This window comes from Erigeron canadensis, chromosome 7 (genome assembly GCF_010389155.1).
Source record: "Erigeron canadensis isolate Cc75 chromosome 7, C_canadensis_v1, whole genome shotgun sequence".
Classification (NCBI taxonomy): Eukaryota; Viridiplantae; Streptophyta; class Magnoliopsida; order Asterales; family Asteraceae; genus Erigeron; species Erigeron canadensis.
Window position 1 is genome coordinate 26415904 of NC_057767.1, and position 55291 is coordinate 26471194.

At 34.9% G+C, this 55291-nt stretch overlaps 4 protein-coding genes and 1 pseudogene across 4 annotated transcripts; 1 reads left to right on the forward strand and 4 right to left on the reverse strand.

Moving 5' to 3' along the window:
* Nucleotides 1-11514: 11514 nt before the first annotated feature.
* LOC122609180 lies at nt 11515-14036 on the reverse strand (annotated as a pseudogene).
* Nucleotides 14037-26854: 12818 nt separating this feature from the next.
* On the forward strand, nt 26855-28648 carry LOC122609181 (protein PSK SIMULATOR 1-like). Its single transcript, XM_043782239.1, has 2 exons — nt 26855-27965; nt 28389-28648. The coding sequence occupies exons 1-2, from the start codon at nt 26855-26857 to the stop codon at nt 28646-28648; spliced, it is 1371 nt and encodes a 456-aa protein (XP_043638174.1).
* A 1904-nt stretch (nt 28649-30552) lies between these two features.
* On the reverse strand, nt 30553-34124 carry LOC122606732 (actin). The gene is made up of 5 exons (XM_043779590.1): nt 34058-34124; nt 33540-33612; nt 32959-33352; nt 31414-32027; nt 30553-30978 (listed from the first exon to the last, which is right to left on the reverse strand). Exons 2-5 carry the CDS (start codon nt 33597-33599, stop codon nt 30913-30915), a joined length of 1134 nt encoding a protein of 377 aa, XP_043635525.1. The 5' UTR covers nt 33600-33612; nt 34058-34124; the 3' UTR covers nt 30553-30912.
* A 2270-nt stretch (nt 34125-36394) lies between these two features.
* LOC122606731 (amino acid transporter AVT1A-like) lies at nt 36395-43953 on the reverse strand. Its single transcript, XM_043779589.1, has 11 exons — nt 43606-43953; nt 41541-41827; nt 40738-40952; nt 40431-40454; nt 40159-40339; nt 39519-39735; nt 38733-38868; nt 38491-38656; nt 38140-38183; nt 37281-37343; nt 36395-36755 (listed from the first exon to the last, which is right to left on the reverse strand). The coding sequence occupies exons 1-11, from the start codon at nt 43800-43802 to the stop codon at nt 36663-36665; spliced, it is 1623 nt and encodes a 540-aa protein (XP_043635524.1). The 5' UTR covers nt 43803-43953; the 3' UTR covers nt 36395-36662.
* Nucleotides 43954-53446: 9493 nt separating this feature from the next.
* Nucleotides 53447-54337, reverse strand: LOC122609182. The gene has a single exon (XM_043782240.1). The coding sequence runs from the start codon at nt 54335-54337 to the stop codon at nt 53447-53449; it is 891 nt and encodes a 296-aa protein (XP_043638175.1).
* Between the last annotated feature and the right edge of the window lie 954 nt (nt 54338-55291).

The window sequence follows — 55291 nt, forward strand, 5'->3', positions numbered from 1 at the left end:
TTTATGTGTTTTTGACACTTGAGCTTCATTGAAAAATCATAATTATCGTCCTTGTTTAGCGCATTCAATTTCAATAGGCTTTGAATGTGTGTGAGAATTCAAGACCCCCTTGTAGAGATATTAATAGTATAATATTTATAGGGTTAAGTGCACGGAAATATAATCAACTAAGGCTAAAAAGTTATTGTGTACATGAACTTACAAAAGGTTTATTGTATACATGAACCCTGCTAATTTTCTATTGTATACCGAAACCGGCCCCAAGGCTTGATGTGGGCCGGTTAAGTGCATGAAAATGTAATAAACTATGACCAAAAAGTTATTGTGTACATGAACTTACAATAAATATTTATTGTATCAAGATTTTTACAATTTCCACTTTTTTCTTTTTTTCATCTCCCACAACATCTCTCGGCGGCGGGGTGTAAAATGAATTACTTGTTTGTCGGTTTCATGATGAAATACAGAAAAAGGAATATCAAAGAGAAGAAGAAAAAGCAAAAGACAGTAACAGTGGACGACCAACATCTCCCACAACATTTCTCGGCGGCGGGGTGTAAAAAAAATTACTTGTTTGTTGGTTTCATGATGAAATACAGAAAAAGGAATATGTGCGGTGGTTTGACATCGTTTTTCATCAGTGATTGTGTTTGTTATTCATTTATTTGACATCATCATCATCAAGATATAAGATCCAATTTTTTTAAAAAAAATTCTCATGGTTTTAAATTATGATGAATGTGTGTAGTTAGAACTAGTTTTTTGACCCCGGGGGGACATTGCCCACGATCGACACTGCGTCATGCAAACATTTATACATACAACGGTACCTAAAAGTTTGGACACTTAAAATTTACTATAATTTAGTTAGAAGCCTTAAAATAAGAGATAAAAAGTAAAGAAAAAAAAAGATTTGATGATTAAAGTTAGAAACTCAAAGTTGATTAATAAAAATTAAAAACTATAAAACTAAAATATAATTAAGTTTGTATACAAAAAGTTACACTAAAGTTAAAAAACTAATAAGTTAAGTAGTAAAAATAAGTTAATAACTTTAAAATAAAAGATAGAAAGTAGAAAAAAAATTAAAAAAATTGATGATTAATGTTAAAATCCAAAGTTAATTGATAAAAATTAAAAACTTTAAAAGTAAATTATACTTATATATAAAAAGTTAGACTAATGTGATAAAACCTAAAAGTTAAGTGGTAAAAATAAGAAACTGTAAAAATATACAATCGTAAAAAATAAAAAATAAAAAAAAAACTGCAGAAAATGACAAAATAAGAATTTAAAAAGGTTACCGGCTAAGGGAATAGCAGGTCACTCGTGTATTCGATAACGTTTCTAATTTTGTTCATGTATACAATAAACCTTTAATAAGTTCATGTACACAATAACTTTTCGGCCTTAGTTGATTACATTTCCGTGCACTTAACCCAATATTTTATTAGTTTTAAAGGAAAAATCTATAAAAAGGTAATCTAGTAACACAAATTTCATATTAAAGGTAACCTATTTTGATTTCGTCTATTTAAAGGACCCTATTACTAAAAATTTCCTAATAAAGGGTATCTCGTTGTATTTTATTAATAGTATAAAATACAAGTTTCACGAATTACAATCAAGCCTAACATTCGATTTCAAGTTCTCCAATCTCGCAATGGTCAAATGTATAACAAAATTCCATTAATAAGTGAATTTCTCAATCAATAGTTCCATTTCCAAAGGAGAATCCACTCACAATGTCATTCTTAGTATACGACTAGCAAAACTTTGACTCTAAAAGTCAAAGTTTCATACATCTCAATTTAATCAATCCATTAACCACTATTTAATCATCACAAAAAGAGTTCAAATCACATGTCCAAGAAAACACAATCCAATCTACTCACTAATCATAATCATTTCATCATATAAAATATCAAAAGTGATGCATAGACATATATTCAATTAATGTTTTACAAATAAAATAGATAATGAAAAGAGTAAGAAAGTCAACCCAAATCTTCTAACAATAATACAGGATGGTGGTGGGGTCCTTTTTCTCTATCTTCCCCATATCTCCAAAGCCCTAAATTCCCAACTCAAAAGTTTAAATGTTCAATATGGATCTAATGTTGAAAGGATTTAGATGTATATTGGCCATTTTAGTGAAGCCTTCTGTGTGTCTTTTCTAAGCCCTCCAAATACACTGTTCTTGTTCTTCTACACTGCCCCTTCCCCTCTACTGCTACCCCCATCCCCTTTGCCTCCATCCCCTCCCCGTTCTCCCTCGATAACCTTTACTATGCTCTTCAAAGAGGACCTTATCAGGCCTCCGACTAATATGTAGAAGACGTATAGCAATCCTAGCAAGATATGGCCAATACAATCGGCCCAAAATAACATTTATACTACCAAGCTCCAACAGATCATGAACATTCTAAGAGATATTGTTGAGATACTTTCGAGTCTCATCGAATGGTTTTCTAGCTATCAATGAAGTCTGAGCCCAACACAACGCCGCATCATACATTTCGTCGCTAATACACACTGTCAGGTTCTCAAGATCTACTAGAAGTGATTATAAAGGCTTAGAGCATATCGAAGAAAGACAGTCTCATACTATGTAACTATGTATGTTTGATTGGCCCCTTTGATGGAATCAGGTTTACCATTATCGGCAGGTTCCTTGTTCCAGTTGTTCCTTCAACGCTACGCTTAACGTCCAAGACGCGTCTTCGAGAGGTCCGAATAATTAATACCGACAGGCGACTGTTGAGCACCAACATCAGCATATATTCATAGTTGGACTCCACTATCGGTTCTTGGCCTCTCTGAGATTTCAACTCCATTGGATCTTGAACCGTTTAAGATATCAACTCCAATATTTTTCTTTAGCCTCGCTGATAATCAATTAGGTAGAAGTCATATAATCAAATAAAGATGGAAAGCACTCTTAGTGCTTTATAAGCAACAACAACCCTTACCAGATCTTCAGGTTCAAGAACAGGTGGGTAATCTTTCTAGAAGTATTTTTGCGAATCGTTCTTTACTACCTTGACAGGTTCCTAAGACGCTTTATCACACCTTGGAACAACATATGAGATATAATTAGGGGTGTTCATTATTTGGTTTCACCCGAAAAACCGCCCAATCTAATTGAATTTGGGTTAATTGGGTATGGGTTGTTTGGATTTGGTTGGTTAATTGGTTATAACCGAATAAAAGTATCGGGTATTGGATTGGTTTTGGGTAAAAAATAAAATAAAATTTGGGGCCCAAACCGAAACCCGATAAGTTAATATTGATGAACTTGGTTATATCCGTAGTCAAAATGCAAGTATTCTAGAATAATTGTAGTATGATATCATGAATACAACACCATCACTATATTGATGTTGTTAATTTACTTAAGATATGTTACAAATTTAGTTCTAATTTACTATCCATGATAAGTCGTTATATATGTTTAGTTTAATTTTTGAATCATTTTACCTTTTCGGATTTATTGGGCCCCAATCCATTAAAACCGAATGTTTTTTGGGTGGTTTGGATCGGGAGTTTACATTTTTGGATTGGGTATTGGTTGGTTAAATTTTTATTTAAGACCCGATTAAACCAAACCGACTAACCTTATTAAACCGAAACCCGACCGTTTGAACACCCCTAGATATAATGTTATAATCATCATCGTTTTTATAAAGGGATATGGAACCCGGTGAGTATTTGCAAATGGATGAAATTGTTGAGATTCCTTACTTTGTTGTGGCTAATATATACCAAATTTCATATCCCCTCAATGAATACGATGATGATTATAACATTATATCTCATATGGTGTTCCGAGGTGTGATAGAGCGTCTTAGGAACAAAGAAGAACTATTCGCAAAAATACTTCGAGAAAAGATTATCCACCTCTTCTCCAACCAGAAGATTTGGTAAGGGTTGTTGTTGCTTATAAAACATGAAGAGTTCTTACCTTCTTTATCCGGCGATATGACTTATACTTGATTAGTTATCAGCGAGGCCAAGGAAAAATAGTGGAATGGATCTTAGACAACCCAAGATTTAACGGAGTTGAAATCTCAAAGAGGCCAAGAACCAATAGTGGAGATGAAGACTGAATCTATGTATCTTTAACATGCAGATGTTAGTGTTGAATACTCACATGTTGGTATTAATTATTCGAACCTCTCGATGATGCGTCTCAGAAGATAAGCGTTGAGAAAACAATTTGAAGTCCTACGGGACAAGGAACCCACCGATAATGACAAAACTGATTCCATAAAAGGGGTCATTTAGACATACATAGTTATGCTTTATGAGGTTGCCCGTTCTTCAATATGCTCTAAGCCTTTATCCATTTCTTGCAGATGTTGAGAACCCCATGACGTATAGTATCGACGAAATGTAAGATGCGGAGTTGTGTTGGGTTCAAAATTCATTGATAGCCACAGAACCATAAGACTCAGAAGGATCTGGACGATATCGCACAAAATGTTCAAAATCTGTTGGAGCGTGGTTGTATAAATGCTATTTTGGACCCACTGTATGGACCATATTTTGCTAGGATTGTTACGCGTTCCACATATTAGCCATAGGCCTGCTGAAGTCATCCTTGACAAGCAGAGTAGAGGTTAATAGAGGAGATCAGGGAGGGCAGGGGGCAGAGGGGAGGCTGCAGCAGCAGGAGAAGGGGGCAACAGAGGGGAGGGGTCAGTAGCAGAGGGGGTGAAGGGCTACATCACTAGTGCAGAAGAACAAGCAGTAATGTATTCAGAGGGTTGGAAAGGGGTACATTGAAAGCTTCACTAAAATGACCATAACTTTTGATAGAAGGACCCATTTTCCGCATGTGAACAGTCAAATTGATCATTGGAACGAGGAACATCAAGCTGCAAACCCATCTAAATACACCATAACCCTAAAAAACCACCCAAACACATATAGTTTGCTAGGATTGCTATTCGCATTTCACATATCAGTCGGAGGCTTAATGAGGTCCTCCTAGAGGAGCAAAGTAGAGGTTATCGGGTTTGATTATACTTGTTTTTGGTTTTGTCGAGGTTTGGTAACGCGATTTGGCTTCTAAGTTGGTCAATTTTACTGTCAAGCCCGTTTTTGTGGAAGTTGTTCTAGTTTCTATTGCCTTATGGAAATTCTATTGTCTTATGGAGTTTCGATTGCCTTATGGATATTCTAATATATACCTTTCGTTAATTTTCTAATGCCTTATGTCAATTCTAATGCCTTCTGTTAGTTTTCTATTGTCGAATGCTGTTTTTCTTGATGGACTTAACGACAATTAGTTGTTAAGTCCTGAATAACCATTAGTTTGCTACTGTCGGATGTTGTTTTTCTTGAAGGACTTAACAGTCGTTAGTCATTAATGTCCCTTTTGTGTTCCTCCTAAGAATATTTCTTTTTGGGTTATGATATGTGCTAGGTGGTCAATTTTTATCGTGTGGTGTACCTTGAATTAGCTTGATTACTTGTATGGTAGGTGGTGAACTTTCTCGAGTTCGGGAACTTATTCCCACCTTTATTGAACGCTGTAAATTTGTGTGATCGCCTGAGGTTAGTTCGTAGCCCCTACTATTTGCGTGCTTTGGGGGTGGAAATATACTCACTAAAAGCTAATGTGTTGTGTCGTGGATAATTATTGGGTTAAGTGCACGGAAATGTAATCAACTAAGACGGAAAAGTTATTGTGTACATGAACTTACAAACGTAGTTATAAATGTACTACGAGTACTTACTATATCCAGTTTAAAATTAAGATCTATAGGGGCAATACCTCCATAGAATTAGAATGCTTCAGGCCAAGTTTAGGTACCTGTCAAAAAATAGGCTGACATTCAACAATGATTCCCATATAGTAGTAAAAGAAAAGCAACGACTAAATTGAGGCTAATAATACATCTTTGCAAAAGGAACAAATAAACCCTTAAAACAACTCTATATTCGATCTAGCCAATTTACAATGAGACAGACAATGTACGTTCAAGAGCACAACTACCATTAATTATAAAAATTTTCTTTCTAGGGAATAAGTTTTTTTCTTTTGAAAGATACCAACGGATAAATGGCTAACACCCCCGTGGATGCGCCCATTCCGGTTTGACTCCTAACAACGACGCCCTAAAGGAAATAAGTTATAAATGAGCAAGGACAACCCGATAGGCCCATTTCGACCAATACTAAAGGTAGGTGAACCATACACCCGTCGAATCCGACATAACTCGTAATTCAACAATCCTGACCAGCCTCGTTTTCTAACGACAGAAACGAAAATAGGACCTAATGCGCAAAGCTGACTATCAACTTGTACCAGTCCACTTTTTCCGAGCCATCCATTTCTAGTTGTTTGCAACACAAAAGAATTTGGTTGGCATGTTAGGCCCATTTGGATACATATTATTATTTTACCTATTTTCTAACCATTTTGTCAACAGTAGTTGCTAAGAGCATGGGGTATGGAGAGAGAATGCCGATCCCGGACATCTACATGGCAATCGGCGCCGAGCTCCCTTCCATCCCTCCCCCATCCGGCACCGAACTAGTCATCAAGATTCTTCAAAATCATGCCGATGTCCGGCATTCTTGGTTCTTTTGTTTTTAGTGGTTTCTTGGTTTCTTCAAAATAGTTTATTTCTTCTTCATCTTTGTTGAAGATTGCCAAAAAAATGTCACTTGAAATAACCCAGCAGGAGGTTCGCGACGGTAAGTGGTAATGTAATATGAAGTGGTTTCTTTCTATCTTCATCATCGTTGAAGATTGCAGGATATCTAGATCTACTATTTATTCGATGGGGGTGGAATGGTAGATTGGTAGGTGATGGTGATAAAGTTAAATAATGGGTGTGAACTGGTAAAAAGAAGGAGATCATTGTGTTATATATTTTTTAAGGAAGTTGGTAGATCACATAATATAGGGCCATAAACAATTTGACTCATTATTTTACTTTATAAATTTTAACTCACGAAATGGTAAAGTAAATATGGTTAAGTATAATTAATTTGGTATAATAGTTATATGTTTATTATGAATAATTTTTTAAATTTTAATATAATAACTTACTTTTACTATTAATATATTTTTATTTTTATTATTTAAATATAAAGTAGTTTTAATATATAATTTATAAAGCTTATTAAAATATGAAGAAAAAATGGTGTTCTGCGTTTTGCGTCGTTCTGCATCCATAACGTTCAAAAACTAATGAAATAATGAAAACTGACGTGGCGTTGAGGTAGTATTCTGGATGGTTCTGCGTACTGCATCCATACCTGATGCTCTAAAAACAAGTTAGGAATAGTTGGAAGAGGAAGGTAAGATGGGTAACAATTATAGTTGATATATAAATGGGTTTTTTACTATCTCTAAAACAAACTCTGACTTGCAACATCGAAGTAGTGAAGTCATTTCTACCAAAACATCCTCCTAACTAATAAACAATTACATATGAAAAACTCAGGATACAGGAACGATACGGGAACGGGGAATGTCCAAATCAAAAAACCAAGATACGGGAACGACAAGGATATGACAATAAAAAATATATATAAAATATATATATTAAAAAAATTGCAAAATATTACAATTTTACCAATATATAAGTATTAATAGTTAATATTTAAAATATATTCTTAATATATTTGTGGAATGAAAGAAATTTGATATTGCTAATCCTCAATTCTATATTATAATATTATTATTATATTATATGCTGATTTATATATATGAAATTAAATTGAATATAAATGTGTAAAGTAAGTAAGTAACCGCTCAGTGCCACCTTCCGCGGGTTTTGAGCCCCAATACCTCGACGGTGTATGGGGGAGGTTAAGATGTAGGCAGACCTTACCTCTACCTAAGTAGAGAGGCTGCTTCCAGTTTCTACCTAAATGGTAGAAAAGACCCTCCAACCTTTGCATGGGATGAGGATCGAACCCATAACCTCTGTCTCCAGAGTCAAGGGTGTTTACCACTAATCCAACCATGCTGCTTTTGAATATAAATGTGTATTACACCCATTGTATGACCTTTTATTACTATAGTGATACATATATTCAAATATTAGTGAATCACCACCGTCCATCGCCCGATAAAATCACCACCATTAAATCAACTACCTGCTTTATGTAAAGCCTTTTTTTTCTTCTTATATTTGTTATCTCCCTCTCTCTCCCTGATGAGCGTCCAAATTGTGATAAAAACCCCTATTGAAAGGCTTCATTTCTATGTCTAAATGAGTTAATATACCGAAACTTTTGGTACTTAATGAATTGCATGTTTATATAGGTTCACGGAAGATGCGAGAGAGGGTAAATGGCATCAAGTAACTCAGGAGGGAAGCCTATGATGATTACAAGACACAAGGAAGCGATTCGGAGCTAAACGAAGACGCGGGAGGTGAAGCAGGAGCCACAAGCGCCGCTGGCCAGTCATCTACTAGCGCCGCTGGAAAAATCCAGCGCCGCTCCCTCAAGCATCCCAGCGCCGCTGGTGCAAACCAGCGCCGCTGGTCCATCAGGCTCACTCACCAGCGCCACTGGTTAGCCCACCAGCGCCGCTGTTGAGCCCAGTTCAGAAGACCGACTCTGCTGCCTATTTAAGTCGAACTAACCCTCAAAACCCTAAAGAGAGAGCCGAAACAGCAGCCCTAGCCGCCCAGCAACACCCCTAGGTCGATTTTGCAGATTCCAAGAAGGTTTTGGAGCTTCTAACTGATGTGTCATATTTTATACCATTTTCCACGTGATTTTAGAACCAATTATTCATCATTTTGATAGTTTTATATCCAACTTTCGATGCTTTGAAGGTTTGTTAAGTGTTTTCAGGTTGGAAATTGATTAGACGGATGAATTGGTCGATTTTGATGAGTTATGGAAGAAATGGGAGAAGGATTCGGGTGAAATCAAGCGAAAGATGAAGAAAACGAAATCTGGAAGTTGTAACTGCCGTTACCCTAGTAACGGCCGTTATAGAGGTGATTTGTGGTTTCTCCTGTAACTGGCAGTTAGTAAAGTAACGACCATTAGAATGTAACTGGCGAGTAACGGCCGTTACTGGGGTAACGCCCCAGTAATGGAGATATTTTACAAAAATAAAGGATTGATAGTGTAATTTAATTTTTAATGTTAAAAGAATAGTGTATGTAAAAATATTTTAAAGGTTTGTAGCCTTGTAAGTATAAATATTACATAGGATGACATTTTAGACATTTCCCCATGTAACTTTCAACATGGGGGGTATTTGCTTTAATATAGAGTATAGATTATTAACCGATTATTAATAGTAATTAGTTATTAATCTATATAGATATATCTATTTTCATATATATCTTACATATGTCGAAAATAAAAGCAAAACTAATGTATGATTTGTATATAATATTCACATTTCATATTATGTTGTAACCACAACGACTAATACTTATCAACTAAACAAAATTTTAATATAGTATATAGTAAAGTTTTGTATATGTACGAAGATGAAATACATACATAAATATATAATATTACTATATATTATCAAATATTTATTAATATTATATATTCTGTATATGTGTAATTTTTTTTAATATGTGTAAATACCTACAACTTATATAAATAATATTACAAAGTACAAACCAAACAACATTAATATAAAGGAATATTTTGATTGCATTTTATGTTTCCATTTCCATTCCATTATTTAAACCAAGCACTCTAGTCCTAAGAAGAATTCAAGTTTCTTTATATTCATAGTTTCGTACTCACTTCGGCAATTTCTAGTCCACATATATTATAATCTTCCTTTAACTATGTAGACTTTAAGTATGTCTCTTCTGCTTTACATTCTAACTAATTCTTAGTATTCGTTTCAATAATATTATATTAATGAATACTGAATTACTTATAGTCTACTATTGTGAATCATAGGATTTATAATATAATGAATACTCAATAAGTTGGTATTTTTTTTTAGTTGCAGAAGCCTTAAACCAACGCATAAGTTAATTTAATTTCAATGTTGAAAAAGTCCATTCCTATCGGGTCGGGTTTTTTAATAGATATCGGGTTTCGGGTCGGTTTTGGGTAATATTTTATCCCCGATGGGTCCCCGATGGATATCGGGTCGGATTCGGGTAGCCTTTTCCTTATCCGGTTCGGGTGTCCTTTTCCTTATCGGGTTTGGTCGGCCTTAAAGCCCTGAAACGGCCTTTTTCTATGAGTTTGGGACATTTTTATATGTTTTTTCGGTTTTTCTGGACTTTGTTTTGCTTATAACTTTCGGCCCACTTGTATTTTAGGGCCCATTCGAAATTCTCCTCTCTATTTATATGTAATAGAACCTAGGGAAATGATCAGTTTATCATAAATCAAAAATTTTCATTTTTTCCCTATTCACAATGTGTGTTTAGTGTGAGAATCCAGATTATCGGTATTCAATTTGAATCAACGATAATTTAAATAATTGTTTTCCGGGTATTATTTGAATCAACGGAATCAATTAGTTATCTTAAATTTCCGTTTGCGTCACTTTTCCTTATCGGGTTCGGGTGTGACAATACCCGCCCCGAACCCGACCCATTGCCATTCCTAAGGCGGGTCAATACGGGTCGGTTAAGGTCTGGATTGGGTTTTCGAGTCATATGCTCATCCTTAAGTACAAATTGGCAAGTGATCTTCCAAAATTAGACTAATAAAACAAGCACAGAAAGCTAGATACTTGACATGACATGTTGACGATAAATGATTGCAAAATATATAATTCTAAAGGATAATGATAAATATGGCTAACAAATTGGGGACTGATATTCTTACAACATAATTTTGCCATTTACAAAAAGATACAAACTTCATTACACAAAGTACAACTGCATAAAGCAGATATTGTTGTAGATTGCCAAATTTGTTTAAAAGTGCGCTTAATCCATGAATGTTTGACACACGAATTCCACATGTTCTCTTTGATAATCTTTACCATTGAATTTGTCATGTGCCTATGTCTCCTGATTAGGCATACCTTTAAGCTTACATTTTAAGCACATTAATCATTATTCAATTCTAAATTGTTACAAGGGAATTGATATATCCTCATAGTAACCTTAAAACATGAAAAATGTAATCTATTTTTTTTTCCATATATCATTTTATATTATTCTAACAAATTTCTTGATCACATAGTTCGAAGGACGTTTAGAAGGATTGGTAAGAAAGTTGCTGTTATTTGAAAAAGAACAGAATATATTCATTTTCTATTTTATTTCTTTAATCAATAGATTTTTAAAAGGAAAGACATTCTTTCTTTTTTATTTAATTAACAAAAGAATTTATTTTTTCTATGAAATGATAAATATAGTTTCATGGGTTATATTTAAATTATTAAGACATGTATAAAGATTTGTATTTTAAATATAAAACAATCAATCATATCATCTTTTTAAAAATATGTCGTTTAGCGGCATATTTAACGACTTACATAACGATGTCAAGTGAGAAATCTCTATGGATAACTTTACAATAAGCAAATTAGTAGTTAGTATTATATTTTTTTCTTCTTCTTTTAAGGATAATCAATAATAGTTCCTATACTTTGAGTATATTATCAAATGGACATCCTAAAGAAATCGATCATGTTGATCGAAATGTGTTTTTGACACAAAAAGAAGCTGCAGCTGTTCTTTCTCCCGTCTCTAGCAGTCCATGTTTGTGATCGAGAAATGAAAGACATTCATCGAGAGCAAGCTCTATTCCGCAGCTGGCTTTAATGTACGAGAGCTTCTCACACGTGCACATCTTTCCTTGATTCGCCGCATTTTGAAGCTCCAAGGTAGATGGATTTTGTATGATTCTTGAGTACTGGTATGGGTTAGAGAAATATTACAAAAAAGTCGTTAACAAGAATTTAAAAATGATAGCAAAAGCTTCAACCAATATAGTGGGTCAGATAATGGGTCATATTCAGGTTGAAATGGGCCGGCTGATCAGCAAATTTGTTTTGTGCCATTTGTATATACTTGTATATATATGATGATTTTTTATAATAATTGTATTCGTATAATTTTTCAGTACTACATTTGCAATCATTAAGTGTCGATCACATTTAATTTTGTTAGTTACATAATTTTATTAGATTGCTACTTTCGATCAGTTAGACCAAAACACCTTCATACTCAAGTTAAGATATTATTATGCATTGGAGTATATATATACCCAATGGTTACCTAAGTTGGAGTTAAATGTCATCAAGTAACCACCTGAGCTAAAGTGGCAGGCATAACAATGGTAACATTGCCTTCCCATTCTTGAGCAAATAGTTTTGCAAGTCCTCCTGCAGGAATACCAAGTTCTAACACTTGGCTGCATCGGTGTTTCACCTCCATCTCGACTATATGAGCAAGCTATATCAGAACGCGCGTCAATATGTCAAAGTATGAATATAAATATGTGCACAAGTTGCTCTTAGAAAGAATATACATCTAATTAACTTATATTTTAGCTAATGTAATCTCAAAATGAAAGTTTAATGGTCTAAAAAAAGGGTAAATGAGTGAGAACCCTCAGGTCCCATGTAAGTTTGTTCTTAGCAATTGTTAAGTTTGTTCTATTTATATATATATTGTAATTAGAATGAGAAACGAGTTTTAAAGAAAGACACCTTTGCAGCAAAGTTTCCTCCGTAAGCTCTTATGACTTCTTTCAACCGAAGTAAAGGGGATATATGAGGATTAGCTTGACTCACAATGAAATGATTTACATTAAAAAGCTCTTTCAATTGTATCTTAGGTAAATCAATTTCCAAACTTCCGTCCCTCCACTTGCGCAAATTTGTGCTTTGAGCCTCTTCGGGTCCCCAAGATGGGTAATATGGAACAATTTCCCCATTCCTATCTTTTGCCATTAGTTCTTGGGCCTCAAAAAGTCCCGGAAAAGCACAAGACGCGGTCACTGCACTCCAAATAACCACGTGAGGTGAAGTCAAGTAACTAAGAAATCTTGGTGGTTCATGTTTCCGTGAGGAGCATACTGTGATCCCAAGAACTCGACCTGTTAAGTCATAAGCTTCTTGAAATGTAAGATTATTTGTCAAGTTTCTTAGCAATGCTTGTAAATGCCTTATGTCATGAACCGCTCCCTTAATCATAAGTCTTTTAATAACGTTAAAAATCCCACCCATTCGATCAAAAAACTTCAAAGAATGCCATGAATCATCAAAAAAGCTTTGAAGCTCGGATAATGACTTAGTAGCTACAATAGAACAAATAATGGACCCGGCACTTGACCCTGATATTATCTTGGGAAGAAGCTTATGTTCAACTAACCATTTCACTACACCAACATGAAAAAATCCAAGAGAACCACCGCCACTTAGTAGCAAAGCGGTTTCTTCCATAAGCATGTTGCGTTTCATGGATAAACGCACGCTTCTCTTCATAAAGTAGCTCGTTGGAATCAGAATCACATACCAATTTCAATTGTGTTGAGACCTCATGAATGTATTCTTGTATAAGTTTAGGTATATGTAGCCTTCCCTTATAAAGCTTTGGATTACACATATTACCAAAATTTCTAACAAGATCAGCCCGCATAGAGAAAACTATATCTCTTAGACTACAGTTTAAACGACGATGCCTGAGTTCTTTAAGCTTACTCCTCACAAGTTCTTCATCATAAAGATCGGTGTCACAATTTTTCAAAGTTTCCTTATCCGACTTGTTATAAGCATACGCCCATCCCTTACATGTTAATGCCATTGCCAGTTTTCGCATCAAATTTCTCCAGGAAGTCATTTCTAAATCCGCATAGTTTTTGAATAAGAGAGCTATAAGTATTATATATACAAATGTCCTCTGAGGCTTTTTTGGATGCCACCATGATCTAGCTCCGTGAACGTAATCAAGGCACAAACGAAAAACCTTATTCCTCAAACGTGACGTAGATTTGCAGGATAAAACTTTGACAGCAACAGCCCGGCCAATGGTACGTTTTAAATTTGCTCTGTTAGTTTCTATATATCCAAAAGTATTTAGTATATTGTAACACGATCCGTGATTCCCCATCGACCTATCTTTTAATTTATAGATACGAATTTTCCCTACATAACATAAAAGTGTTTTGGGGCCTCAAGATAGGTCTCCTCAAGTACGCTCAAGTGATCAGAGTAGTACCAGGATAGGTGGCCCATAGCCCATAGGAAAGTCCTCACAAGATCTTCAAAAACAAAGCCGTGAGCCAGAGAGCAGGCAAAAATGACTTTTTTCTTGTCGTGGTAGCTAGAGTTATTACACATATAATCACACACTACACAATCATATAAATTAATCTAAGGACCGATGATTAGGGGCGTGCATTAGGTACACCGGCACATCTTCATCAAAAATTTTGAATGCTGATCAATGTTCTCCAACATATATATACCTTATATATCCAACCAAAACGTAGGTTCTAGCTTAAAAGTACTAAGCAAAACTTATAAGACCGTGACACATGACCATAATATCAATGCTAGATCACAACCATTATTTCTAACACTAACTTAAATACAACGTGAAACTAATTTGACAAATATCCCGGCCACAAGTTTAATAAATAAGTAACAATCAAGAATAGCTGACCTTGGAAGGGATTCTTCAATCAAACTTCAAAGGGTGTCTCAAAAAGGTTATCATTCAAAGTTGTATTATACATGAGGGTTGATGAAAGTACATATAGAAAGAAGAAGCTTGCTAGCTGAAAAGTAATGCACAACATATATATAAACAACTTTTCGTAGCGTTTAAGATATATATGGTGATGCAAACAATTCGATCACGACACGATATATTTAAGATGGTTGAGTGGTGTGCAAAATTAAGGTAGTGTTGTATCGATCATGCATCCAATGATGGCGTTATTTTGGCGTCAGATTTTGGTAAGCGGTAAACAAAAGCCAGGTTTAATTTGTTACTTTAGTAGAAACGAGAAACAATATAAATGCATTGTCAACTTAAGTAGTCAAATTTAATAGTGAGTATCACATAGATTTGCTATTTTAAAGTATCACATACTAGTAGTGGAAATTTGATAGATCTAAAATCTTTCTCAACTTGAGAGGAACAAAATAACGGGGGGTTTAATCACCACCATACTTTTTTTCTACATGTTTCTTTTATGTTCCCCACAATTTTTAAATGTTTCTGTATGGTTCATTTAAACGAGTATAATCAAACGAGATGGTACCGGCGTAATGCGGTAGATTTGGTGGCGGCAATGGGTGGTGCTAGTGGCGGTGGCGGTAACGAAGTGGTTATTAAAATTAAAGTAATTAACGTAAATGGTAGTGTAGTTATTTTATGGTTAAGAGATGTATCTTTTGGAATATTATAGAGATATTAGGTATATATATATATATATATATATAAATTAATTAATAAAGGGATAAATAGTTTAGATAAATATGTGTGTAAAATATTTTAAGGATATATATTGGGTAGATTTAGTGTGTGAGTTAGGAATATGTTGAAAATTAAAGGTATTTGGGGTATTTTAAAGGTAGAAAGTTGAAAGAGTGGATGATAATTTGTTTATTAATATAGTATAGATTCTGTGTTTTATTGATAATGCATAATGGTTATAAATCATCCCATTTATACAAGAATTTTATTGGATAAATAAGGAAACATATAAATGTCGAGATCCTTGACTTGTTGCCCAGGATGATATCTTTTATTTTGGGAAGTGATGACGATTTCTTCTAATCACAAATTCTTTCTTTCTAACAGTTTATACTATTGAACGATTTACAATTTAAAATTTTTTGTATGAAACATATATTGATAAGAAGCCATAAGGGCTGTATTTAACGTGAATAAAGAAACTTGTACCTTCCATATTAATATTAAAAGTCCGCCCCCTAATTTTCTTAAATGTTCAAACAATTTATGCACCTTAAATACAGCCTTAAGGGTTGTATTTAACAACCCCAAAGTATATATATGGTTCAACGGTATACCAAATATATATATATATATATATATTGATAAAACAGTGATTAAACCCAAATATAGTTCCTAACTTCCTATGTTTAAAATTTTTGATTGCTTCAAATTCAAATGAGTAAGAGGTTTTCTCATTAAACAACGAACAAAATGAGTAAACAAATACATTAATGGGATAACTGCAGAAAATAGAAAGCATCTTTTGGCCAATTCACAAAAATAGCAGTGACCTTTAAAAGTTTTATTTTTTAGAAATGAACTTTCATTTATTCACGAAAATAGTAACATTTGACACGTGTACATGATGAAATAGACAATTTTTTAATTATGTGGCACTTTTTAATGACATGACATTATTTTTTATTTATTTATTATGTAATTTTTATCAGCCGTGTCATTTCCCCCAAAAAATGACATGGCTCCGTTTCAATTTCGGTTCTGATAAGGTATTTTTTTTCTCGTCATTTTCTTCTGGAAGTAATTTCAGCTTAATTTTATTGTTTTTTTATTGAGTCTCTTCCTACTTCAATAATTGAAAAGCTGAAAAACTGTGTATGAAGATCTTAAAGGAAACATAGATCTAGCTCTTCTTCATTCGTCTATCTCGAGAAAAAAAAATAGATGTCAAAACATCGTCGTTTTAGTCGAAGGGAGATTCTGAGGAAGTTCAAGGTGAGACGAGAGTTTCATAGGCCGGATCTGGACCGTTAAAGAATAGTTCATCAACAGATGACATAGATCCAGATAACGGAGGTCCAGAGGTTAGCTCGAACTCGAACAAATCGCCGTCGTTTTCTAAATTAGTTGAAGAAATCGAGAAGAAACCACCCCCACCTCCAACAATAAATGAGAGTTTATTGCTAGAAAGTGAAACTTTTAAAGGTTATCGCTATTTTCGTAAATTGGTCGAAAGGTCTTTATATTTTCTGTAGTTATAAAGTATGTCACGTCATTAAAAAATGACACGTAATCAAAAAATGTTCATGTCATCATGTACGCGTATCAAATGTTATTATTTTCGGGAATAAATGAAAGTTCATTTCTAAAAAGTAAAACTTTTAAAGGTCACTATTTTCGTGAATTGGTCGAAAGGTGCTTTCTATTTTCTGCAGTTATCCCTACATTAATTCATTGGACCGACGAAAATCAGCTGGCAACTGTAGAATGCCAATCCAACATTATTATTATTATTATTATTATTATTATTATTATTATTATTATTATTATTATTATTATTATATATATATATATATATATAAAATATTAGCTCTCATACCATGAAAAATAACATAATAGAGATTGTATGTCGTTAATTCATAAAATAATCATAAGATCCCACATTTTTAATCTAACAGATTAACATTAACCTTCACTATAATGGGCCCTGGCCCATTAGACATTCGGGCTGGGTAATATCAATTAACATAAGCCTGATCATTTTCTAATAGAATTTAGTCAATTTACTACGATATAGTCTTTGTAAAGTTTTATCAACTGAACAAGCTAGTCATTATTTTCTTTTAAAAACAAAAATTATAGTCATTATTTGATACCAACTTCAGTTGTCAATACCGTTTTGATTCGACAACATAAACGCGGTACTGAATTTCAAGTGTGACAGACACTGGTATCTACTTTTGGCGGTTTATAAATCAATACTAGATAAATAAGGAAAATAACGTAGAAAATACCCAGAATCAGTACGTGATTTTTGGGTATAGTACCATATACCGGGATCAATACAGAACGATACTAGTCTCATGCCTATCTCTTCTCTTACCGCAATTTCGTTTTTTGGAATGAATGTAGCAACCACATGTCCATTGGTAAATTGGAAGTATGGATTTGTTATTTTTCGTTGCCAAAGTTGTTAATGTAAGAATTTGGCAAAGACCAATAGGTGATTGCTAGATTTTTATAAGTTTGGCATCATTAATGGTCCTACCATGTTTTTATAGTTTGGTTGAATATCTATTCTATTTGTTGGAGACGTGATCCTCAAGCTAAGAACAAATTATGGAATTTTCTAATCACATTTATCGCAAGATTTTCAGGTGCATTTTTGTTCCAGTTTCACAGGTAAAATATCTAATACAGTAATTATCTAGAATTTGCTTTCAATTATATAACATCTTCTAATCAAAATAATATTTCTTTTGTACTATTTTTTAATGGTCTTAAAAGTTCTTGACTCGGGCCCAAATCTTGGTTCAGACATACCCTGCCCAATCCAATAAGAAATTGGGCTTACGACTAAACAGTAAACAGAACAAATAATTTACTCATATTATTTAATTCCTTTTCATAATATTTTGCAAAATTCTTCTATCATATATTCAAATTGATTCCAGCTTATGAAGATCTTAATAAATAATCCATAGCATATGATGAACGACCCAAAAGCACTACATGTTTCCAACCTACGGGGCCACGCACACGCGCCCACGGAGAAACAATTGTCTCATGATAAATTATGGACGAGTTGAACTACATCAAAAGTTCCGAAGCTAAGCTAGCTAGCTAGCTAGCTAGGCTCAATGGATACGAGTAGCCTTGCAGCTTAATTTGAGAAAGGATTGAACAAAAAAAATCGATGACTCTAGTTGTAATATAGACCTTACCATATGATAGGGACCATCATGGGTTTACAGGACTCGGCTTGCATGAACCATGAGGGGCTAAGCCCGAAAAGAAAAACAAAAAAAATAATAAAAATTAATCAAATTAAAAAGGATAATAAAAAACTACCAAAATCATACATGTCAATATGTCATGATTCATGACCAAAGATATATGCAAAGATTTTCGAATTCGTAAAGTGGAGAATAGACAAATCTTATACACAAACACTATCTTCAAGTATAATACAGTATAAAATAGCTATCTTATCTTCACATCACTATTATTATTGTAAAACTTTCCATATAGATATATTGGTATCAATATTAAATGTATTAATAAAAATGTCTAATTAATTGTTCCAAGAAAAGCATAGACCTTTTGTGATCTTATCCAAATTCACATGTCAACTTGTTACGTTTTATATTTAACTTTGTTTATGACCTTTTGAAAGTAAACCAAAAGTCCAAAACTCAAACTTATGAGTTATATTTTTTTATAACCAATCCAAATTATTTATTCTACCTTTTTTTTTTAAAAACAATTGATTGATATAAACAAACAATTTTTTTGCAACAAGAAGAAAAAAAGCCAGAACTTTCTTCCATATGTTTTCTTGCTAATAAACAAACAAATCACAAGACTTGGTCCAAATATTTGATACCAATCAGTATATAATTAATTGCCACCCATGATGTCAATACAATTATAAAAATCCGTAGCTGGTAAAAAAATAAATATATTAACCAAATAAATAGAAAAAACAATAAAAAAGGACAGAATCGAATGGATAATTATATTACTAAAATAGTGAGATTTGGTAAGATGTGATGAAAAATGCTGTGGGTGTTAGTTTGACAATTGCTTTCAGAAAACCCACAACATCCTTTTCTAATTCTGCGTGTGGGTTTCTCTGGCCAAGTCTTTTTCCCAAAAATGCCATCTGGCATGGCGTAAAACACTACCCCTGACCAACTACATTATGCCACGTCATCATACTCTTACCCTATAAAAACAAAACTTATTTTCCCACCCCACACACAAGTTAATCCAACCCCTATACAAACAAAATATTTCACTTTCTTTCCCTCTCTTTTTCTTTTTCTTTATAAAAAATGGAAGGCTTAATTCCCTTTGTATACAAGGCTATCATGCAACAAAAGGGTGGAGATGGGCAAAGCTTGATCCGGTCCACTTTAAACGATTCGCCATCGGCTTCCTACGTTAGGCTACCAACCGGTGACTCGGGCCGGTTTCAAGCTTCTAACTTTCATATTTTCAGGTCAGAGCATCATGGTTTTACGACGTCTTCATCACCGTCTTCAACTACTCATCGGAGGGCTAGTGTGGCGTCCGAGTTTAACAATCGTGCGGTTATGTAACGATGATTATCAAGATTTAATATTATGTGCATGACTTTGGAAAGCCAAAGGAGTGTACATGGATCAATGGTGTTAATTAGTTATAACCTCATGGAATAAAACAAATTAGTGCAAATGAAGATTTGGACAAAAGGGTGATTGGTTTGATATGATGTTAATGTTTGTGGGTGTTTGTAAATAGTTTAAAATTGGTGTTATGTCTGGTTTGTGGTCTAACCAAAGGGAGATGATCACAAGCTATTGAGTCTTGATAATTAGCTTACAAAAAATTTGTAAAGCATATATGAAAATCTATGAAATTGTGTACTGTTTGTTCGTTTTAAATTTTGGGAAATGTAGATGGGCAAATCAAAATAGATCACTATCAATTCAATATTAATTACTCCGTATCTAATATGGTTTGAATTATTTGCTCAAATTAGAAAACAAATGCACCACATACTTACTTATCATTCTTCTTATTTAAAAGGCTAATTATTATCTCTTGGTATACAAATATCAACCGAATTATTCTTCTAGCCGATCTCTATCAAGTTACCTAATCAAAAAATAAATAATACTTATGATTGTGATAGATCGATTAAGGCCCAAGTGGTTCAAAAACCACAACGGACATATCAACATATGTCGGGACCAAATTAGGCAAAAGAAAATAAACGTACGTTTACTCCGTTCGTATAATACGAGCATGTTACCTGCGCAATGTAGCGGCGGTGGTGGAAAAGACAGTCTAATGGTGTCGGTGATGGTACTATTAGTAGGGGTGGCGGTGTCAAGTGGTGTAGGTTGATGTAATTGTGATAGTATAAATTTTTAAAAGATAAGGGTTTAAAGTGTTAATTATTAAAATAAAAGTTTAGCGTGTAAATTATAATTTATTAAAAACAAAACATAAAAAGTTAAAGGTAATTCCGGTAATTCAAAAGTAAAATTACATAAAATAAAAAAAAACTATTTTTTTTATAAAAGAGTAAAGGTATACTTAATAGTATCATGTATATTCTATTTCTTTTAATTCAAGGTTTGATTGGTTCCAAAAAATTTGCACAACTTGTTTAATTAAGTTAAGTGCACAGCATTAATAAATAAGGATTAAGTATCTAGAATGTATGTAACTTGCACAATTTTTTTGTTGTGTGATGTGGTACCATCCGACATTTGAGATGTGGCATAATGAGTGACCCTCACGTCAGTATTTAGCCTGTTACTTAAACGATTCGTTTCATTTTACAAGTTAATTACATAAAATGAACTGAATGAAAGTCTTTTTGATAAATGTATAAGTTAAATACATCCTTAAACACTTAAACCCAATAAAAAATAACACAAATGATTCATTCTAGCATTTCCCTGTTCTTCATCAGGCTCGAAAACCTTCTTCTGCTACCTACAAACTGTATATCCTTTTCAAACCTCCAACTGCAAAGTCAACATGTTTCCTTTTGACTCCTCGATCGTATCAGCTAGGTTTACCAACAATCGGAACTTAGCATCAACATCTTTAGCCTCTTTACTACCAAGCTTTCTTATGTACTCCAATGAGGCCACTGCCAAAATATCAATCATTTGGTGGCCAGAGGCCGCCTTTCAAGCCTATGTATCATAATTTTTACAATTACACGAAGGCGAATTATGAATTAGATTTAAAGTTATTTCTTCCTTTTACAAAGATAAAAAGTAATTTGAAAATAAGAAACTGAAGCATTGTAACATCAAAGACCAAAGACATATCTTAAAACATTGAGGTCTTCCTCAACCGGGGTGTTTGGTATGATGGAATGGAAATAAGAGAAAGGGAATGAAAAAGATTTTTCTTGTTTGTTTGCAATGGAGAAAGGGAATGAGAAAGAAGAAAGGGGAATCGATTTCATTCTCTCCATTCTCTACAAATTGTAGAGAATGAGTGAGAATGGATTTTTTTTTAAAGATGTTATATGTAATAAATGTATTATTATTTAAAATTTTATTTTTTTTATATATCCATTCTCTGTGGGTACCAAACAACGATTCCTTCCTACCAAACACTTACCTCTTTCTAACTGATACAACGCCAAATCACCTTTTTCTCATCTCATAAAAAATAGGGTTAAGTCACTGGATGAACAATGTACTTTCCTTCATTTACATGGTTGCCTATTGAACTGGATTATTGATGTATATCACCCATATATTTTTCAGTGTTTTACATGGTTGACCAACTGTTGACCTGATGACCAGCTATAACAGGTTAATCTCTATTTGTATGGTTGCTTATTGAACTGGATGACTAATGTATTTTGCCTCATTTACAAGGTTGCCCATTGAACTAGATTATTAATACTGTATATATCACCAACATACTTTTCTATTTTTTACTTGGTTGACCAAATGTGGACATGATGACCTACAATAACAGGTTCAACTCTATATTTACTTTTTTATTTTTCCAGAAATTATCTTCATCGTCTTAATTCCGGCAACCATGTTCTTTCGATAATTCCGATAAAAATTCCGGCATGTTCTTTCGTTTTAAATTGACCCAAACGTCCATAAACTGGGTCATATTGGGTCGTCAGTTCAGAAATTTGGGTGATATTGGATGTTAAAATATTTTCAGGCGGGTTATTATTAAGGAAAAGTGAAATCCTAGAGTACGGGTCATAACGGATTGAGTTGATTGCTGGTTTGTTAAATTTCTGAAAAATAAAAATAGAGATTAACTTGTTATTGTAAGTCACCAGGTCGACATTTGGTCAACCATGTAAAAATTAAATAAGTATGTGGGTGATGTATATAAATAATTCAATTCAATGAGCAACCATGTAAATGAGGGAAAGTACATTAGTCATCAAGTTCAATGGGCAACCATGTAAATAGAGATTAACCTGTTATAGCATGTCATCAGGTCAGTAGTTGGTCAACCATGTAAAAAATTGAAAAGTATATGGGTGATACACATCAATAATCTAGTTCAATATGCAACCATGTAAATCAAGAAAAATACGTTGTTCATCCAGTTCAATCGCCACCAACCAAACCTCTTTAACATTTATTTTTCTCTTCTTTTTCAAATAATTTATCACAACATAAAAAGAAAAAAACTTTTGTCATTTGGTTAAAAACCATTAATGGCTCATCAAAGTTTTCTCTCACAAGAAAACACCCCCTAATTTCTTATGGAAACATCCTTGCCAACCTTTTTTTTATTCAAAAAATGACTAAAAAATGTACCGTTGGTTAAAGGCCTCAGTCACTACTTCATATTTACAGTGCCGGCTCAAGTGTTTTTATAGGCCTTGAACGAAATTAGCTTATGAGGGCCTTGTTCATTAGCATCCTACTTAAAGTTGACGAAACAAATGAATAAGTATAACTTAACTTATATTGTTAAACTACTATAAAAGAAGGTGTAGAGATTGATAAAAAATAACCAATAATAGTGTTAATACGATGCAAATTATATAATGTTATTCAGCCCAAAGTCCAAACACCAAACGTACTATACAAAAAATTGAGGCTTTAAACTTTTGGAGGCCTAAAGTGATTGCTTAGACGGTATCAACTCTAGAGCCGGCTGTGCATATCTATTTGGCGGGCCTTTAGGTAAATTTACAAACTATAGTTAATTGATTAATAATATTAGAGTTTTACTGATAGTTACTTCAGACGTGAAAATGAGACAACCAGATTGTTTATTTAGAATGAACTAGCCAACTTTGATTACGTTGATCTACCTGCTTAAATTAAATATTAATTTTATTTTGTCCTATTTAATAATTATTTTAGTATGTAAAACTAGTAGAAATATTCAGTCATAAGATTTCGAGGAATAATTTAAGATTGAGTATGAAAGTGTCATCAAACTATAATTTATTATTTTCTGTTAATATTTAACTATCAGCTTACACTTTCTATGTATGTATATGTATAAAACTTTTTTTTTTTAACAGATGTATATGTATAAAACTAATACTCCGTATATTGTTTTAATTAGCTTATATAATTACCACATATTGTTAAATATCTTCAAAACATATATAATAAAATTGCCGTATACATATTTATCGAAGATTAATAAGTTGTATTATTATTATTATTGTAAAAAGGGTAAATATACGGAACCCTTAGTCTTGTAAACGGATTGTTCTTTCTAGTCTAACGACTCTGCAACGGCTGAATAACGGTAAGGCCCCAAAAACCTTGATTGGGGAACGAAGATTCGAATGTCTGCCTATTTCAGCACCAAACTGCTTTTTAGGGGGGCAGATGACCACTGGATTGTAACCCAATGACTTTTATTATTATTATTGCACGAGTATTTTTAAGATAAATTATACCATGTTTAAACTTTTATACCAACAACAATATAACAATACAAAACAAGCAATGTGATCGTGTACCACGCTAATTCCTTATACGGCATGCCGTATACTATACGGTTCATCACGCTAGAAAGCAGTACATAGGGAAAAAGGCATAACAAAATAATCGAGCTTCATTAACATGTTAAGCAGCCCACCTTTATTACTAAGAAGGTCCATGGCAGCATCACTTCACATTTGGATTGTGCCCATCTTTATTCTTTAGTAAGCAGCCCGCTAGGGAGTTTCCAATCTTCAATGCAGAATTTTAATATTATATTTTCGATTAATAAAATTATCCGAAATACATTATAATAACTCAAACATGATATGAATTTATGTGTTTTTTTTTTTTCCTTTTTCATTCAACTTTGAAATAATAATTACACAATGAATTTGGAAGTTAAATTCATTCTTATGTTTACACATATAGGTTTAGAATGTGAAAAGTTATTTTAAGAACTTAAAAAATTGCATGAACGTTTAAAAACTTTTTAAATCAAAACTTAATTATTGATTATTCTTTACATGATGATTGTTTTCTAAATTATTCAAATATAATTTTGAATTTTACAATTATTTAGAGACATAGATTTATCATTCGTTATACAATTACGTGGAGACATAGGTTTTATGATCATACATGCATGAATAGTGTTATGAGTATATGTATGCAAGTCGATCACATGTACGCAAGTATTTTGCAAATAAATGTTTTTTTGAGATATATGTGGTTATCAAATGTATATCATTAGTCATATGAAAATTTGTAATCAATTATTTAGTCATATGAACATATATAAGCATTCATATATTAACTAATTTTAATTTAAAGAAGTTTTTTAAAGATTTCTACAATTTTTGAAGTACTTAATATAACCTTTCCCGGTTTAGAATATATAATATGTATGTTTAAACTAGATTTTACATACAGTGGACACTATGCCATCATGAGGACTCATCATCTCCAAAAGTGATGCAAAATCATCTCCAAAGTTTTACATGATGACAAATCTCTTGGTTGGCCCTAAAAGTGCTTGTTTTTGTAATGCAAAATAATGACCTTGAACTAATAAAAAATTAACATATATTTTAAATAGTTTATATACGGATTAAATGTAACTAAGTAAGATGGAGACGCAAGTTACTTAAAATTTAGCCTAAAAATTTTAAATCAAATAATAAGGTGAACAAAAAATAATAGCAGGAACAATACTATTTAGTCGGATGAATATATGGATTAAAATGTATTTGTATAAATTAATTGATTTACCTGTAGATATTTTCTAACTAGATAAGTGTTTGGTGAAGTTGGAATGCAAAAGGGGATAAAAATGAGATATTTTTTTAGTTTGGTTGTATTTAGAGAGAAGTGAGAATAGTTTTTATTCTCTTTTCAAATTTCTATGAATTGAATAGAATGGTGAGAACAAAAATATTTTTCTTGTAAATTTTTTGTGTTGATGGAGATTATGTCTCAAGTATATATTTTTATTAAAGTATAAAGTAATTAGGTTATGTTTTTTTTTTATATTTTTTAATTAATTTTGTTTATTTTTTGTATTCATCTTATGATCATTTTCTATTTCTACCAAACAACTAAATATATTTGCCTTCTAAATACTCATATTGTTCCCCATTATTTTCGTTCCCTATTACGTTTTCATTCTCTATGATTTCATCATACCAAACACCCTTTAAGATAGTCTACGCTTTTGTACCTTGGATTTTCCCACTTAGGTAAAAAATTCAGTTTTTACATAGGACACTTTTTGGTTAACAAATTTTGATGAAATTCGATGGAATTGAAATTTTATTTAATTACTTAGTGTATTTGGTTGTTCAAAAATATATAAATCTCATTCAAACAGTAAACATTAACTCATTTGGTAAAATCTTCATTTTTTGGGGGTGTGAGAAAAATTATATTCCATCCGTCACTTGAATCTTCAAAGAACGAAAACATTCTTTCAAATTTTGTTTTTTTCTCAAATTCCAATTAATTTGACAGATTTTATTTTTTTCAAAAAACATTATATGAATTATGAAGCATTCAAGTCTTTAGAAGTTTTGGGTTCTTTTCTAGTATTAGAGGAGGTTTTTGTACGGATTGGAACAAAATTCAATCCAATGGTACAACTAGGAACTTTACTCAAAACTTTTGCAAAACAAGGAAGTCCGGTGTCTAAGACACCGAACTTGGCCACTTACATTGAAGTCCGGTGTTGTAGACACCGAACTTGCCCAATATATTTATAAATCTGAAATTGAAGTTCAAGGACCACCAACAGATTTACTCCACGTGGAGTTTTTGTCCCATGCGTACAAAATTTTCAGTATTAGAGGTAATTTGGGAGTTTGAATATAAAATAAATAAGTTATGAAAGTATTATTTATTATTATTATTATTATTATTATTATTACACAAAATTACAAAATAAAGTAGTTAAAATTTCCAATATGAATAAACATAACCATAACCCTGACACTGCCCTCAAACCATGATCTACCCAAAAACAAAAACAAAACGTATGTAAACATCTTAACAAACCCATTAAATATGGTGGCTATAGCTTCCATTGGTTGCCTCTATGGCAACAATGGGAGCTTCAAAGGGTCACCACCAAATGATGAACCACAGCCCGCAAACAACCACCACCTCGGTATCCTGGCATTCGAGGCTGCCAGGACCGTATCCCGTCTTCTCAATCTCTACAAATCTCTCTCCGATTTAGAAATCTCAAAGCTTAGGAAAGAAGTCTTTAAATCAACAGGCGTCGTGTATCTAAATTCAGACGATGAAGGGTATCTTTTAAAACTCGCATGCGCAGAAAAGATTGAAGATCTTGACAAGGCTGCATTGGCTGTTGACAGGCTTGGCAAGAAATGTTCAGATTTAATGTTGCATAACTTTGCCATGATTTACGCTGATCTTAAAACTGGAGCGACGGATTTAAGAAAATATGAATATGGATCAAGCAATACAAAGAAGAAAATTCGTAAGCTAAAAAGATTTTTGTCATCTACATTGAGTTTATATGGTTCCATGCAAACTAATTCTTCAGGAACAGAAATATTGGAAAAAAAACAGAACTCCCCTGTTCCTTTAATGAACATGATCAATTTTCCGGCTATTGAATGGAAAATAACACCTCATAAAAAACATACTTGTGATATCAAAAAGACCAATTTATGGACACAACCTTTTGAAAAAGTTGTTAGATTAATGGCAAGGATTGTACGTGTAATATACGCCAGGATTTGTATGGTGTTTGGACCATATGTGCCTGATTTACCAGCAGCATACCGAAGCAAAAATAAACAAGTCGTAAATATCCTATCTGAATACTGGATTCTTGAGCCAAGAATCGATAACAGAGGTTCTGGGCCACGACTCATTAGATCAAAATCAAAAAAAAAATTCGTGAAGTTTTATAGCCGGAAAGTGAAGATACCAACTAGTGAAGCTCCTGTGTTTCATACAGCCGGGCCAAATACTATTGGCTGGTCACGTTTACAAATTCTTTACGCTAACTTGATTATGATGGCTGAGGAAAACATGACTCGAAAGAAAGTAAGAGATGATGTTCGAGATGAGATGTATAGAATGTTACCAGAACATTTAAAAGCCATGGTGAAGTTAAAGATCAGGAAAATGAAAGAGTGCCGCGGTAACAGTCAGTCCAACAGTATATCCACTTGTATGCACTTTCTTAACATATTCACAAACATAAATATATCCAATTGTATGCACTTTCGTAACACATTTACAAACATAAAAAAAACTATGACTAATTTGAGCTAGAAATTTATTTATTTTCTTTAAAACTTTATATGTCAAATGTCTTTCTCAATCAGTCTCTCTACCCTTAGATAGGGGTCTGACTGTCTACATCTTAATTACATCCCCATACACCGCAGACCAATGAGATATGGCATTTTTATTTTCTGATCTTGATAATACCTGTTTGCACTTGTCTATGCTAACAATTTTATAAGTTTGATTATATTAGTGCGAAGGATGTGTTAAAAACATCCTCGGCTATATCTTTAGGGAGAAGCAAATGAACGTGTACTATTTGTTTTTTGATTAGTGATTGACGAAAAGGGGAAAATGAAGGAATCATTAAGGAAGACATTCATGTGGCTTTCACCGATGGCAACTAACACGTTGTTGTGGCAACGAGAGAGGAGGGTGGAGATGACACATAGTTTTGAGATGAGGCCTCCAGTGTTGTTATTGCAGACACTGCATTTTGCAGATAAAGAGAAGACGGAAGCTGCCATTGTTGAGGTATTAGTGGGTTTGAGCTTTTTATACATGCAAGAGAATTGCCAGGTGCCTGAAGATTGAGGGTGGCGGACGATGGTTTGAAGGTGGTGGACATGTTTATGTAATTGGTACTAAATTTGTATAAAGTTTTGAGCATGGAACAAGTTGTATATATATATTCTACATGTATTCAAAAATTTATAATATAAAAACAATTTGGTACTACAGTCAAAGCATATGTTCAGATTTGGTACTAAATTTGAATTTGTATTGGTTATTTTTTGGAAATGGGTATGATTGATGTTTTTGATAACTGATAAGAAACGAAAATGTGATTTTATGTATTAGGCAAGAAGATATAGAGAGCAAAACTTCAAAGTTATGTAAACTTTGAAAAGACTACAAGCCAAGTAAATGATCAGACCATTGGCTAATTAATCTAACTGCAGGAATTTGATCAAGAATCAATTTGTTTGATTATTAAGCAACGAACATAACCCATCAGTTTATAATCAATCTCCATCAAATTTTATCTACGCTTTTGCCTTGAACATATGAAATTGCAGTTTTTTGTATACTAGTTGATATAATGATATCAGAAATAATGTCTACATGTTTTTTCAATTGATGATGTTGGATATGAACTGCAAATGAAATTGTTTATGAAACAAACCTTTTTCTGAACATCATCATATAATAAAGAGTAGGAAGGTCCTATGTAAAAAGAATAGCTATCTGCAAGTTTTACATGTAACAAGATTGAATCTCCATTTTAATCAACTCATTGAAATAACAATCCTAATAAAAATGAAAGAAATTTAAATACATTGAAGTTTCATTCGCCGGCCAATTCAATGATCGAGTTCACTTTATAGTTAACCAACAAAACTACAAAAAGAACCTTTACTCTCCTGAATCGACCAGCGGAAGAAACCATCGATTTAAAGTGATATTTTTGAACCTATAACTATATCGACTATCAAACCCGATATGCTTCCCTGAAAACACCAAACTCGCTTGATCTTCAAAGTTTCAAAAGATTAGATATCCATATTATATACTCTATCAAGAAAGTAAACTTCGAGACATTAGATACTTTACAACACAAGCAATGCAATTGAAAATGCTACAATGTCCTTGTCATAGCGAGCTCGTGGTCCATCTAATGTGATACCCAATTATGCAACTAGTAGATTGAGATCTTGCAGATGATTGTTGAATTCATCTTCCTCCATAAATATCTTCCATAGTCCGAGTGAGAGATTTTTGATTATTATTTAGCATCGGCCGGCGCTATCGTATGAGTATGCTTTTGCTCATTAAACTATCGTATGAGTATGCTTTTGCTCATTAAAGTTTCTCAAGTCCATACCTTAAACATCACTATTAGATTATGTATGTCTATTGCATACATGTTTGGTAATCACATGTTGGATAAAAGTGATGTTTTTTGGGATGAAAGAAACAACAAAATATAAAAAGCTTTTCAAGATTAAGTATCAACATTTGAGTGTTGATGATTTTCACCAATCTTCATGCTGAATTGCAGGATCAAACATCAGGATCTTCCGAATCCAAATTCCATATTTCTTCTTCTGCCAACATTTTTAATGAAAGAATTCATCATGAATACCTGAATGTCGATATAGATTAACTTAAGGTTGAACTGGAGAATTTTATGAGTTACCGATGGTCCATTTTCCTAGTTACATGCGTTGTCTTAAACATTTTTCTCGAAATCAATGAGTCACAGTGAATAGCTATTAGTGAACGCTCTATCACCGAGGTTATTACTTTGAAAATATTAAGTAAGCTGTTTTGGTGAAACAGAACAAGTGTATCGATAGAAATGTTTTTGCAAAGGCTAAAATAAGTACATGATTAAATACAAACTGATAAGTCTGTAGTCAAAAACCAATGAGCACATAAAATATCAAAGACATCTGATAACAAGAATAACACTTGGAACAGTGATCCGCAAAGATTAAACGGGCCAATAGCATTAAATTAGCAATCAAATGAACCATTGTGTATGATGCAATTCAGAGTGTGCATACACAAAAGATTAGGCTACTTAAATATTTTAATTGCATACTACCTAAAAGATCTGCCAATAGTACATTCATTTATAGTTGACAGATGCAATATCCAAACGAGAAAGAACGATTGACATGCAAATTGGATACCTATTTCAACTACTAAACAACTGGAAGAACAAAGGATTCTGGAAAAAACCAGCGTGATGAAGAAAAGTGTTTATCAAGAAATGGGCAGGCGTTTTCCATTCACAGAATGGAGTATGCAGTAGTACCCAGCTTTTATTATATTTTTCTTCGTCATCGTGTTTAGAAACATTTCCTGTGGACAATGGAAGGACCTGATTCATCGTATTCTGCCTTTGCAATCCACATCTGCCACCACGAAATAAAGAATATCAGAGCATGCAAAATGTAGTAATTTAACAAATGCAGGTAGCAATTTTTTTACCCATTGAATTATGAACGACTAAAATTTGAGTTATATCTTATTCCTATCAAGTCAACAACACAAAGTAGAAAGGGATAGTTTAGAAAAACTGTGATGGGTCGAGAGTCGCTCTAGCTCATAATGTATTGTTGAATCCAAGTATTTATATAAGGTAATGGTAATAAGCGTTTCGGGGCCAACCGAACAGGACCCACCTGAACTGGAGCCGTACCAATATGATTAGCCTTTTGGAATCATAACCCAGCCCACCCATATTGCCACCTCTAATTCTTACTAGTAGTTGGTGTATATGTTAACTGTTTGTGAATTTAAATTAAGCTAATGAAACAGAAGCAGGATAATATGAGTGAAGAATTCACCTGCTGGAAGGTGCTAAGAGATGCCAAGATAGACCCTCCAATCCAGACACTGTACTTCCTTTCGGGTGGAGCTACCACTTTAATCTTCATGCTACTTGGGGCTAACGCAGTAATTTCTTTGCTCATTCTATCAGCAATACCGGGGAACATGGTGGTACCACCACTGAGTACAATGTTGCCATACAAATCCTTCCTAATATCCACGTCACATTTCATTATAGAGTTGTATGTCGTTTCATGGATTCCAGCAGCTTCCATTCCGATCATTGACGGCTGGAAAAGGACTTCCGGACACCTGAAACGCTCAGCACCAATAGTGATTACCTGCCCGTCAGGCAGCTCGAAGCTCTTCTCCACTGCAGAGCTAGTCTTGGATGTTTCTAGTTCCTGCTCATAATCAAGTGCAATATATGCCAACTTTTCTTTCATGTCTCTGACAATTTCCCGTTCAGCTGTAGTGGTGAAGGAGTAACCTCGTTCAGTCAGAATTTTCATCAATGCGTCAGTGAGATCACGACCTGCTAGGTCCAGACGTAATATGGCATGCGGGAGTGCATAGCCTTCATAAATGGGAACTGTGTGACTAACACCGTCTCCAGAATCCAGCACGATACCTGTGTAAAAATACATCCAGATGCTAAAATTCTTACATATTTAATTTAAAACGATCAAGCTAGAGGCGGCAAGATGGATGTTATGGGCAACAGGTTGAAACAAGTTGGTTGAATGTGGCCATTTTGGTACAAGTCAAAAGAGTTCTGGTGAACAATCAGCATACACTTTAATTCTGTTCTTTTGAAACATCTTTTGGATAAAAATTGCAATATTAATGACTACAAAACAGTATGGTTACAGTAACAATCAAAATGTTTGAACAAATGCAACTCATGAGGTTGTGTGCACTAAAAATAGACTTCAGGTGACTTACAACCCACCTGAGACATTTGACTTGAACCATGTTAATTAGTACAAGCTGTTTTGGACATATTTGAGATATAACACATTTACTTAAAGGTTCATTCATATGTGATATGATGTAAGTTGCCAATACTAGTTGTAAGTTTCAGTTATGGATCATATATGTGTCATGTTAAGACATCATCATCTAGTTTTTAACTTAATTGTCGACTATAGTACTTTTCGTATGAAAAAGTATGCTTCATAACTTGGGTAGCAGAGGTGGCATAATAGGCAACACAAGTTGTTGGGTAACAGGTCACGATGCTTTTGGACCAAAGCGAAAATTTCTATGGAACGGGTCAAGGAGGCCAGGTGAGGTTGTCCTGAAAATTTTGGTCCAAAATTTTTATATCCTTTTATAGATAATTTATTTGTTAGATCTGATTACAAGAAGTTATTATAAAGCATTAGTAGGTTTTAGGCATTGAAAACCCACTTTGAGTGACGGTCAACCCATTCATCCCTTTGACCTGTTCTATTTTTACTTATAACTCTATTTTACCCATTTGACCCGTTAGAGATAGAACACAATCATACTCGACCCACATATATTAATTCTACAGATAACAGTGACACGGAACTTACCAGTAGTACGACCACTGGCATATAGTGAAAGAACAGCTTGTATCGCAACATACATAGCAGGAGCATTAAATGTCTCAAACATAATCTGTGTCATTTTTTCACGATTTGCTTTCGGGTTAAGGGGTGCCTCAGTAAGGAGAACTGGATGTTCCTCAGGAGCCACACGGAGTTCATTATAAAAAGTATGATGCCAAATCTTTTCCATATCGTCCCAGTTATTCACAATACCATGCTCTATTGGGTATTTCAAAGTAAGAATACCACGCTTAGACTGAGCCTCATCCCCGACATATGCATCCTTTTGGCCCATCCCAACCATCACTCCAGTGTGACGTGGTCGTCCCACAATGCTCGGGAAAACTGCTCTTGGTGCATCGTCTCCAGCAAATCCTGCCTGGTTAAGAGTAAAAAACCAAACTTACTCCTTGCTATATCGACTTCCTTACAAATCTCAAAAACAAATCCAATAATATCCATCGATCAACATGTTTTTGAATAAAAGCAACATCATATACATACAAATATTTGATCTAGTTTGATATTTTATAGCTGAAGCGATCGAAATGATCATAACAATGTACCTTAACCATTCCAGTTCCATTATCGCAAACGAGTGGCTGAATGTCTTCACCGTCTGCCATCTTCACTCACTACCTATATATATATATATATATAAATTGGAAAAGTGAATATAATGATAAAAAAAATCGACGTACACATACCAAATTAACAACGTATATATGGAAAAAGGTAACTCATAAATCATAATGATCAAAAAAATGTAGTATATATACAAACTTTATTTAAATGTAGTATATGTATATGGAAAAGTGAATATAATGATAAAAAAAATCGACGTACACATACCAAATTAACAACGTATAAATTGTATGTATCAATGTAGTATATGTATACGTATATATACAAACTTTATTTAAATGTAAGAAATATTTTAGATCTCAATATAACAATGTGATCCATATATATAGAAAACTGAAAATAATCGCCATGCAGAAGGGAACTAATTAAATGGTTATACAGATATAAATGGATGAATAATATCTGGAAATGTTTAGAGGAAATATGAGAAATATTATACCTGATCGATAAAGAAGAAATGCGAATAATAAATCGAGAGAGACAGAGTGGGAGATAATTAATTAATTTTATGGAAATATATACACATCAGGGTGTGAAAATGAGTTAGAAATGCGTTTTGAAGAGTAAGGTGAGTGAATGAATGAATGTGTAAATGGTAGGAAAAGAAAAAGGTCCAATAATGGTATAATAGTACTTGAATTTCGCTTCACCATCCGCTTCCTTTATATATTCATCAAATGCATGCCCTATTATTAGTTTCTTACTTTTACTTTCGAAAAGTTTATACTATGTTATAAAAATATAAACATATCTATGTTTTTTTTATTTTTATTTTGTAATGACCGGCTAGCATGATACTCATGTAATGCATGTTCGTTAAGCATGGAGTAATTATTGATGGTAAATTGATGTCTTTATACTTATATATATATACGAGAGCAAGTATCCGTGCGTTGCAGCGGTGAGATGGTGATGGTGATAGTTTATAGAGTATGATAAGTCATAGGAGATGATATGTCATAGAGTGTCATATCCAAATGTTTTAGCCGTACGAGCTCCATTCTCGGATTTAAAAATTCGTCGAAAGTATATCGAATGACATCTCTAATGAAAGAGCATGAAATTTCAAGAACACCCATATAATTTTTATAATTTATCGATGTACGGCTTTTGAGATAAAAGATTTTGAAAGTGGCGAAGGCCTTTGCTACAGTAAGAAAAAAGTAGGTTGAATTGGAGGAATAAAATGATTTATAGATGAGAGAGAAAGTTGTGGCATTGATGTATGGTACATTATGTTTATTATGTGTACATTGTTGAAATTGAAAGTTGAAACCCTATTTGCTTTATAATATACGAGAGTAAGTACCCGCGCTTTGCGGTGGAGAGATGGTGGGATGATAGGTCATAAAGTGTGATAGCCAAAGGCCTTAACCGTACGGGTTCCGCCCTCAGATTTAAAAATTCGTCGAAAGTATATCGAATGACATATCTAATGAAAGAGCATAGGTCATAAAGTGTGATAGCCAAAGGCCTTAACCGTACGGGTTCCGCCATCGGATTTAAAAATTCGTCGAAAGTATATCGAATGACATATTTATGAAAGAGCATGAAATTTTAAGAACACCTATATATTTTTTATTATTTATCGATATACGGTTTATGAGATAAAAGATTTTGAATGAATTGGAGGAGTAAATGATTTATGGAGGAGAGAGAAAAAAGATGATTGGTTGAGATTTTGGGAGAGAAAAAGGGTATTTGATAATATAGAATTGATAGAATGAGTATTTTTTGAAAGTAAATGTTAAAACTTAAAATTTTAAAAGGTGGAATCTATCTTATAATATAGGAAAGATATAGATATATACATATATACAAAAATGGAATATTTTATAAGTTGGAATTCCATATTATGATCAAAGGCATTTGACTAAATGTATGGGACTAAAAAGGTATTTAATCAACAACCGAAAGCATTTAAATTAGCTCACATGGGTGCGGACCAGGCCCATTAAGTCCATATCCTTTTGTACCATGCTAAAGTCTAGTCCATTAAAGTTTTGTCCTAGTTAGAACTTTGAACCACTCTCAACATCACAAAAGTGTACCCAACTTATGACCAAACAATACTAACATGGTTACCCAGAATATGTAAACACAACATGAGAAACTATTTATGACAAAAAAGTTTAAAAAAAAAAAGTGCCAGATGATAAAATAGGCCATGTATCAAGCTAAAATTCAGGCATAATTGCTTCTAAAACTGGTTTTAGGGTATGATCAGTAGGATATGAATGATTATTTCTTAGGTTTTGCTTCTAAAACCGATTAGCGGACCTGTTGGATTTTGTGTAAAGATATAAATGACCAAACTTTACTACCCCAATCGTATAAGATGCACGGTTAAACAAAGGTGGTTTTTCCTTTTGAGTTGGTGAGTCTTTTTGACTCGAATGTACTGTTGGTAGATTTCTAACTGTTTCCCTAACCACACAAGATGTTTGACTACGGAAGTTACTTGAGACCTCTCCCGAAGTAATACAACACGTAACCACTCACCTTGTTGGTGGTTCCAAAAACTACTAACCAACCTTTACTAACTATGCAACTTCTGCTAGGGATGCCAAGCCGCGAGCCACCAAGGTGATGTCCCTAGGGTCCCTCTATGAGATACAACTCTCTTGACCCCTGTTATTTAGGTCCTGGATTACATATACTACATTGACTTGTACTACTTCTCATGGTCAACTTGAATACCTCGACTATATTAAGATTTACCAACATCAGTGATGCTGTGTTAAATGCTTAAACTTGTCCACAAGGATGCACAATCTTCACAAGCATCAAAAAGCATGCAATATAAAAAGTCATCCTCCAAGGAAGAAAGGAGGAAGCAAACAAAAAACAGACTCTTCAAATGATATACGAGTAAAAAAAAGGAACCCCTCTCAAGTAACCCCCAAAACCAGGTTCAATGTTGATTAGCAGAAGACTATCAATGTTAAGCATTTGTCCCTCAATAACTACCCATATAATCTATTCGAACAATCTCCTCTCTAATTCTTGATGCATAACATCTTTGTAGCCTGGTAGGCTTGATCTCAATAACTTGTAACAATACTAGACAAGGACGAGTAAGTCCCCACAAGAGCGCAGATGATGCCAACCACAATAATGGAAATGCTCAAACCAATCTGCATATACATTAATGAGTAACTAAAAACACTAGTAGCAATTTTGACCGACTTTCTTATGAATTGGTCAAAATGAATTTTGTTATATCTTCTACTGTATTAAATTGAAAACATAAGTTGAACACAGAAATAGGTGAAACGGGTTGAAAGTTGTCGTAAGTGTACTCAGATGCATAAAACCTTATAAATCATATTACTAAAAGATAGATAGGTGGTACTATTGAAAAATATTCTACTAGACATATTTTACCAAGTCTACTATTTAGTTTGATTTAGAACTTTGAGTAAAATGGGTTCATGGGCCAACAAACCTGATTTGACTGTAACATTAACTTATCTACTTAACCCATTACCCTGACCAGCCAACTCTTTTTGAAGACCTCTACGAAGAACACCACAACTTAAAAACATATGGATTGATCTCAATGTTTTGGCTTAAAACGTGTGGTATGGAGGCATGAATCTAACACAAACTTGACATCTCTGTTTACCATTTAACGTTCAAGAAGATCATGTACAACTTACCTGTGTAGTTGTTGCTTTACTCCCTTGAATTCTCAAAAAGCATAGAGAGGGCATGACCATTGCCTGTAAAAATATATGTCATAGAAAAATTGGTAAAAGTTAACAATGAGGAGTCTTGATAAATGAAAATAATCAAATGTTAAAAAAAAGGGTGGTGAGGTTAGATCTCGTGGGGCTGTTGGAGGAGTATATTAAAAGTCAAGGAATTTAGTCATAAATTGTTTGTCTTTGAATAGGATTAGGTTTGTCCGATTAAGTGTTAGATTTGAACTCAAATTTCCTAAAAAGGAAAAATATTTAGCCTGCATGCTCGCATAAGTATATTACACAATGGTATGAAAGCTCAGAAAGCTTTAGTGACTCAACTCTTATTATGCAACCAACATGAAAATTAGATCACTTCAGCTCTTACTCATGAGTTTATTTAATATAGTGATATTAGCAAGCTAACATGACAAATTAACTTATCAAATTATTCGGTATCACACATACGAAAATTAGGCAGGTTCTAGTTTTTCATGTGATTGTGGATGTCTTATTTGACATTATACATACGATTAAATGGACCAAGAGTAAATGTGTAGGAACACACACTAACTTGAAAAGTACAAAGTTCCATCAGAGAGAGCTTAAGGAGCCTCACAGTAGCCAAGACCACCAAAAAAGTCTGAACAAGCCAAACCTTACAAAATATCCTATTCCTACTCCTAAACTACACAAAAGACCCCCCGACACCAATAATCCACGCCTCGAAACGTATAGTGTATTCATTTCGGTGATAGTAAGCTCTAAGAATCTAAGAAGTCTTCAATGAATCAGCTTTCTTAAAATAAATTTTGTGGTTTAAGTTGATACTTACCACCATTACACATAGAACTGATCCCATCAGCGCCATCACAGCACCTGAAGTCAAAAGATACAATGTTCAGTTTACAAGGGAACATGTCAAATTGGTCAAACAGGCAACTGTCATCCAAAGTAGATTTTCAAGCATACAACCTTCTAACTCATTCATTCGAAAACAACTAGGTAATAATCAAATTTATACATTTTAATCAAGAAAATATCCATTTTGACTTGTTGTCCAACTTGACAACCCGCCCCTGTTTACCACTTCTAATTTGGATCTCTAAGCAATAGCTTAACATTGTCAGTTGATAGAACGATAAGCTTTGAACGAAAAAGAATCACAATATGGTGGAAGCCTTACCAAAGAAAGGAATAAGAATTGCAACACATACGGTAGACACAACTAATGCTGTTCTGAGAAGAACGTAAGACCCAGCATTACGTGAGACTCTTGCGGGTAACAGCTCTTCTATGGCACTAGCCAATGGGTTCATTAGCAAGGCATATTTGGTAAATGGGTTAATGACCTGCCGTTTGTAAAACACAAATTAGATCTCGATCACAATTAATAAGCATAAAATTAACAATGCGTTTAACTCTTACCACCACCCACAAAGCAATTTTTGAAACAACTGCATTATCTGGTAAGTTTAATGTTATTTGGGACAACGTGCTTTCACCAAACATGAGAAACCCCATAACAGCTACAGCCCCATAGATTACTACACACAAGGTAAATCTGAAGAACATGCAAAATGCAAGCTGTTAGCTCTAAAAAAGCCAAGAAACATTCATCTATGACAATTTTTTTTATTTTCCTGACTTGATTCAGGATGCAGTGAACCAAAGGAACGAGTTGCACAAGAAAATCTCAATGGTCCAAGTGTTTCACATATAGTCATCGAAGCTACAAATGAAGATTCAATATGTTTTAGTCACTATAAATAACATAAATCGAAGTGCAGTGGAGTGTGGACATTAGTTATTTATACCAGAGGTGGCACAAAGAGATTGGAAAGAGGGCATGTCAAAACAACTAACTAACTTCTTAGTATCAATTTAGGTCGAGTTGACCCGAAAACACTTCTAAGTCCACCTTTTTTGGGTAAAAAAAAACAGACATGTTACCCACATTTTCAGATAATGCGTTAAATATAATTGTAATAATCATACTATCGAAGCAATAATTCAAATTACTAAATAGTGACATCTGGGACAGTGTGTAAGTGTGTGTAATAAGAATAGAATCTGTAGGATTTTTGACCCGTCTGACCCATTCCACACAATTCTCTTGCTTCTTGTTTTCTTTTATATGGTCCATTAGATATATTTATGTAAATGTGTCGAAATTTGCCACCTCTAATGAAAAGCAAAGAATTAGGTACGCACCCTATTATCATCGCCTTGCTAAACTTGGTTTTGTCTGCCATTGACTGGTATATATTAGGAAACACCGAATGCCCAGAATAGCAGAAAACATATATGCCCAATGCAAATGGAACACCACTCCATTTAACTGCTGGACCACTTTCATTAAAACCCACGTTTACTGTCCCGAGATAAAACACACAAAAGATGATAGCAACTGTTGCCAATACACCAGTGGCTGCAAACAAATTTCATTTGTTAATATGGATTCGTTTCAAATATCAGATTCTTGAGAACACTAATCAGTAGATGAAGAAACATGGGCAGGTAACAGGCCTTAAATGTTTAGATTTTGGTAAAACCAAAACAATCATATTTTAAGTTCAATTTTTTGCTAAAAATAATAAGAGTGACAAATATAATTACTAAATTATACTATATTAGAAATAATATACTTGTAAATAATATGAATTAGAAAGTTATATGCAGTAAAAATCCACTTTGGGCTACTTTTGACCCATTCCACCATTTATTGTGTTAGAAATAAAAAGAGAAAAAAAAAATAAAGAAGAAATAAACCATATCAATGTCTTCATAAGTAGATGGGGCAAAATTCTTGCCTCTACTAACTAGGACACAGACGTAGAATGTATATATATACCTGAAAGATATGAGATTACTCGGACGTTCTTCAACAAGACAATAGGTACAAGAATGACAGCGGTGAGAACTGCAAACAAGTGTGCAGAGTCCAAACTGATACCCGCTAAATTGAACGATGCTCCAGGGAATAGACTAGTAAGATTGTCTCCTTCCAGTATAATGAATTCCACACAATACGACTGAGATCGTGAAAAAAATAATATAGATGATTTTAACTTTCATTTAGTTGTTTTACTTTTGCTACAAAAAGAAGTGGGCACAGAGACTTACATAAAGTTCAGTATACAAGATAACCTGCACCAGAACCCAAGAATTATTAAAAAAAAGTTGTATACAGAGTAAATTGTACATACGAAGAAAGTACTTTTGAAGGAAGTCCATTTTGAGCCTATGTTATATACTTGTACTGGTAACCAGGTCCCTTATTTGATCATAAACTTATGCCATGGGCCTTTAAATGTTTTATTCCGAATGAACGTTCCTAAAATACAATTCGACCGAAAGTACATGTCTTCTACATGTAATGTGTCGATGTGTAAATCAGTAAAATTTTATTTTGATGGGCACAAAAACTTACAGAGACGATGACACGTCCATATTTCCCAAATGCAGCTTCTCCAATATCAGGATAACTTAGAATGCCCTCTTTGCTCTCAAAGCAATATTTCATGAGTGAAGCAGTGTAGCAACATATGATGCCAAACACGAGTAACAATCCTAGTCCCACCCATCCAGCTTGTGCAATTGTAAATGGTATAGAAAGAAGCCCAACTCCAACCATTACATTCACCGCTGTCCAAGCATATAGCATATTAAGATAAGGTTTTCTATCCATTGAAATGAGAATGAGATAACCTGGATTTACTGATAATAGTTGACCACACATTAATCACTAAAGTTAATACATACCACAGTTTATGATGTCAATTTGCAGATATAACATATGTACAAAAGGTTTCAAGTTAAACTAATTTACTTATGAATCAGTCGATCCAGGTTATGTTGAATTTCTAATTGGTCAGACATATAAATAAAAAAAATTGATAAGAAAATGGGTCAAGCATGAAAGAAATCGCCCAGAGTGCATCTTTAATGCAATAAAACTTCCTTTGTTTCAGTAAAAAGTTAATTAAAAAGTTGGGGCAAAGAATGATTGGGCCAGGCGAAACTGGTTTCAAATTGTTACCAAACATTACCCATACCCAGCCTACCCGACTTTACCACCAATAATAATCGATACTGAATACTGAGATAAATTAGAAGCCACACAGAAAGCCACTCGACCCATTTACAACCACTAGGATTAGACAGGGCTTAGAACAAATTGCAGAAATGGGTAAAAACTGGTAAACTAGTGAACAGCTTGTAGGTTTCTCTCACCATTGAATACAGTTTGGGTAACGCTGCATCCGTAGCTAATGGGAAGCTCTCCAAGTTGCTCGTGCAATGAACCCTTCCCTGACCATGTTGATATCTTCCTCGAGATCCTCTGCAAATCCTCTTTGCTATAAAGCTTTTCACATTCGGACAGCAACCGAGCCTTGGCATCAGCATCAAAGTTGCTCTCAATACCAATATCATGCAATGATGAATATATAGAAGCAGACGGATGTCCAAGGAGTCCAAAATTTGGTGTCGCTGTGATTGAATATGAATCAATTGCCTCCCTGCACTCAAGAAAATAGCATTTTCATAGTCAAAGGTACATTTTTGCAACAGTTAAGATTGTATCAGTTTGTCGTGTAAATAGAGAATTTCTTGGAGTGCAATAGTCATTAATATTGTATACTAATCAAAAAGCTACATATATATATCCACTGCTTCCAATGAAAATAGAAACATAAAACAAAGTCTGGTATGACTTATAAAGTCAAACAAACTAACTTTAGCTCCAAAACTCAAAAAATGTTGATAACCGGCAATTCTAGTGGGTCCAACGGCGCCTGCTAAGGAGGGTGTCCACCAAACTGGGAGACATAACCACATTTACAAAGTCCTCTCCTTTAGAGCTATCTAAGCTACAAGCCCGCACAGATTGAACATGAGTTTCCATCGGATGTTCCCAAATCCACGACCCCACTTCGGTAAGTGAAACTTTGGCACCAAACTTGATATAATTGTAGAGCCAAAGTCAGCAACTTTATGACAAAGTGTGTAACTAAAAGTTTAACTTTTCACATAATGCATATAAAAGAAAGTTAAGTATCATATATACTACAATTAACACACATGGGTCACCATGGACCCTTCACACATATTAAATTGTTAACAAATATCATATCAACTATCAATCATCAATATATATATATATATAGAGAGAGAGAGAGTTTCCCAAAGTCTTGAGTTCGAGTTTTGGGTTTCTCATTTTAAGGTATTTTTCATGAAGAGAGGGGTTGGTCCAGCAAATCGATGGTTAAAATTGACTCCAGTACATATGAATCGAAACTAACTTATATATATATATACACAGAGAGAGAGTCGTTTTAATCAAATACATTTATTACTAAAATAAAAACAAAATGAGACCATTAAAAAATTTCATTTAGATGCAGTATAAGTCCATAAGATACACAAAGCTTATACTTATTTATCATTATGTAAATTAAAACCGGGAAAATCATACTTTTTATTTTATGCATCTATCTTGGATTATCTAATTTTGTCCACAAATATGAAAATCTGTCCGAATGCGATAAAATATCAAAAAAAAAGAAAAGAGAGATTCATAAAGTAAAATAACAATAGATGAATATATTACCTTTTTCCTGAGTCTTATTATATTGTTAACTTTTTTGCCAGTATGTTCTAAATCTATTATGTGGCCCCGGAGGTGAGTTTTTCCCAAGGTCTCGGGTTCGAGTCATGGGTTTCTCATCTCAAGGTATTTTCCATGAGGAGGGGGTTGGAGGTCCAGCAAATCGCTAGTTAAAATTGTCTCCTGCACGTCTAAATCGAAACTAACTTTACAAAAAAAAAAATTGTTTAACTTTCTAAACACATGTACTAGAAGTAGAAAGAATATACTAGAAAACATGTATGTTTCAAATTTCAAAAGTACTTCTATCTCAATCTTGTACTATTTTATTCCTTAGTATCATTTTCAGACACACAACCATTAAACACGGACACATTCACAAAATAAAAATTAAAAAAAAAAAAGAATTCCGGATTTTGTTAATGGGATACGTTTAGAAAATAATTGTCTATAAAAATATTTAATAGTTAAGAGTTAGTCAAATTTCATGTTTATTTTTAAACTATAATAAACAAAAATAACCGCCAATTATTTATATCTTAAACATTCTTAATGCAATACATTCAGAAGTAAACGAGTAGAAATAGAAACATGCCCTTAATGACTATAATTATTACAAAATCTACATATATATAGAAAAAAGACTAGTAAGAAAAAAGAGTAGTAAAAAAAAAAGGTGAGACTTATTACTTGTAACTTTGAGGCCATTGGTGAGATGAAAAATGAGAAGAGTTACAACTTTGATTATCATTATCTTCAAAATCTTGTATGTTATCATCTTCATTATTATCATCATAGTCTTCGTCTTGTTGTTGAGCTTCTTCATCATCATCATCATCATTTTCTTCTAAAAAATATTCACCATCATCTCTTTTATCATCTCCCATTTTTGGTTATACTTACACTACTACTTACTTTATTATTGTGTGACACTCAAAAAGACTTTTTTTTTTTTTTTTGTGTATATATAAGGATATGTTGGTTTAAGGAAAAAGGAAAATGAAGGTTAGTGCCTTGGTGTATACTATAAATAGAAGATACGAGAATGAGTAAATTTAGGAAATGATTGATATTTTTATGTTACATTATATATACTGTATAAAGAAAGAAAGGATGAAAAAATTGTATGGGTAGTGAGTGTGAGGGTGTGGTTGATATGATAAACATGTGTGAGGTGATAATAATTCTTGTTTTTCTAAGGAAAGGATATATAGGATGTTTTTGGCTTCATGAGATGAGTGTTGCATATGTCATTGTTATTATTGTTTTGGATTTGTATGTGGTAAAAAGGTGGAAATGGAATGACTTTTTGGTTTTACTCGTGGGCTGAGTACTCAACCAGAAAAGCAAGTAATCAAATTTGAATTTTTCTTTCCCTTTTGAAAATTTTGATGAGTTGTATGTAATTCATATAATTATAGTGTTTTTTAACTCCAAGTTTTTTTTTTTTATGAAAATAAACAAAATCGGTCGTTTAATAGTAATTACTAACTTGTTTGAACCTAAATTAATTAGCTCAGTGACAAATAAGGGTTATTACGCAATCATTACTCTCCTGAAAAATCAGTGCAAACCTAACAAACTCTTGGCGAGTTTAAGGTGGAATGATTGAGTAATAAATATGATATTAATTTGATTGTTATGATTGAATCCTGATTGATTGTAAGTATTGAATATGAATTGAATGTGTTGTTTGACAGGCATTCAATTGAGGTTTTATAGGAGTATATTTGGAATGGTGACAAATACTTTCGAGGATTCTAATATTTCCAGTTTCCTTTTTGTCGTAATGACTGTAGCTTATCCATATGAATATTTATGTTATATTATATATGTAATATGCTAGACTACATAAATAACACATAACATACTTAGCTACATAAAATATATATGGATAAGAGAGTACTCGAGTATCATGCTTTTAGTAACACATCTCGAGCCTAATTTGAACTGCATAATTCATCCATTAAAAAGAGATAAGTATGGCTATGTAATGTTAAAAGGCTTAAATTGATACAGCCATTTAGTATACAGTGGCATCTCATACCACATTTAATTCGAGCAACAAACACTAGAGCAAGGTATTATCGCGAAGGACACTTAGCTCGAGCAACACATACATTATCTAGCCCGAGCATCATAGGAAAAGAGTAGCCCATCCTGGCCCATTAGGTTAATATGACTGCCCGCCTCCATATTGATATACTCGAGCAAGCGGGTAATTGATATGCTCGAGCAACAAACAAAAGTAAAAGAGCATTGACATATAAAAACTTTGGGGTACATCTCGAGCCTTGTAAATCGAGAACAGGGCCTCGCCTAGCAGGCCTTCTTTGTGATTGTCACATCTCGAGCCTCTTGTTGCATTTCGAGCCATTCCTCCCTTGTCATATCTCGAGTCCCTCTTTATTATATGTAAGTCGAGCCCTTTTTATTATATGTAAGTCGAGCACTTCCTTCTTTGATACTCGAGCCTCTCTTTGTTATGGACAGGGTATTGATCTCGAGCATTTTATATATATATATATATATATCGAGCACGTATTTCTCATATACATGTCAAGTATATATATCTAATATATATATATATATACATAGATTGAGCGTATATCTTTATCTTTACAGATTTTTTATAGATTATATATGTATAGATCGAGAATATATAGTTATATCTCATGCCCTTTTTCTCGAGCCTATCTGTTAGAAGTTATATAAATCGGGTATTCTTCTTTATGATTTGAAGATCTTTTAACTCGTGTGTGTGGGTATTGCTCTTGTAACTCGAGCATTCCTGTTTCGAGCCCATCTTTAACTGCCATTACCCAATGGTTTAACATTAGTGTTTAGGCTTGTGATACCTATATACGATCAAATCCCCCCAGTTTACATATAACAAGGTGATATATCCTTTTGTATGTAAACTCATTTTTATATCTTTCTTTTTTCTTTCTAATAGGAACTCTTTCCTTTTTTGGGAGTAATTCTTGATTATCAACAAGGTGAGACTTTGCTCTTTGTCTAGACAGCAGCATTAAGGTTGTACCTTTATCCTGATTTGGATTTCCAGGTATGCATTCCACTGTTTACATATGTATTCAAATTTGCCAATTTTTTCGAGTTTTGCATCTTATTATTATTATTATTATTATTATTATTATTATTATTTTAATATATATACCCAGTATGCTTGTACACCTATGTAGTGTAACTTCATTTTGCTAGGATTATAATACTCCAGTAGCCTTGTAGTTTAAAAAATAATATATGCATATATATGAGAATTTATGCATATGCCTTGTATTGGAGTTGTGTCTAGTTTTTGTGATGGAAACTTGTAATTTGTTTAGCCGACGTACATATATTAATATGTAGACATATTCATGATTTATTTATGAATATATAAATATATTTATATATATATATATTTTATATATATGCATGCATTTTATTATGCCATTGAGACCTTATTTAGGATTGTCCCTTTTTTGCCAGGCCCTTCTTGCTTTGATTTTCAAAGAATTAGACACTTTATTATGTCGGAGGGTAGTAGTAACCATGGAGTGGATAGCCAAGGAACAAATGATCATGAGGTAATTTACGGGGATGATTTAGATGATGAGAGATTTTCTCAACCTAGGGTAGACGAGGCACCTTCCCGCCTTAGTGCTTTTTATTTGAAAAAACTGATTTCTTCTCATCCCTGCTTATCCAAATACAATCCCGTTTTACCCACCAAGGATCAAAGAGCCCATCGCCCTCCTCCTGGCAAGGTTGCCCTTTATCGGGCTTATTTCACCTCTTCTAATGTTAGGCTTCCATTGACTGAGTTTTATCTCAAGGTTCTAGCTTATTATCAGATAGGTGTTGCTCAGATGCAACCAGTTGGTGCTGGGAAGATATTGACCTTTGAGATGATTCTTGCTGCTCTTGCACTTCCTCGTTCACTTTACCTATTTAGGAAGTGTTTTAGATTGTTTAAAACTGGAGATTGGTTTACTGTTAAGGCTAGGCCAGAGTATGCTAAACTGATAACTCATGCTCCCGGTACCATCAAGTTTTGGCGCTTCCATTATTTTTTTGTTGATGCCACATTTATTCCTTCGGACAAGCCTGTTTTGCTTGGTTGGACGCGAGATACCAGTAATAAGAAAGAATGTTCCCGATTTGTTAGGAAAATTAATGTATTGCCTGCTGAACATATGGTCAACAAAAAGCATCTTGATATGTTAAGAGAAGTGTCTGTCCCATATAAGAGTTACGCAAAATGTGAGGCTATTTTGGTTGTTGCCAAGATTAGCCAGGATTGGGAAGGAGATGCCCCTACCTTAGTTGATGAGTCGACTGGGAAATGTATGAGTTTATTTTGTTTTTCTTTTTCCTTTTATTGCTTGATGAAAATTATTGTTTGCTAATATGCTTTATTGTTGTTACAGCTATGGGTCTTTGGGAGAGCATGGGTGTGGATCTTGAGAAGCTTGGACAACGCCAATCCCGTAAACCCTTTTTACATGATGAAGTCTTGGAAGAGCAAGCGGAAGGTACCTTTCATGTTTCCCCTCCATCTAGGAGGATTTCTTCTCCCCTGAGCGCCAAAATATTGGCATTGATGGTACAGCTCTTCGTGCCTTCTCCTCCCTACCCACTGAAGAGGAGAGTGACAAGGCTATGGGTGACTTCTTTGAGAAGGAATGTTCTACTTCTCCTCCTGGTATAAAACTTTAAGTTACTTTGTTGATGATGTAATTCTTGATTTTACTGTATTTACATGATTGTATCTATTTGTAGGTGGACCTTCAGGAGGAAGTCTTTCTAGAAAGAGGGTTGGGGGTGATCTTGTCAGCCCTCCACCCAAACGTTCCATGCCTCCTTTTGAAGCTTTTAAAAGCTTTACTTCTTCTTCTTTTACCTCTAATTTTGCGGGTCCTCTTAGATTGTCTTTTTCGGTGGTGGTTTGGAGGAGACTATCAATGGCCTTGCACCCATGAGACGTGCAGGATTTCATTGCACCGAATATCCTACTCTTCCGAGTATTACTGGTGATGAATGGAATGATATAAGACGTATCAGTGCTCATAATCTGGGATATGATGGTCCTACCCGTACATTTAGCTTTCCTCCAAGCCGAGCCGGTTCCACTCTTGTTCCCCACCCTACCCAAGAGTTCAATAGGGGTTTGGGTAATGATTATTATGTGTATCCGCCATCCCTCAAACTTAAAGATGATTTGAGAGATCCAGGTGTGGCGAGGCGTTATGCAGACTCAGTGGTTGCTCCGCTTTTTGCTGCAGAGACCAGCTTTCTTTCTCCCACTCAGTTGGCTATGGTTAGTTAATTTTATTCATTTTCCTTTATTTTATTTTATTAATATTATTTTGATATCCTTTATTATTTTATGCAGATGTATGATACTCATGCTGCACTTGCCTTTAATGCTGGGGCTGTCATGAGGGACAGCTTTTTGAGTGATCTTACAATGCTCCGAAAGAAAATTGATGGGTTAGAGTCTGAGATGGGTGTGGTATATGGGAAGCTTTCTGATTCTTTGCTCGAGGTGGAGAAAGAAAAAGATGACAAAAGGTGTTTGGAGGCAGAGATGTATCAACTTAAGTCCAAGTTGGGGGCTAGTGAAGCTAAAGTAGAGGAGCTCGAGAAGAAACTTGAAAAGGAGAGAGCTCGCGGGAAAGAGTTAGAGTCTGATGCTGAGAAGAGTACCCAGCTGAGGAGGGATACCCTTTTAGCCTTTCCTCGTTTGTTCAGGCTTGTTATGGATCATCCAGATGTGATGGGTGTACTTAGTGGGTTTTATCGGTCTGCCATTGCTGTTGGGAGGCATACTGCTGCCCTAGATCTTGAGGGAGTTCATCCATCTATTGACCCCACTTCTCTTCCCTTCTATGATATTTCTGTCCCTGACAAGGCTCGAGAGGCTGAAGCTGCTCTTGAGGCAAAGTCTTTTCCCATATTGGATGTCATTGCCATGGATCCGGATGCCTCCCTGCAGGATATAGAGTCTCTCATCACGGCCCGTTCAGAAGTCGCGGAGCCAGAGAACTAGTTTCATTTTATTTTCTTGTATTTTGGTATTATGACTTGTGCTCATGTATGAACTTTTATGACTTTAAGCTAGCTTGTCATTTATGTTTGGCTTGTAGCCTATGGTATGTTAACTTATTGCTTATGTAATTTGAATGTTTGCTTGGTTAACCTTGTGTATGTAATGTAATACTCGCGAGTTTCATTTCCCAATGAGAAATGCTTATCTATTTCACCCGATGAGTGAAATGATGTATTTTGATAGGGCATGTATTAATCAATATAACCCTTCTATTATGTATGCCACCCTATGAGTGGAAATTTTATTGTCTTACTTTTTCATCCTATGAATGAGAAAGGTGAATGACATAATAATATAGCCTTAATAGATTTCATGATGACATATGATTGAGAAGACCAATTACATGGTAGTTTGCATCACAATTGCAAATAAGACTTTCTTAAGTTAGTAGCATTTGCGGGTATTGAAGACCCGAATTCTTACAAATAACACCTTTTAAGGTTAATGGCATTCCACGTTCTGGGTACTGGGTATCCATCAAGCTCTGTTAAGATGTATGATCCATCCCCGTTTGTCTCCTTGACTTTGTATGGGCCTTCCCACTTTGGGCCCAGCTTGCCAAGGTCTTCCCTTCTACTTGCTTCGTTTTTTCTCCAGACATGGTCTCCTACCTTGAAGGTCATAGGGCGTACTTTCTTGTTATAGTACTTTGCTATTTGCCTCTTGTTTTCTGCCTGCCGAATGTGGGCCATTTCTCTTCTTTCCTCGATCAAATTCAAGTTTTCTCTCAGAGCTTCCTCATTCTGAGCAGGATCAAACTAATGACCCTTTCTGTTGAGATAGTCAGTTCTGGTGGGATTACGGCTTCCGTTCCATATACCAGGCTAAATGGAGTTTCCTGGGTGCTTCCCCTCGGAGTAGTTCTATGAGCCCATAAAACACCTGCAATTTCATCTACCCATCCCTTTCTGCATTTTCCCAATCTTGCCTTAATTCCCCCCAATATGGCCTTGTTCATGACCTCCACCTGGCCATTGCCTTGTGGATGAGCTACTGAGGTGAACCTTTGTTGTATGTCCATATCTTGGCACCATGTTTTGAAGGGATTCTCTGCAAATTGTTTTCCGTTATCACTAACCATTACATGGGGAACTCCGAATCTGCAGACTATGTGTTCCCACACAAAATTGATCACTCGCTGACCTGTGATGGTTGCCAATGGTTTTGCCTCTACCCATTTTGTAAAGTAGTCCACAGCTACTATCAAAATTTCATCTTGCCGATGCCTTCGGGAAATGGGCCTACTATATCTATTCCCCACTTGTAAAATGGCCATGCTGTTGTAACGGGAATGAGGTCTCGCCTAGGCCTGCTGGACACTGGTGCATGTATCTGACATGATTGGCATTTTTCAATTTCTTCCTTGGCATCTTGATATAAGGATGGCCAGAAGTATCCAAGTCTCATGATCTTGGTTGTAACTGATCTTGGTCCGGCATGGATGCCACATGTTCCACCATGCACTTCTTGGATGAGCTCTTTCGCTTGCGAGGGGCCCACACAGCGAAGATGGGGGCCAAGGAAGGATTTCCTGAATAAAGATCCTTCATAATCAAATACATGGGTGCTTTCATCCTTATTTTTCTTGCGCTTTCTCTATCTTCAGGGAGGGTTCCATCTTTGATGAAGTTATACATGGAGTCATCCAACATTCAGCTTCTTCAATATGAGAGACTTCCATTTTTGGCACTATTGATTTTTCTTCCAGCACTTCCACTAACACCTCTTTGTAAGATGGGCAAAGGTTAAAGATGCCAGCTTACTTAAGGCGTCTGCTTTCTTGTTTTGGCTTCTTGGAACCTGTTCTATATTGAATTTCTTGAATTCAGAAATAATCTTTCTGGCTTCCTCCAAATAAAGCTGCATAGTCTTTTGACTTGCTTCAAATGCTCCTTTTATTTGGTTTGCTACTAACTGGGAGTCCACATAGGCGTGGATTTTTTCCACCCCCATTTTCCTTGCTATTCTTAAACCAGCTAGAAGGGCTTCATATTCAGCTTCATTATTTGAAGCTAGGAAGTCAAAACGAAGGGCATATGTGTATTCTTTCTTATCTGGGTCGATGAGGATGAGACCCGCTCCTGACCCTCCAGCGCTAGAGGCTCCATCTGTAAAAAGGGTCCATGGTGGTCTTTCTTCTACCTTGCTTACATCTTCCTCCTCCCCCTCGACTTCTGCTAAAAAATCCGCCAAAATTTGGCCTTTCTTTGCATTCCTTGGCTGAAATGTTATTTCATGCTCTCCCAGTTCAATTGCCCACTTAGCTAGCCTGCCCGACACTTCCGGCTTTGATAGAATTTGCCTGATGGGCTTGTCTGTGAGAACTTGGATGGGATGGCCCTGGAAATATCTTCTGAGACGCCTGGCTGAATGGACTAAAGCAAGAGCTAACTTTTCCAAGGTGGGTAGTTTATCTCGGGCCCTTTCAATGCCCGGCTAACGAAGTAGATTGGCATCTGAGAACTTCCTCTGTCTGCTAACAACACAGCACTTACACACCTTTGGAGGCGCCCAAGTAAAGAGTGAGTGTTTCCCCGGGTATTGGAGCAGTAAGTGTTGGTAGGTGAGCCAAAAATTCTTCATGTCTTGAAATGCTCTTCAGCTTCCTCTGTCCACGAAAAATCTTGTTTCCTTAAACATCCCTTCAAGGTTTTAAAGAATGGAAGGGATCTATCAGCTGCCTTGGAAAGGAATCGTGCTAAAGAGGCCAGCTTTCCATTTAAGCTTTGCACCTGCTTCTTTGTTCTTGGGAAGGCATTTCTACAACTGCTTCAATCTTTTTGGGTTAGCTTTTTCCTCTGCGGTCACTATGTGACCCAAGAACTTCCCTTCCTCCATTCCAAAGCTACATTGGAAGGATTGAGCTTCATATTTATCCCCCTCAATGTATTGAAAGTTTCTTGGATATCAGCTATCATGGCATTCTCCTCATGGCTTTTGATGACTATGTCATCCACATAAGCTTCAATATTTCTCCCGATCTGGTGCTGGAAGGTTTTATCTATCAGCCTTTGGTAAGTAGCCCCAACATTCTTCAAGCCAAAAGGCATTTTTGGAAACAATAGATGCCCTGGTCTGTATGGAAGGCAGTCTTGTCTTCATCATTTTTTTTCATTGAGATCTGGTGATATCCCTTGTAAGCATCAAGGAAGCACTTTAACCTGAACCCATCCAGAGATTCTACCTTCCAACCTATTTCTGGCAAGGGGTAATTGTCCTTAGGACAAGCTTTGTTGATATCCTTAAAATCGACACAAAGCCTCCATGAGCCGTCCCCTTCTTAACCAACTGGATTTGCTACCCATGTCTGGTATTTAACCTCTCTGCATATGCCTGCTTCCACCATCTTGTCTACTTGCTCACAAGCAGATTTGCTTCTGTCATGGGCCATGCCTCTTTCTTCTGCCTTATAGGGATTATGTTTGGATTAGCGTTCAGGGCATGCTCTGCGAACTTTCTTGGAACACCTGTCATATCTGCCGTTTCCCATGCAAAAACATCTAAACTTTCTTTCAAGAGATTGATCAACTTGCATTTTGTTTCTTTGGGGAGTTGTGATCCAATGGTAACTGGTTGTTCTGGGAACTTTTATTTATGATTACCATCTGCTCTGGACCCTCACTTGCCACTTCAATTGACGAGTCATGCCTTACTTCTTTTGGACTCTCCTTATTGACCTGCTTGCACTCCCTTGGCCATACCATGCGTCCCTTTATGGTGGCTACCCCAACTGGGGTGGGGAACTTAACCATCCCATGGATGGTTGATGGTACAGCTCCGAATTTCTGCATGGATGGTCTGCCAAGCAACACATTGTATGGTGAAGGTGCCCTAACAATTGTGAAGTCCACAACTTCAATTCTATGGAGTGGGTACTCACCCATCATTACCTCCATACTTACTTCTCCAATGGGCCAACTAGATTCACCATTGAAACCACTAGGGGCGCCAAAGGCGGGCGCTTAAGGTCTCTAACTCTTTGGGGGAGTTTGTTAAAGCAATGTTCATAGATAATATCTGTAGAGCTCCCATTATCTAAATATATTTTTCCAACCTGGAAATTTGCGAGGCGAGCTTGTATGATGACAGGGTCTGAGGATATCGTTTCAACAGGTGGGAAGGAGATTGGCACCACTGCCCAACTTCTAATGCATTTGCTTTACGCTTTCCTGGATCCCTCCTTTGGTGTACCATACAAACATGTCCTTCTGCTGGACCCGGATCCTCATTGTTTTCTTTTTTACCGGTATCTTCTGCCATGAGAAGGTCTTTTTGTAGGAGTTTTTCTTCCCTGTTTGGCTCCAGGGACGAGGTGCTCTAACTTCCCTTCTTCTAAGGCCTTTTGATTTCTGTTTGGAGCTCTCTGCAATCATTAGTATCATGACCATGGTCCTCGTGAAAGTCAATACTACATATTCATTTTTCTTTTGATATGAGAGGAGGAGGGGGCTTGAAAGTTGAGCCCACCCTCTCAGTTTTCAAAATCTCTTTTGGAGACTTTGTTAAGTCCACAAGATGGACACTTTTGCCATATTGCATGGGCCTCTTGTCTCTTCTGTCATCTGGACGGTCATCTCTTCTTATATCTCTTCTGTAATCCTCCCTACGACCATCTCGTCTAATATCAAAACGAGGCCTTTTTCCTCCAGAGGGTCCTGCCCATGACTTATCTTTTCTAATCATCCCCCTTACTAACGTGGAGGTTTCTCTGGAACGGAGATAATCATAGGCTCTATCGATGGCTTCTTTAAAAGTCTTGGGGACTTTTGTAGTCAACTTTTCTTGGAGACCTCCCGGATGCAAAGCAAGAGTAAAGCCAGAGATTTGTTGACTCTCTGGTAGACCGGGTATCCTTTGGCATTCTTGAGTGAATCTTAAGATGAATTCTCTAAGTGGCTCATTCTCCCTTTGTCTTATTAAATGGGCTTCTAAGTGATTACGTTGATGTTTCTTTTGTTGAAAGAAATGAGCAACAAATTTTTCTTTCAAATCTTGAAAATCATTTATACTTCTTTCAGGTAGGCCAGTAAACCAGTCTCTAGCATGCCCTTGCAATGTTCCAGGGAATAAGTGACAAGCCACCGGGTCTACCCATTTTTCTGTGAGTATCGCTTGGTCATATAATGCCAAATGGTCTTCTGGATCCCTAGTGCCGTCATAAGTCCCTACAACTGGAGGAACTTTTTGGCCATCTGGGAATGGATATTCTGCGATCCAATCACAGAATCTTGATTTGACAGCTGATCTTGGAATACTCACGGTTCGTGCTTGTCCCCCTGCCTCTTCACCGGATAATACTTTTAACATTTTCAACAATTCCCTTGCAGGGTTTGGTGGTGTGTTGGTTCTGGACAAGGTTGTTGCTTTTAAGTTGTTCCACCATTAAAGACATTAAGACTCCACAGCACCCTGAGAGATGGTGGATGAGGTGGAGGTGGAGGGGAGGTGGAGTGGTGTGAGTAATGGTGAGTTGGTGATAGTTGTGATAACCAATCTTGGCTGGGTGTGTTGTAGCGGGAGGTGGTGAGAGGGTTCCCCTATGAGCCTTAGTAATTCAACCAAGTGGCTTTCTTGAACAGTAATGGTTCCGGATGAGTTAGGGGCAGGTTGTTCAACTGGGATTACCTGATCAGAAGATGTGATAGGCAAGGGTGTAATAAGTGGGGAAATCATTGGAAATATATTTTGAGTCTCATGACCCTTTTCTTTTAACAATCCCTGGGTGACGGGGTCACCTATGCCTGCCAATGAGGTGATGGAGGATGATGTTCCTCCTACTGAAAACATTGACCCTATGGTACCCGAATTTAGGGAGGGTCTCGTATTAACTAAGTCTTCAGACAAATATGAAGTCTTGATCTACATCCAATAGATTTTTATGGAGATTCTTTTTTCCCCCGGGGTGCTCACTACTAGTACTTTGCATAGTTACTAGAGGTGAAGGAGTAATGGTGGTATCTTTTTGAATTTTTCACCACCACTTGCTTCAGCCTCCATAGACACAGGTGAGGTTATTTTTGAGAGTGGAGTTTCTTCCCTGGCCATGCGAGACCAAGAAAAAGAGAAACGAAATGGTGATTTCGATTTTAACAGTAATAGAATCCGTTCAACAAACGGGTCCCACGGATGGCGCCAATGTTTGAACCTAAATTAATTAGCTCAGTGACAAATAAGGGTTATTACGCAATCATTACTCTCCTGAAAATCAGTGCAAACCTAACAAACTCTTGGGAGTTTAAGGTGGAATGATTGAGTAATAAA

Bases quoted from the DNA above. Each gene is read 5' to 3' on its own strand.
- LOC122606732 (XM_043779590.1), bottom strand. From the start codon at position 33,599: ATGGCAGACGGTGAAGACATTCAGCCACTCGTTTGCGATAATGGAACT. The intron at 33,353-33,539 runs GTACATTGTTAT...ACTCTTAACCAG, and splicing joins ATGGAACTGGAATGGTTAAG to GCAGGATTTGCTGGAGACGA. The intron at 32,028-32,958 runs GTAAGTTCCGTG...ATTTTTACACAG, and splicing joins TGCCAGTGGTCGTACTACTG to GTATCGTGCTGGATTCTGGA.
- LOC122609181 (XM_043782239.1), top strand. From the start codon at position 26,855: ATGGTGGCTATAGCTTCCATTGGTTGCCTCTATGGCAACAATGGGAGC. The intron at 27,966-28,388 runs GTAACAGTCAGT...TTTTTTGATTAG, and splicing joins GAAAATGAAAGAGTGCCGCG to TGATTGACGAAAAGGGGAAA.
- LOC122609182 (XM_043782240.1), bottom strand. From the start codon at position 54,337: ATGTTAAAAGTATTATCCGGTGAAGAGGCAGGGGGACAAGCACGAACC.
- LOC122606731 (XM_043779589.1), bottom strand. From the start codon at position 43,802: ATGGGAGATGATAAAAGAGATGATGGTGAATATTTTTTAGAAGAAAAT. The intron at 39,736-40,158 runs GTATATATATAC...ATTTGTTTGCAG, and splicing joins AGTAATCTCATATCTTTCAG to CCACTGGTGTATTGGCAACA. The intron at 38,184-38,490 runs GTAAGGCTTCCA...TTTTGACTTCAG, and splicing joins AATTCTTATTCCTTTCTTTG to GTGCTGTGATGGCGCTGATG.